At 33.2% G+C, this 72,089-nt stretch overlaps 2 protein-coding genes across 4 annotated transcripts; one reads left to right on the top strand and one right to left on the bottom strand.

Moving 5' to 3' along the window:
- Positions 1-9,491: 9,491 nt before the first annotated feature.
- Positions 9,492-21,939, bottom strand: LOC107921126 (uncharacterized). 2 transcript variants are annotated; one of them, XM_016850992.2, is made up of 13 exons: positions 21,497-21,938; positions 20,758-20,968; positions 20,470-20,520; positions 17,722-17,852; positions 17,522-17,638; positions 17,294-17,413; positions 16,371-16,441; positions 15,672-15,838; positions 14,849-14,902; positions 10,561-10,670; positions 10,123-10,236; positions 9,905-10,030; positions 9,492-9,816 (listed from the first exon to the last, which is right to left on the bottom strand). In XM_016850992.2, the coding sequence occupies exons 2-13, from the start codon at positions 20,932-20,934 to the stop codon at positions 9,789-9,791; spliced, it is 1,266 nt and encodes a 421-aa protein (XP_016706481.1). In that variant the 5' UTR covers positions 20,935-20,968; positions 21,497-21,938; the 3' UTR covers positions 9,492-9,788. The 2 variants fall into 2 exon arrangements, with proteins under 2 accessions (XP_016706481.1, XP_016706482.1); XM_016850993.2 differs by lacking the exon at positions 20,470-20,520 and having other exon boundaries at positions 21,497-21,939.
- A 38,047-nt stretch (positions 21,940-59,986) lies between these two features.
- Positions 59,987-64,265, top strand: LOC107944343 (ataxin-10). 2 transcript variants are annotated; one of them, XM_016878165.2, is made up of 4 exons: positions 59,987-60,151; positions 61,317-61,969; positions 62,082-62,973; positions 63,802-64,265. In XM_016878165.2, exons 2-4 carry the CDS (start codon positions 61,363-61,365, stop codon positions 63,953-63,955), a joined length of 1,653 nt encoding a protein of 550 aa, XP_016733654.1. In that variant the 5' UTR covers positions 59,987-60,151; positions 61,317-61,362; the 3' UTR covers positions 63,956-64,265. The 2 variants fall into 2 exon arrangements, with proteins under 2 accessions (XP_016733654.1, XP_040943038.1); XM_041087104.1 differs by lacking the exon at positions 63,802-64,265 and having other exon boundaries at positions 59,988-60,151; positions 60,269-61,969; positions 62,082-63,237.
- Positions 64,266-72,089: the final 7,824 nt, after the last annotated feature.

Below are 72,089 nucleotides of genomic sequence, written 5' to 3' on the forward strand. Positions count from 1 at the left end.
AGGATGTTCGTCAAGACTATCTAGTGTTGGAAATTCTGCTAATAACTATCTTATAAATGGGAAGTCAGCATTATACAATCTAATAAGAGGATATACCGTTGGTGACTATCTGTTGCTGGGAAGTCTATTAGAACTATTTGAACAATAGAATATCTATTCGGACTATATTGAAGAGGGAAAGTCCAGTGGGACTATCTTACAAGTTCAATTCCGTAAGAAAAGAGTAGTGCTTAAATATCTGCTAAATCTTATACTCGAAGGCCATATACGAGGATGGTAATAAATGAGTTTACCTCTAAAAATGGTACATGACAAATTAAGTTATAAGGAAGTGGATGTCTGGATAATACATTAAGTAGATTTTGGATTTGACGTGAAATGAATGGATCAGGGTGAGAATCTGTCATTTTGGCGAAACAATTGCAAGTCCGCCAAGGTTAGTCTAAGATCTGTGCATCTGTTTGCAAGGCTAACTTTTGATAAGTCAAACCAGTAAGGTAGAATAAAAGACTGAGTTGAAGCTTGACAAGACAAGTCTCAAAAAGGGGGGGTTGTTAAAAAGAGTACAATTATGTCCAAATCCGTCCCGATATGTTTGCTAGCGATTCGTTCAAGAAGAACGTATAAGTGTTGACCACGCCAGCTAAATTGCGAGGGCTTACATGAAACTTAAGGGGTTATTTACGTGTATTAATTCTTATTACTCGAAATATAAAAATGTTGATATTTAATAATTGATGTATGGAATCTCACTAAGTTCATTTGAACTTATGAGTGTTTTGTCTTGAGTACAGGATCAAAGGATGTTGTGAAAATTACGGGAAAGGACTAAGCCAGACCTCACGGAATCTACATAGACTTCTTTGATTATAGTATCATGCATTTAGTGGGGCGCCCTTAGAGGCTACGCCTTGGGGATTGAATATGTAATTAAGCATAATCCAATTTTTTTAGATCACGTGTATAAGTATATCCAGTAGATTGGTATGTTTGTAAAGAACATTAATCTACTTAGTTAGTTAATCTTATAGTAAGAGATTCCATATGATGTTCATTTATGGAAATGTTTTGGTCAGTTAATTAATTGGGTTAAATTTGTATGAGAACATACTATTAAGCCTTGGCGTAGAATTAAATAAATTAGAAATATGTTAAGTAATACAATTTAATAGTGACATTTGGTACTCGGACCCGGTGGTCGGGTCGGCTATAAGCTATTACAATGATAGTATACAGCGGAACCAAACACATGTAAAGAACCACAATTTTTAGTAGGCTTCCCATTTCATTTCTCTAATGGTGTTTTTCTTCAATTGTAGTAGATGGTAGGAGATTAATAAGATGGCATGCATATGTTATAGCCTCAGCCCAAAACTTTCTACCCAATCCAACATTGGATAGCATACATCGAACTTTCTCCAACAATGTTTGATTCAATCGTTCTGTCACCCCATTTTGTTGTTTACATTTGACAGTGAAATGTCTATTGATGCTCTCATTTTCACACAAATGAATTACTTCTATATTCTCCACTATTATCTGTACAAAACAGCTTGATCCTTTTGCTCGTTTGAGTTTCCATAATCTTTTTCCACTTAAGGAAAGCTCTTAACACTTCATCCTTTATCTTCATTGTATACACCCACACTCTTCGAGAATAATCATTAACAAAGTTACATGATAATCTTTTCCTCCTAAAGAGCTTGTTTTAAAGGGTCCCGGGCATCTAAGTGAACATAATCCAAGATGTCTTTAGTATCATGGACCGCAATCCTAAACTTCACCCTTGTCTGCTTAAGTGTTTCTAACTTTCGGTTTTCAGTTATGTCACAACAATTGTCCCATTAATTGTACTACCCAGATAATGGTACAGTTATTATTTTTGCGAACCCTTTTCATTATCACGCTTGCACTAGAAATAATTTTTATCACACCATCTTTAGCTCTTACTTCAAAACCTTTGAATAATCTCCGAGTTTGATACCACTTGTGCCAATAGAGTAAAAAAAGTAAATTATTGTACTAGAAAATCACATTAGGTTTAATTCGCAAGAAAGATTGAATGGGTCACAAACGGCTCCACTTAAAACCTAACCTCCTAGATAGAATCTCCTTACAATGTAATTTAATAGCACAATATATCATTACAATTACACCCTACAAAATATTGAAAGATAAATAAATAACAATAAAGAATACTAGAAATTTAACGAGGTTCAACAAATTACGCCTACATCTTCAGACACTACCAAATATATTTCTCTGCAAAAGATACAAGTGAAATATTATAAATAAGAAGAAGGAAAAATTGTCATATGAAGAATATGACAAGTTTTGGGATGACTCAAAAATGGAGAAACAACTCGTATTTATAGTAAAACAAAACCTCCAGAACTTTGTATTTTTTAGACGTGGGATTGTGCTATTTCAACTAGCTAAAATACAATTTAATTATTTTATTACCTTATTTCTTTATAAAATTTTAAAGGATCAAATCAAAATTTTATCCTTTTAAAAAGATCAAAATACAATTTTACTATATATTAACTTTAAAATTTTATAAATTTTAAAAATTCAAAAGTAAAACCCCTTTTAACTCCATGTTCTCTTGGATGGCAAAGATAACTAGTTGAATTTGGGGATAATGTTTGACTAAAAATTGATATAGAACCAACCTACTAGGATTGTTGTGTTTGACAAGCTGCTTCTTCCTTCTCAAGTTTTGGCCGAATGTAACACTTGTTTACCTTCTCTTCTCTTTTTATTTAGCCAAAATGTTACCAATGTTTACATTCTCTTCTTTTTTGCCACATCAATCAGCCGATGATAGCATGCAAATGAAAAAGTTCACTGTATGATCCCAGTCAACATTTATTAGCCTCCTATTCAATTACCTACTCACAAAGAATTCATTAGGCTCCTACTAAGTCAAAGTACAACTACCATTCATTATTCTTTATAATATAATAAAATGCTCATTTAATTAGGATTAGAATATGCCTATCCTTAATTACATAAATTAAAATTAAAATATCATATTAGAAATATTCAACCAATTTTTTAAAATTAACATATACTATTGAAAATAGTTATCAACTAATATTGTTTCATGAAGTGATTCCCATCTGTTTTATGGTTTGAAATTAATCATGTTCAAGTTTGGTAGTATTCAAGTAAATCCTCCCATCAACGAGGATTCCAGGATTCAAACTTAGTTAAAAAATTTTAGGAAGTACTTCACTTCCCCTTCTTCCAACCACTTGTTGGCCAGGAAATAATATTTTAAGAGAGAAACTGATGACTTTTAGATTAGATGAACACTAGGAAAAGATATATAATGGACGGTTGGACCCGAGTAAGAAATAAAATTATAGTACTAAATTCCAGATGTTAAAAAAAATCAACAAGTGTTGCTTATAGTGGTAAACTACATAACATCCTCGAGAGAAATCTAGATAGATTTTGATAATTTCTTATGTTTTGGCTTTTGAAATTTAAGTTTTTGGTAACTGATTTTGACGAAACAAGTTTCTAAGTTTTAGTATTACATTTATTATATAAATTCATGTTTTTACATTGCCAAGGTACCAAGTAAAATTTGAGTTTGAATGGCTTCAAGTAAGCAAAAATTTAACCCCATTTTTTGAGCCGGATCGGGCTCAGGTCTAGAATTTTGTTAGGGTCCATCCCGACCCATGGACAACTCTATTGGCATCTCATTCAGTCAACCTTTTGATGTTTTCCCTATTTTATTTGATATTTTATGAAATTATATTTGATGCACTATCGGTGCATGAGTCCTATGCATCGTTAATGCATCACAATTCGACACATCATTAATGAACAAAATAAAAAATAAACAAATTTTAATTATTATTATTTTAACTAATTAAAATTAATTATAATTTCTCACCTTCATCTCTTAACAACAAAAATATATATAGTTTAGGGTTTTCAAAAATCAATTTTGTTGGAAGTGGTACACCATTTATGAAAATTGAATCTTGATGAGAGGAAACCACCCTTGTACTTCAAAGAAAAAAAATATTGCATTGATTGTAAGAATAAATGATTTTTTTTCATCTATTTCTCATAATTAAGAACTTCTATTGAAATTCCATAAGTTCGCAATATGTTTCAATAGTTTTGGGCAAATTACTCTTTCATCTCTTATGTTGCTTGGAAATTAGCTCAACTTCCTAAATCTTTAATAGGTATAGGTTTTTTCCTCAAGATTTTTGAAAAGTTTTAGTGCCATTATTAATAAAATAATATGAAAAATTATAATTAATTTTAATTAGGTTTAAATAAATTTGTAAGTGTTATGAATATCTTATTAAGAGGATGTCCATCAAGATCAAGATAAGCTTTAATGTACTTTAAATTCTAATAGTCATTAGAATTAGATCTCTACTTCATTTATATTTCTTATGCCTATAAATAAAGACTTTGGAAAAGCTTTGTATATATTCCGATTGATCAATAAAATATGTTCTCTCTTTGCTCTCCCATTCTCTTTGTTCTTTAATCTCTGTCTGTTTATTTTATAACACTTTTTTTCCATAAGTCACAAAAAGATCCCAAAAGTTACTATTGATTGCCTCCTAGAGTTGTTACTATTTCAATTGAGACCTGCGCATTATGGGTAATCATTAGAGCCTTTAACCACTAGGTACACATAAATCTAAAAAAATTTTATGCCCTTTTATAAGCCTTTAACCAATATTATTCAAATATTTGTTAGTACAAAATTAGTCGCAAGCTCCAGAAGAGATAATATATTAATATCTTCTGGTGGTTAATCCGTTGGTTTTAAAAGATATTCATAATGGATCTCATATTTAGATTGTGAATGAGGAAAAATTATATTCTATATGAATCAAAAGAGGATTGAATTATTTATTACTCTTGTTATTAAATTGAATTAACTGTGACTATCTTTGTGATATTCTTTTGTCATCATCCCCATTAAGGGATTGGAAGCAAAATATTTGATTGTGAAAGATCTACTTATGAATAATAGAATATGGTAATCCTATCTAAAGCTTGTTATGGTTGGATGCACCTGAAGTTGCAAGTTTTTTTTTAAACTTTGAGTATAACTCTACAGTATTCAGAATAAGTTCTCAATTAAAATTACGTGGAAAAATATTACTGATGAGAACTTACAAGAGAGAACTTATGCATGAAAAGTCATTGGTTATGTACTTGTTATACACCTGAAAAATAGTGATTTAGACTTCACATTGATTTAGACATTTTCAGTAGTAAATGTCATAATAGTACTTATATGTGGATTCAAAGTAAAAGGAATGACAGTAAAAGTATCAACTTGTCACAATTTATATTGACATTATTAGTACAATTGAAATGCATGTTAAAGTAAACCAGAAGTTTACTGATACAAATGCATTTACTACTTGGTATGACCAAATAGACCATCTTGGATCATATATGATGCGAAAATTAATTGAGAATTCATATAGACATTCATTAAAGAACCAAAAGATTCTTTAATTTAAAGAATTCTCATTTGTTGCTTGTTCTCAATGAAAATTGCTTATTAGAAACTCACTAGCTAAAGTTGAGATTTAACATCTTACATTTTTTAAATGAATATGAGCTCATTCATCTACCATGTGGATGATTTTGATATTATATGATTTTGATAGATGCATCTACAAAATAATCACGTATGTGTTATCAACTTGCAACCTGTCGTTTGCAAGATTGCTTGTTTAAATAATTAATTTCAAATCATGCAATTAAGACAATTCATCTTGCTAGTATTGATGAGTTTATATCTTAATTTTTTATTGATTGAGTTTAAAAACTTTTGTAAAAGTTTGTTATTTATGCACATAATGGTTTAGAGAAATTATTGATTGAACGCCTTTGATTAATATCTAAACCATTACTTATGAGAACTAAACTTCCTATTTCAACAGGAGATTATGTTGATTTACGTGTTGTACGCATCAAGTCAATAAGTTATAAATACTCTCCATTACAATTGGTTTTTAGTCAAAAGCTAAATATTTCTCATCTTGAATTTTTTGTATATGCGTATATGTTCAAATTGCTTCACCACAACACACAAAGATTAATGAATCCTCAAAGAAAGTTGAGAATATATATTAATTAAAAGTCTCATTGTATTATTAGATGTTTTGAATGTATTGGAGATTCAATTATGATATTATTTGTGATTACTATTTTGATTTAATAATTTTCCCGACATTATGAGAGAAATAATAATTTGTAATGAGTTAGAGGGGAAAGTAATTTGAATTAGAAATTCAACAAGGATAACTCATTACAAGTTCCAAATATGAAAATTCTCATAAAAGAAAATAATAAATCTAGATGGTTATATAGTGAAGTCGGGTGCTCCAGAAGAGACCCAAGACATAACTAATAAGTAAAACTCTAGAAGAGATTCAGGTACCTGAAACTGAAGATTAAAATAGTGGAAATAAAATATCTGGATAAGTTATGCCAATTTGAAAAAATTTTCAAATCGATAATAAAAGTGGTCGACAATGGTTTTGCATGCAATATTATTGCTAAAATAATGAAATAAAAGGAGGATCTTGAATAAATCTATTAAGAAATATAGATATGGAATAAATTGGTCAAAATAGAAAGACACAACTCAAGTACAATTAAATTTGTGGAGTTTTTAGACCAGTAGTCCAAATATCTAAAGATATAAAGCCAATAAGGGTGCAAATGAAATAGTTTTGCAAAACGTAATAAAATATGAAGTTTTTGTTTAGTTCTGGCATTAATTATGAAATGATATAATATTCTTTTGTGGTGGATGCAATAACCTTCAGATATATTATTAAACTAATAGTTCATAAAAGATTTAATATGCGTCTAATGGTTGTTGTTATAACCTTTTATGAATCACTATATAGTAAATTTATATTAAAATCCTTGAAGGATTTAGAATGCCAGAAGCATATTAAAATTATCGGGAAATTGTTCATTTATATGAATTGAAATAATAGAACATATGTGGTAAATTTGGTTTAGTCAATAGTAATTGAAAGATGATTATAAAATAACCAAACTACCTATTTGTATTTTTTGTAGATGAATAATGATTAAAGTTTGTTATGATTATTGTTGAAACTCCTGAAGAGATCAAAATATATTTCCCTCAAAATTTCCCCTCACTCATGACTTTCAAAAGAATGGTGATATAAATGCTTAGCAAATACATTCAAATAATCATTTGAAAGACTAGTATTCAAGATTGAATACATAGAATATAAGAAAGTATGTGATGTTTTCATGAGGAGAAGTAAATACACGCTGTACTCTTTTTCCCTTAACCAAGGTTTTGTCCCATTGGGTTTCTTGGTAAAATTTTTAATGAGGTAACATATTATGCGTATTATAGATATGTGTAGTCTTTTTCCTTCATTGAGAATTTTTTTTCCCACAAGATTTTTATCTTAATAAGGTTTTAACGATGCACATTATCTACCAATGGACATCTAAGAGGGAGTGTTATGAATATCTTATTAAGTGGTTGCCCATCAAGATCAAGATAAGTTTTGATGTACTTTAAATTCTAATAGTTATTAGAAGTAGATCTCTACTTCATTTATACTTCTTATGCCTATAAATAAAGACTTTAGAGAAGCTTTGTAAATATTCCGATTGATCAATAAATTTTGATGTACTTTAAATTTTTTATTCTCTGTCTATTTCTTTTCTAATGGTAAGTATTTATTAGAAAGAATTTCTTTTTTTTTTTCTTATTTTGTTCATTAACAATGCGTCAAATTGTGGTGCATTGATAAGTAATAAAATTTACAAAAGTAATTTTATTTATTAATTAGTGAGATTTATCATTAATAAAATTTACAAATATAATTCTATTTATTAAAGATTATTTTCATTTAATAAAATACAATTAATCTTTTTTATATAAAATTTAAACATTTTGTTGAAATAATGCTTTTTATTAAAGATTATTTTTATTTAATAAAATTTTATTACTTTTTTTATATAAAATTTAAATATTTTATTAAAATTTAAGATTTTATAGATGAAAAATTGTTATAAAGAGTAAAAAATACAGGATAAATTATACCGCAAGTCACTCTAAAATAGTGTCATTCTTATTTTGGTCACTCTATTTTTTTTTGTTAATTTAGTTATTTTAATTAAGATAATTACTCAAATTAGTCACTGGCACTAAAAATTCCACTAATTCACTAACAAATTGCTTTTGACTAAAGTTAGGAATCTCTATGTAATTAATCCAAAACATCTTTTTTTTAGTTTGTTTGCAACATAAGACTAAAGTTTTTAAGTTTTCTCTTCTTCCTTCTTGTTTATTTCTTGGGAAAAGCAACAGAAAAAAAATTGAAGATAATTTTAACTCTTTTAAAACAACCCAAGCTCACTCTCACTCTCACCCTCAACCTGACATCCTCATCACTGTTTATCCTATCTTAATTCTAGCCTTGTTGTTTGCCATGAGATTCTTTTTAGCCATTGGTAATCAAGTTCATCTTGTCTTGATTCTAGCATTGTTGTTTGCCATGAGATTCTTCTTAACCATTGATAATCAAGTTCATCTTGCGAATTCAATTTTCCAGAAAACCAAGCAAGCCATAACAATCCAGTAATATTTACACAATCAAATTCATCTTAGCAACAAGTTTAACTAAAATATACAATTTTACTATAAAAAAGTATTGGAATTGTCAAAAAATTACTAATTGGTTACAGAAAAAATAGCATTAAAAGTAGAAGTTTCGACATCTAAAATATTGTTGTCGCCATAAAAAAAACGTTGGAACAATTGGTTCCGCAAATTATCTCCAACCACATTCTCAACCTTTTTTATAATTTGAAAATTAAAAGGAAATCGACATATTTAAAAGATAAATCAGGAGAGTTTTTTTTATTGTTAAAATATTAATTGATGAAAATTTTGAAGTTTTTAATTTTTGTTTCGTGCATGTGAGACTAATAGTAGTAATAGCCTCGCTTACTAGCTGCCATCCATGAGAGAGGAGTTGGGTTGTTTTAAAAGAATCAAAACTATCTTCATTTTTCTCTGTTACTTTTCCCATGAAACAAATAAGAAAGAAAAAGAGAAAATTTACAAACTTTAGTCTTATTGCAAATAACAAAAAAAAAAGTATTTTGAATTAATTGCAAATATGTCCCTAACTTTAGTCACAAGTAAAAAAAAAGTCATGTAGTGGATTAACAAAATTTTTATCGACAGTGACCAATTTGAGTAATTATCTTAATTAAAGTGACTAAATTGACAAAAAAAATTAGAGTGATCAAAATAAAAACGACATTATTTTAAAGAGACCTGTGGTGTAGTTTATTCAAAAATAAAACATTAAAAACCAGTTTAGAAATAAATTTGACTATTATAAAGATTAGTTGTTATGGAGAAGACTTACTGTATAAAAATCCATAGTTTACACCTAATGCAGGGATTAATAGCATAATCTAAACCTTTTCAAATTATTATTATTTATTTGATTGCATCCGGTATCGTGAAAAGCCACCAGACGCTTTCTAGTTATTTGTTCTATTAGTACATGACAGAGACAGCCGTACACGTCCTCGTTCAATATACACAGACATCTTAAAAAGAACCCAAAAAAGAGAGAAAAAGACGCCCCTTTTTCTTCAAATCTTAAAGTGAAATTAGCATAAAAAAATGGTTTCCATTGTGTGCATTCAGCACAACTTCATGGGAGAACTATCTAAAAGATGGTGAACCACTGATATCTATCAGGTTAAATGATGTTGCAGCTCCCTTCACGGCTGAAGAAGCAAGATCAATGAATGATTTAGTCACTCCAGGGAACAATACAACTGCATTTTGTAAATGTATGCAAGATATAGCACGTACCTTTTTGTGCGTTCATAACGGGCCAAAATTTGCTCAAACTTTAGCCACTTCGGACACGTTTCTTCGAGATGTACATTTTTTGGTCCAGAAATATAAGCATGAAAGATGAATTGCAGACTCCTTTCCCTGCTTTGCCAAAATCAAAGAAGCCACAACTTTGTGATGCTGTGGAACCAAAGTGACAGTAAATGATGTTTGTAGAGTTTTTAATAACCTACCTCCCTTCATACTCTGATAACCAAGCTAAATACGCCGCTCCAAAATACATGGACACAAATGGATTTGTGAGATCTTCTATGTAATCAACTCGATAAGCCCTATAGCCCGTCTCTCTTCACAGAAAAATTAGAAGTTTCAAAAATATTTGGTCATTGTTATAGAACTAAAAGGGACAAGTGTAGAACATTTATACTGTGTGAATGATCAGGAAAAAAAAAGGAAACAAGCTAACTTCATGTTAAGAAGCTAATAATTCATGGTTTTAGATAGTAAATGTATTGTCATGTTTTGGTATAAACCTCATAATGCCTGCAGGTTGCATGAAATAACTGTCATATGAACCCAAGGAGGTAGAATGGAGGAATACTAGAATTTAAGTCCTTTTGCTTACATTTGTTTATAGCAAAGATAATCTTTTTTCTCATATTTTCACTTACTTGTAAAGCCAGAAAGCTGTAGAGTAGTCAATTCCCATTAGACCAGTTGATGTTTCATTCCCATCTATAAAGCGCATGCTAACAACATCGGCCAGAGCACAAAGTACTGTCTGTACAAAATATAAGTGTTGGGATTAAAGTTAGACAAAAAAAAACTGAAGATAGATATTTTGCAACATAAAAGCTCAGTTGCTTCATATGTATTTAAGAAAACTTGATTCAATGAACATCAATCTCAAACTAGTTATCAGCAATAGCAGGAAACCAGTTCGACCATTATAACTGATCTAGACTCTAGCCATACAGTGGAAAATATAAGTTCTAATTGTAGAGATTAGTCAAAACGTATTACTTGTAGTGATTTTAGGACTGATTTTTAAGTTTCATTTAGTACTAATTTTAGGAAGAGTAAGTTTCTTGATAGTTTCCTAATTATTACTGGCTGTAGTAAGGGTATAAACACCTAGACCTGTACCATTGTTTTAACCCAAGTCATTCAATAAAAACAATTTGTTTTCTCACATGATATCATACCAAGCCTTCATTGCTGATTCTTTTCATCAGTTATTTTCCTATTTTTCAGTCTTCATTTTTTTTTTTGGAGTGGTTTCTACATTTTCATCCTTTGTTTTTCAAATATTTAGGCTTATATCTTGCAGATTACAATTCTAGCCTTCGGTGCCATTTATTTTAAGAGAGACATTACTACAACTCAAACTCAAAGATAACTCTGAAAAAAGTAGAATTCAATAGAGTATTGAGATACTTAGAGGCCTATTAGGGGTGTTAGATAAGCTCAAAGCCAATGATACATATTCTTTAGCGTTCTCAAGTATACTCTTCCTTGTGAGCTCAATGTCTGAAATTCATATCGGACTCAGTTCAGCACTCATTCTAAACGTCCAACCAAGAGAAAATTTTCAGTTGCAGTTAGTTTAGTCACCACAGTTACAGGCAGCGGAGACATCCAAACTAATCCACTGCTGGTTCTAGAAAATGTCATCTATGTTCCTAACCTATCTACTAATCTAGTATCAATAACAAGCTCACTCAGGATTAGAACACAGAGAAGAATGGACCTGCAAAGGAAAAGGATAGACTCTACCATGTACCGTCTTGACACAATAAGTAATTCAGGAAGTGCTAGGATAGTCAACCCGTCATGTCTTTCCTCTTCCAATATAAGACACTTCCTGGGAATTGAGGTAGCACACTTAAGCTCTTTTATCTCACAACAAAAATACATAATTGATCTTTTGAAGGAAACTAGAACCAGCATGCAAACCTACATATGCCCTAATAGATTCCCATGGTAAACCTTGGGAAGCTAATAATGATGCTGCTCTAGGCAGAGAGATGTACCAAAAGATTGGTGGGAAAACTCATTCATCTTTCACACAGAATGGCAGATATCACATATGCTATGAGTGTGGTAAGTCAATTTATGCATAGAACTAAAAAGTACATCAGAAAGTTCTGGCTTGATCTGCATGCCCTATGTTTTCAATATAGGATAAAGCACATTAAAGTATATAAACACTTCATAAAGGAGAAACCGGATAGTGGCTTGATTTGCACACCCTACATTTCAACCAAGCGTAGACTTTTGGATGTGTTGACTAAAAGACCCAATCGACAATACAACATAAGCTGGTAATGAAGAATACCTATTCATCAACTTGAGGGGAGTATGGAAAATATAAGGTGTATTTGGGAGATTAGTCAAAATATTACTTTGAGGAAAATGTTACTACAGAGATTTTAGGATTGATTAAGACCGATTGAAGCTTCATTTTATGATTAAATTTAGGAAAAGAAAGTTTCTTGGTAGTTTCCTGATTTATACTGGCTGTAGTTGTGTATAAAATACCGTAATTTACCATTGTTTTAAGACAAGTCAGTCAATAAAAGTAATGTTCTTTTCCACATATATTGTACAAAAGGTAGACAGATCGAGGTCCTTTCCATTGAATCAATCCATGTAAACTTTAGTTGTACTTGATTTCGTTTCTCTTACTTTTATTCATTCATATTTTCATACTAGTGCATCTGAAGACCTATATTGTACTTGTCCCAACATGTTAATCATTCCTTGTTTTGGTCTATTCATACTTAAAAGATAGAATACTAGCCAATCTTCTGAATTTGTCCTTACACACATGAGAGAGATGCACACTAGATTATGTCACACCTACCATGTGGCTAAAAGCAGTGGTGAATCCAGGGAGGCTGCCAGGGGTCCTGGGCACCCTTAAAATGATTTTTTTTTTCATTTAGGCTCCTTTATAGTTTATAAATTTTTAAATTAGTAATGGAAACACAACTAAAATAATGCTCATATTTACTATACTAAAAGAATTTAAAAGACAATTATACCTTTATAGTATTTGTTATTGATGTATGTGGAAAATATAATTAGTCAACTATTATGGAAACATGTATTATTTAGATTGATTTTATGAATCAGTTAAGTGATTTTAGAATCTTAATTTTAGGAATCATTTTACCTTGATCTTAGAACTGATTTAGAGGATTTCACTTTCTAGTTCATAGTATTTGGTCGTCTATAAATATCTAAGCTACCCGTGTTTTACACAAGCTATCCAAGAAAAATATCATCTTTTCACCATCCTATTTTTCTACTCTTCTTTTCACCTTACTAAAAAAAATATGGTTTTGCAATCAACTTACCAACTTAGTGTCACTTGACTACTGGCATAAAACTTGGTCAGGAATTTTCTTATGGCATATTACACGCACATACATACATATATATATATATAAACATTATTTCACTGAGTTTCACTCAATCACTTTTTAGCTCATGCTTTTGCTAAGAGAGTAGAACCCAAGCCAAATCAGTGGCCTTACCTTTCGAATTGTTAGTTCAAATCTCCGAACCAATCATAAATCTAAGATATAATTTTGTTAACATGTAAAACTACAGCCTGCCCATCAAGAAAAATAGAAGACAATTAACCAGCTTCAGATTTTGTACTGTTTTCGACTATTTTATTGGGAATAATAATACTAGACACCCTCATGTTCCTAGTAGGTTTAATCAGGAACATCAAGAATCACAAAGAAAATCATGTTGCAATCAAGGAATCACCATGAAAAGATCAGCAATATAATATATATATATATAATATATATATAAAGAAATTGAGGGAAATTTAAGAAATTGGTTGCTCTGTAATAAGAGAAAACTTCAAACTTTAAACCAACAGCCCCACTGGATGTGGGAATACTTAAAAAGTATCCATATTGCATTTAGAATAAACTCAAGTTTAGTACACAAGTGGCCAGCAAAGAAAAGGAAATAAAAAACCTTAGATGCTGCATGAATGATGCATTTGGTGTATTGCAGGGGCCTGGATAGGATAACTCTTATTTCTTTTCTTCTTTTTTTTCTGAATGTCAGATATGATAACTTTTATCCAAGAACACATATGATGCTCCTTTAAAAGGAGGATACGAGTACCAATTTGGTTTCTCATATAATGTGGCCTAGGAGAAGCTATCCTCTTTATTCCTTCAAATCTGATCATCTTCATAATCCACTTCAATAAATGCACCACAAATGGTGGGTGAAAAGGAATGTTGAATGATAAGATAGCAACATATGCATATGACTTGGAAGAAAAGGAGAAGAAATACTTGATGTACTTAAGATATATGGTTTAGAATTACTAATCATGTAGGTCATATATTTGGATCCATATTTATTGATTAAGTTTTTAGTATATAAGTGCCCACAGCTCCGTAAACTATCAGCGATTCAGAGTTCATTTTGCTAAGCAAACCATTTTCTTATAAAGGGTTTTGCTAACAAACATGCTTAGGGCACTCTTTAAAGTTAGTAAATGTATTATTTATAATAACATTGTATCATGTGCAATAGTTGACAAGTTTATTCATCATTTCCAATGCTTCAGAAGATATTACTATATATTAGCAAAATCCTATTACAAAATGTAATTTGTAGACACAAAGCATTTGTTATTTAAAATATTCCCGATTGCCTAAAATATACCACTATTCACTTTATGTAAGAATATATTATTATTTTTCCTTAATATTTTTGGAGACGCAAGAGCATGTCTGAACAGACTAATCACAAATTCTAGTCCAAAAGCGTGCGTGGAACCTGGCTTGTGCATAAAAGTGTCCAAAATTTACATGAAACAGTCATTTGTAAAGGAACATACTAATATTATATGTATAACTGCCTGGTAATATTTCAGTTTCTACTTTTCAAATATTCTTCTTCTAATTTTGTACTTACAGGATTTATTCCCCTTGTACTGAAGTACTTGGAAACAATTATTTCTGCAATGGCCTGCAATAGGAGTTCCATGTCAAGAATTTGAAAAACAACATTTTAGCTCAGTAATTAGAAAGATTGATTGCAAAATGACAGGATACTCCTGGCTATATCAAAGCAACATTCTGTTACAATAATATGGACCCGTTGAGGAATTATTATAAAATTAATTTAATGGAATTACATAGTTTCCAGTCAATTTTCTTTCTTTTTATTCTCTTTTATTTAAATCCGAATTAAGTCTATATCATCAAGTAATTTCGTAAATCATCAGCAAGACAAAAACATTCCAGAAGTGTAAGGTTATTAGTAAGTGTGTGAGTGCATTCTCTTCTTCCATAATTTCTCATATTTTTTTATCCAGACAAAAAATTTACAAACAGCTAGCACTGCAAAAGCCTACAAGCCTTGGTTCCAATAGGTTTTTGCCTTTATCTCACATATACCGTGCAGTCTTAGAACCCCCTTCATACTTAGCAGCCAAACATATTTCAGCACAGAAGTGTCTGTTTCTAGCAATCAAACATACTCCAAACCAAGCTTGAAATCAATTTGTATTAGACTTATAACCCAATTCTTATTGTGGATTTTACTTACATTTTTTACCCTTAGGATCTTGCGCCATATGCACTTTGGCAAAGAAAAAAGAACCAACTTATACTAAACTTCTAAGACTGGAAATGTAATGATATTTATCGGTATTCTTGACAACATGTCGGAAAAGGAGAAAATGAAAGTATTTATTCCAAAATTGATAGGATATCAATTTTCTGTGAATTCATACCCTCAGTTCTACACGAGAAAGATAAGGTTTCTTCTCTTTATTACAGGAAAACCGCACTTTTCCCCTTATTTCCTTAGATTTAATCCATTCCTTGAAGACATCAAGGTGATTCCACATATGTTCCATGTCTTCAGAGGAAACTCTAGAGTCCCAATATAGGTCAAAACCTGCATATTTACGCCATTAAGGAAAACAAGCATATCATCTAAGCTAGCAATATAGAGATGAACTACAGACATAAGTAAAATATAATATTCAAAAGGAAAGATCAATTGATGAAATTTTATGTGCTACATTTTTCACTGAGTCAAAGATTAGATTAGTAGATTATCCATACATGTTAGTTTTACTAGTTTTAGAAGTGACAGGATAATTACTATTTTACTAATCGAGCTGTTTAAATTGAACTTTCATTTCAAGCTATACAGAGTACAAATCCAACATTTAATTTGTAAAATAGAGATCCTGCTTTTTTTCCTTTCTTTTTTTTTATAACATAACAAGGTTAGATTTTTTTTCCTTAGCTTTCTTCACAGTCAGCATGATTAGATATGAACTGCATTGACAAAGCCATTGACATTATGACTAAATCATTATCTATCTCAAACTGATGAAATAAAAATTTTATTACGAGATAAGTTGATATATAATGACTAAAAGTGCCATAAAATAACCAGAAGTAAACGAGCAAAGAATTACCCTTAGACGGTGAAACTGGTGAAGTTGGAAAAGTTGGTGCTTCGATAGGCGAAGGACCATCAAACTGTTTCCTACACAACAGTGACAAAATAAAATCATTTGTACTGCTGATAGCTAGTTCTATTAACATAGCATTTCACTTTGACAGCTGGAAATATGCTTCAAAAGCTAGCGTAGCTTCAACTGGGATAACATTTATGGGTTCTTCAGAAGCAAAACAAGATATACTAAGAAATGGATACAGATAACTTCAGTTGCATGAGACAACAAAAAAATGAGTTTGTCTAGAAATTAACATTACGGATAGATGATCAAGCACAAAGGAGGACATGAAGACCAGATTAGCACAGTGAACATATTTCAGACCTGAGCTGAACCCCAACAGTTCAAATTCTGCTTATAAAATAATTCTCAGCCATCTTATTTTAAGTACAAATTTCAGAAACACAAAAACACTTCCCTGGATGACAAGGAAATTCTAATAAATAATAAGTTTAAAAACAATATATAGAGAACAAATTTAATGCAGGAAGGTGGTGCAAACATTTGCCGCTTTCTTTCTACCATATTAATAATGCCATGTGAGCTTCATCATAGAAGATAATATTTTAGCACAATATTGTTTACAGTAACAAAAGTTACAGTAACTTAAAATTTTAATTACATGCAGAGTTAAATCATTTGGAAGACATTCATAAAGAATAATTTAATTTCAATCAGATAGATAAAATGATGAGAAAAGCGAAAGGACCCCTAAAAAAAGACAAAAAACTAAAATAAAAGTCTCCATTTAACAAAAGGAAAGAATATCTTCAGACAATATAATAATTAAACATTTTAAATCAAATACCTGAGCAACCTATATGCATCCCTATGAAAATTTTCATGATTAAATGGAGAACTTATAAGAGGAGTATAAAAACCTTGATAGATAACATTCTTTCACTTGAAGATAACGCTTCCAATATGGCAGGGTTGATTTATGATTTACTTTTTTTGTACCACCACTATATGCTCTGACGACAAACTCTTCAGTTCTAATTCTGCAAATTTAACATCTAATGAGAGAAAAAATACGACATTATTTAATGATGTGGTGAAAAATAAGATATACATTGAAGATAGGTCTAAAGCAGTTACTGCTAACTCACTTGCCATCAAAGTTTGATAACCATCTAAGGTAAGCTGCTCCAAAATATACATTTACAAAAGGCTTGTATAGAATATCTGGATCCTCTTCGACTGGGAATAATAAGTAGTCTTCTTCCCTACCAGAATTTTCAAACTACAACTTTATCAGGGTTAGCCTAGTTAGATGCCCCCATAAGAGGAATAAAAAATATATTTGTACCTGACAATCCACTCTGCTACTTTAGGTGCAACTTGCATGATTCCTATTGTAATCAGATTAGTTTTCTTGTCACATCCCATGGCAAGAGGCTGTCTGTTACTTTCTAGTTCTGCAATAGCACAAATCATCTCCTGCACGATAGTGAAAGATGTCAAACTTTAAAAGTTAAAAAGTAACTTCATATTTTGCACAGATTACTGAGGAAGGATAATTAACTCCTAAGAATGGACATAGGTGGTGCTGGAAAAAACTGCTCGAGTTAAGAGCACTTTTTCTGCACGTAATAAAACAAGAGAATGAGATTATCTGGAACTGGTGTGGTTCAAAATTTAAAGCCTCTGTAGTATGGAAAATTCTGAGGCAAAGACACAGGAAGGTCCGATGGCATGACTAGTTTGGTGATTGCATTCTGAAACACTCATTTGTGGCATGGATGGAAGTCCTATAAAGGCTACCAATGAGAGGTCAAGTCCAATCACAGGGATAACCTATTTCCACTGAATGTCTCTTGAGCAAAATGGAACTTCAAACAAGAGAACATGTGTGTATTGAGTCACTTCTCAAGGCAAATTTAGGAGAGACTTCTTCGATATTGTGGAGTAACTTGCAATGCTGGATCATGGCAGGAAGCACTCAAGTGGGCTATTCAAATAAAAAAAGGAAAGAACTTAACTCAGCTATATTTAGCCTTCTCTGGAATGCGTATACATATATTATATGGCAGGAAATGAACTGTCAACTTCATGGAGGTACAGCCAGACAGATGGAGCTATTTAAACTAATCACTGGACTGGTTCGGAAGCGAGTTTTATGCCATCCTCAATTTGTTGGAAATCTTAGTAATTGATCTCCTTGTCATCTTATCTACAGTTTTTGAGCAGGATAGTTTGTAACTAGTACAATACAGATTCGCTTGTAGCAAAATATTGCTTTCTTTTGGATAAATTAAAACTTTACATTATCCAAAAAGAAAAAAGAGCATATGCAGAGCTAGCTGATTAAAGAAGCCTTAATTAAAGATGTATAATTAGTTAATTTACACGGACACTTTAAATTAAGTAAAGTACCCAGGTTGTATATATATTAAAGGAAATGGGTACATGACACCTAGTGCTAGAAAAATATGTAATACAGGGAAATATTGATAATTCAAATCAAATTTGTTCCTTTCCCTTTACTTGATATTCATTGAGTGCATGGTTTTCTCCTGATCTCAATACAGGATTATCATAGAAAGTAAATAGTACTCGGTGAATTTTACATGGCCAATCTTGTTTGCGCATACTCCTTCCACTAACTTCACTTCAAAAAGCGATAGCTTTTTAACAGAATCTTTTCTGATATTTACTACCTATGATTGGATTTTTAATGTTTTATGCTTATTTTCCCAGCTTAGCTTAGTGTAGCTGGTGTAGCATCAATACTTGAGAATGAAGTACATGTATAGAAGAGCTTCATGATATTTTGGATAAAAACCTAGCATCTTTAACGTGATATTGACCTTTAGTCAAACCCCAATGGCTAAATATCCAACTCCTTGCCTCAAAACAAATGGCCAAAGCCTAGACTTTAGAGAGAGCAAAGATTAGCTTTGATCAGACAGACAGAGGCTGGGGAGAGAGAGAGGTGGAAGGTTTCCTAAAAACAACAGAAGAGTTCAAAACTAGTGGCATTATCTTATACAATTTGAAAAGGTAACTGAAAAGTTTGTCCGTCAATTAAAAAACTTGTAGAATTATCAGGTAAACTTGCTCTTTTCACCAGGCCAAGAAAAGTGAACTAAGCTCCCTTGGACTAGTACACACTTTCAAAGATTCCTGGCCCACTGTCCGAGGTCTCCATTTTTCATCTATTTAAGGTCTGGCAGGATTATTAAGTTACCATTTGACCAATAATGGAAGCTGACTGCATCTATGTTACTTAGACTCGGGTATGAGGGTTGGACACAGATGGATGTGTTCGATACAGATATTTTCAATTTTTTCCAAGGTTTTCCATGTATTTGGTGAGTCCTTCGAGGATTATATCCATGTACTCATGTAGGAAAATGTCTTAAAACATTGGTATTTCCAAGAGAAATGAGGAGTCGGTGCAACATAGGACTTCATAGCAGTGCGAGCAACCAAAAGACTCTTATCAGTATGTCCAATTGCCAGTCAGCTGGAATTCCCTGACATTAGTTGATAAGGTGTCTTAAAACCGCCTTGTCATGAACAAAATCTAAAATAACAAGTGTTTTCCATTTACAATTTTAAAGTTCTGGTTTTCAAGACCGCTCAATCATAACATAGTGAAAAAATAAGAACAGGTTGAAAATAGAATTATTTTAATCACTATGCTACACTAAATCAAATTAAATTGAACCGTAGCTATGATTCTACCAGGAATAACATTGTCTATTGCTTCAAATGTTATCAATCTTCAGAACATGTATTTTATGCAAAATTGTGCCATTTATTTTCCTTTATCCTCTTTGTATTTAAATAAAGAACGGTTAATTCAATATATAAGGCAAGAGTGGATGAGCAAATAAATTCAAACAATTATTTTAGACACCTAATATTAAACATAACCCTGTCACCAGGATTACAATCTGGCAAGAAATACTTCATTGTTCATTATATGCAAATTAGTAAGAAGAGTCTTCGTAAGAAATTATACTTCCATACCAATTTATCTTTTCATGAATATAGATACAGAAGGAAAAACAGTGAAACAGGTTACATATTCAGGTTATAGGTGACATACTGGATCTAGCTTTTTATCAAATTGTCTGCGTGTAACGATTTCAGCCACAGCCTGAAAGAGCACCAAGCAGAAACTTTATGTAATAAAAAAGATTTATAACTTTGAAACCATGCAACTTTTGGGAGACTACTTGTCAATATTAAATGTCATAAAGAAGAACTTTGTGAATAAGTTCTTATTGTCTATCCAAAAAGGACAATCTACTTATCGAGATTGAACTTCTCAATTTTTTGCTAGAAGCTTACTATTGCCTCAGAAATTAAATGATAGGTCATTCAAGTAAGCTACCCTCATCTCTGTCTGTGTCAAATAAGGCTGTCCATCAGGATCCCTTGATAGGTGAACTCTTTGTCCTTCAGTTTCCCCGGCACCCGTCCACTCTGTTCTCACTTCAGGGTGATTCCACATTGCTTCCATGTCCTCGGGATCGGCACATTCATCCCAATATTTGAAACTAACACTCATCCTCGCAGGACTGCTCAATTCTTTCTTATGCCATCTATCAATAAGAATAGCATCGGGTTTGATTACAGCTCCAGTATATATATATATATATCAGACGTACGCAAGGAAAAGAAACTGTGAAAAATGCATTGCCTTCAAACGCTGACACTCATTGTTAAGGAACAACTTTAATGAATTACAAGATCGTATATAGTTCATAAACTGAGTTCCAACCACTGGAGAAATTAAACATGTGAGCAAAATGAAAATGGTATCGAGCAATCTACCTTTAAAGCAGGAAAAGGCAAGCAAAGTGCAATTAGTATAATCGAACCACCAAATCAGAAACATTTCATATGAATTTTAGACTCCAAGACTATGCATGAAAGAAACATTCATGGAAATATTCTCTCAATTCCAGGAAACCCATTGAAATCAACAAATTCCAATGAAACAAATAATCTAAAATGAAAACGTATAGATGTTAAAATGCAGAAACACAAAATGATAAAAGAAACCCATAAATAAAAGAACATAGAGAATAGCATTAGGAGCTTAATAACGAGGAAATATAAAATGATACCATAATTCATAGAGGGGAGAAACGAAGGAAGCTACTTCCAGAAGGGGTTAGAAAAGGAAGAGTGAGAAACAAGGAAAGAAAGGTAAAATTGAGGAAATAGGGAAGTGGGGAGATTTAGGAAAAGATAAAAAGATGGAGGGTATGCCATTGTTACCGGCATTGGTTTCTAAAGTTTTGCTTATTTAAGGCTGAAGATTGTAGAAATAGAAAGAGGGTGGCGTTGGCCAATTGGACTCGATCGCACCATACATTGACACTTGTCATCTTTCAGGCTGTCTGTGTCTCTGTCTGTCTATTCGCACGAACGGTAATAAGAATTCAATTGATAGAACAAACCAAGTGAGAGCTCATAGTTGAGGTTGAGGACCTCAATGGCAGGTTCCTAAACCGGCTGGCATCCGCGAGCTTGGATCAGGTTTTCTTCGGGTTTAGATTTTATCGGGCTCAAACTTCCGGTTTTTGAGGCTCGGATTTTCTCGAAGGCAAATCCTTCGAATTTTATATTAGATCAATTTAAAAATTTTGTTAAGTATAATTTTATCAATAAATTTAATATTTCAATTATGAAAATCTTAATCATATAAAAATATATAAAATAATGCAAAACTACTTTAGTTTTATATTGAGATAAATAAATCCCTCTCCATATATATACATATATATTATGTAATAGTATATTGTCTATTATAGTTGGTGATTAAATCCAACTCGATTAGGGGTGTTCATTTGGTTAACCGACTGGTTAACCGATCCGAAATAATATTAACCGAATTAACCGACCTTTCAAAATTTTTAATCGTTAACTGAACCAAAATTTTTTTTTAAAAAATTAACCGAACCGAAATTTTTTTGGTTAATTCGGTCGGTTAACTGAATTAACTGAAAATTATATGTTTTTTTATTTTTGGTTAAAAATTAACCGAATTAACCGAATTACCTGAATTAATCGAATTATCCGAATTACCCGAATTAACCGAATTGAATCACTACATAATTAAATTATTTTTAGACTTTTAGACTTTAGTTTTAATTTTAGTTTAAAATTTTATTTTTATTTATTAAATTATTTGTAATTTTTATAATTGGGTTGGGTTGGGTAATTGTGTTGGCTTGAATACTTGAGTTTGGATTGGGTTTAGGTGAATAGTGGGCCTATTTATATATTATAATTTTATTTATTAATTTTTTCGGTTAAACCGAAAAAATTCGGTTAATCGACCGGTTTCAAAACCGAATTAACCGTTAACCGAAAAATCAAAAAATAATTAACTGACTCCCGACCGAAAAAATTCGGTTAACCGACCGATTAACCGAATTCGGTCAGTTAACCGAATTTTTTCGATTTTACCCGAATTTCGCACACCCCTAAACTCGACCGACCAAATTTAGCCAATTCGAGCTAACTTGTTGTAAATTTAGTTTTGATTTTGGACCAATTAAAATAGTTATATATATATATGTATGTATTAAAAGTTTTAAAATATATTATTACATTATGTAATATTATATTATATATTGTAATAGTAATAAATAATATATTATCATTATATATTATTGTTTATTATTATATTGGTTGAAATATACTCTAAGTTATTATATTCTTTGTACATTAGAAAGTTAATCCTACTATTTGTGATGTTATATCATATCGTATAATATATAATACATCAATAGTTTATATGTATGCATTAATGATTAAGTATTATAATATTATGTAATATAAAATCTTTTTATGATAATCTATAATATAATAATAGTTATATATATATGCATTAAAGTTTTAGTAAAGTACAAGAATAGTCACCCAACTATTTTGGTCGTTCTATTTTGCTCACACAGTTGTTACTTTATTCGTTTTAGTCACTCAATTTTTCGAAATTAAATATTTTAGTCACTTTTGTCGTTAACTTAGTAAAAAATGTCTAATGTGAGCTTTTTTCTTGATCTAATAACAAATTTAGCCCTCTAACGTTTACATATTCTATTAATTATTTTATTTTAAATCTAAAGAATTCAACAACTTTATTTTCAATTCTAAAAATTATAAAATGTATTTAAATCTTTATATTTACTTTTTTACTTTTTATAATTCATATTCACTTTTTATAATTCAAGTAAACTCATTTTCTCAATGTTTTTTATTCAACCTCTTTCAATGTATCTCCTTTTTCTTTTGCTACATTCTGTTATACCAAGCTTTATTTGATAATATGTTTTGATATAGCAAATTAAAATATTTTTGAATAAAAGTTAAAGTTGCACAAAATTGGTAAAATTGTATTTTTAAATAATCTCTAAGAGATATAATTTTGAACCTTCCATTTGGAACTCTTAGAAAGCTTTTTGAATCAACTTTTAATAAAATTAAAATGGTTTCAATTGAGTTAAACATTTTCAATCAAGTTAAAAAAAAAAGCTAGTATTGTTCCAGGCCAAAAACTTTTTGTTTCTCAAACATCTTTGCCAAGTATTGATCCAGTATCGATAGATTCTAAAATATCGATCCCTCCCAAAAAATTGGTACCAAATTGACATTTTGTTTCTCAAACATCTTTGCCAGGTATTGATCCAGTATCGATACTTTTCATATGGTATTGATAAAAGTTTACTAGTATCAATTTTTCTGGCTCCGATGGTCACTGAATTTTGCATTAAATGCTAAAAATGTCAATACTTTATTAGCAAGTATCAATACTCGTGGTTGCAGATGAATTAAATGCATTCGTTATTTCATCTCCAACGGTTCTATTCATTTCTTAGACAACAACAGCGGTTGGAAATCAATTAGGGGGCCCTACAAAAATAAGAGAGGTCATTAAGCTTAAAGATCAATCAAAACAACCTTGTGATTTCAATTCTCAACAATTTCCTTTATACACACTTGTGAGCTTCCATTGTATTCATTTCAGCTCAAGTGTTTCTTTTTCGTATTTGTGCTTTATTTGCTAACATTCTTATTTTGTAAGGGTTTGTTCTTAGTTCGCTTATTTGTTATTCTCTTCAAGAGGGTTTTGTCTTAAGGTGTGGGTAGAAACCTTAAGGGAGTTTGTAAGGTTAAACATTGTCCTTAACGGTTGTCAAATTAGTGAATTTTGGAAAAATCCTTAGTTGTGGAAAGTTAAGGTAGTGAAGTTGACAATTGCGGTCGAACCACTATATATCGTCGCATTTATTGTCTCTATTTATTCTCTTAGCTACCATAAATTTTTAAAAGGCCAATTCACTTCTCCTCTTGGCAATTTCGAGTTGATTAATCGAGCTGGCACATTGTTCGTCTCAAATGCCTAACTAAAACTGAGAAATAAGCCCAAAATTCACAAATTTATAAATCCAGAAAATTGATTTGGTTGATGACACCAACTTTGACAGCCTTACTCTTTACTATAGAGATTGTACTAGTTTCAAGCTTTAGTGTTCTAGTATTTTTATTATTCCTAGCTCAAGTGTTGGAGAGAGATTGTAGGTTAAGACCATGACATTTGATATTTCCAATTTTGTCAATTGAATGAAGGAATGAGCAAAGTGTAAGAGAATATTGAAAGCTATTTGGGGTAAAAAATCTTTAAAACATTTTTATATTTAAAATTTAAATTTTTTTAAATTTTAATTTTTTTAAATATTTTTCATAATGTTTATAGTTAGGGCTGAAATGACAAAGTTTGTAAATACTGAAGGTTGAATTTTTTAGATTTAGAATCAAATTAATAGAATATGTAAATATTTGAGGGGTAAATTTGTTATTAGGCCAATAAAATAAACTCCATGTTAAACTTTCATTAAACAACTAATGAAAGAATAACTAAAATATTTAATTTTGAAATATTAATTAAATAAAACGAAAAAAATTAATAATTGATTGACCAAAATAGAATGAAATTAATAATTTGAAGATTATTCTTATACTTTACCCTTTATTTTTCAAGGATTTTGGCTTCTTTTATGTTTTTGGTGATGCCACCACTTTTTCTCTTTAAGCAAATATCACGAGGCTGAGTGAAATATTTTTCTATAAAGGTGAGTATTTGGTATATTAATAATGTATTTTTTTATTATACAAGTAGATTTAAAAGTTTAACATGTGTATCTTTTTTTAAATATTTAACTATATCTTTATAGGATATTTATCACCCCTAATTTTTTTTATGGTGTCTAAAAATTTTACTGACAATATTGATAAATTAATAAAAAAATAAGTATTTTAATAATTATATTCATAAAAATAGAATTTACCATCAATCGAATCCATGAAACCAAATGTATATAAAATATTATTAGATTACCAAAAAAAACTTAGATTATGATGGAAGATAGATTATGATGGAAGATAATTTATGCAACCATTGAATTATAAAGAAAGTGGTAAATCATTAAATTATTTATAACCCAACCTTTATTCATCTTGGTTTTCGTTGTTTTATTTGAATATTTTATATAAAAATAAAAATATTACTATATTAATATTTATTATTTTGTTAAAATTAAATTTTAAGTAATTTTTTTTATCTTATTAGTGTGAAGTTAACTCGTAGTTAGACCTGATTATGGGCTGGGTCATTTGTCTAAACTCAAAGACTTGTCTAAAAAGTGGGACGAGATGAGTAAAATTATATGCTCAAAAAATAGACTTTAACAAAAAATAAGGTCCATTTTTTAAACGGATCGCGTCTCAGGTAATTTTTTTTACTTGGGCTCGACTGGACTCAAATTTGACTAAATTTTTTTCTACTGTTGTTTGCTAGGTGTTTTGCTATTGTTTTGTTGTCATTTTACTATTATATTGCTACTATTTTTTTTGTTAGATATGACTCTTTTTTTTGTTAATTTTGTTATTATTTTAGAGACATTTGCTTATTAAGTTACAACTATCTTAGTATTAAATAAGTATAAAGACATTTCCTAATGTATTTTTAATTTGTTGGGAAATTTTATTTTAATATTTTTAGTGTATTTGATATATTACATTTTTTAAATTTATTTTTATATAGAAAAATTTAATACAGGTGGATCAAACGGACTTGGGTTTAACTTTTTTATCAAACTTGAATTTAGACAAAATTTTAAATCTATTTTTCTGGACCGAACTCGAACTTAAAATTTTATATCGATCCGACCCAAATCCCACTCATGATCACATCTACTATTCAATCGATTACACTAGAAACGTAATCTTCAATCTGTTTTACCCCCGTATGCCTAAAAGAAAACTTTTTGATTAAAACAAATTACAAAAAATAAGAAATAGAAATTAATAAATAAAAAAAAGGAAATAATCCCCTCCTCTTAATTGCTAAAATGGTAACAAATAAAAAAGAACAGAAAAATCCAAGCAATTAAAAGGGTATTCATCCTAAGAAGGAAACAAAAATGTTTTTCCTGAGGAAGGATCAAAAAGACCAGAAATGGACAAACAAATCCAACTCATAATTTGTTGTCTTCTTACCTTTCCCTCGCTATAAAATTCCCTCAATACTTCTCTTAATACAACACATCTCATAATGATTCTTGTTGAGAATCACTGCATGCAAAATGCCCAGAAACAAGAAGCTCAATCTTCCCAGAGCAGGTGTTGTAGCCACTCATGTTGAAGAAAATAGGTTGCAGAGAATCGAATCAGTGATTTACCAGAAAAGAGTTTGCCAAAATGCTGATTGCCGAGTTTTACAAGTCGGCTACCAAGCTATTCTCTAACGGCACTTGGCAACTTTATGATATTGAATCAACTCCTTCTTCAAGCGTTCCTCTTTAGTGGAAAATTTGATGGGAAAAGTTGATTCTTAAATGAGAGGAAGATACTCAAAGCTTTATTTTCTAGTGAATTGTAATAACTTATTGAGCTCATCTTATTATTGTTTTAAATCCAGTTATTTACTGAATTGTTTTTCAAATAAATTATTTAAAGGAATATCCATTCCACAAAATGATTAACTATTACAATCAAACAATCCCTTCTGTAGAGAAATATAATGTTAAAGATAGATTTCATTTTCCAGAAGATGGTCTTTTATCTCCTCCTTTTTTTTCTTTTCTCGGAAAACAGCAATTCCCTCTTAAAAGTGCTACGTCTTTTTCCATAGGAAATGCGCCACTTGGCTTCCATGCAATAATGGGTCAGATACGAAGATCCGAAATACTAAAAAGAATAAGGGTAAATTGCACTATTAGTCACTAAACTATAGGTAAGTTTTCGTTTTGGTTACTTAAATTAAAAAAGTTATAATTTGGTCTGTAAACTTTTTGAAATTGTTTTTTTCACCCGCTGACACTTTTTTAGTTGATATAATAACAATTTTGGTCCTCAATTTTTATACTTTTTTATCAATTTGATCCTGATTATGTATAAAATGATAAAAAATTAAATTCTTTTTTTTTTAATTTAGAAAATTATAAAAATTAAAATTAAAGTATATAAAATTTTCAAAAATGATAAATTGATAAAAAATGAGGGGAAATTGCTTTCAAACCCTTCAAGTTTTCTCTTTGTATTATCTGTACAGAAATATTCAATACTCATTCTTTAATAGAACATTAAAAAAATAAAATCATTAAGCAAAATTATTGGTTCTTTAATTATTATTTTTACTTCTTCAGTTTCTTAACATGGCTTTTTCATTATAAGAAAAAAATCAAAATATAATTTGTTTGTACAATTTGCGTTTTGAAAAATATTTTAAATAAATTTAAAATTTAGATTGAGCTTGAAAAAGAAAAATGTGGCATATTTTGGGGCAAAATACCAAAAAAAGCCAATTTTTTAAAATTTACCGAAATGGGCCCGGTATTTTATTATTTACCAGAATGGGCCATTTTCCCCTAAATCGCATCCACGTCAGCGCGGTTTGCTGACGTGGTAGCAAATTGCGTCCACGTCAGCGCGCTTTATGTCAACGTCAGCAAAGCGCGCTGACGTGGACGCGATTTGCTACCACGTAGCGCGCCCATGTGGACGCGATTTCGTCGTGTTTCCCAAGTTAGGATTTTTAGGGTTTTCAAGATTTTTAGGGATTTTGGGGGAAAAAAGTAAACAAATAAGGGATTAGGATTTAGGGTTTCGTAATTAAATTAAATAAAATTTATTCAAAATTGGATTATGCTTCGTGTTTATGGGTTTTTAAGATAAAATCAAAGCAGGATGATTTATCATAAGGATTTTTGAAGTCGCGCCCACGTGTACGCGCTTTTGCTACAGTAAGTCCTGGAAAAATAATTTTGAGTTGACGTTTCTGAGCAAATAGTTTAACAAACGTTTCAAGCAGAATGCTTTATGAGAAGAATTTGTGAAATCGTGCCCTCGTGGACGCGCTTTTGCTACAGTTGGTACTGGAAGAAATAATTTCGAGTTGACATTTATGAGCAAATAGTTTAAAAAAACGCTTCAAGCAGGATGCTTTATGATAAGGATTTGTGAAATCGCGCCCACGTGGACGCGCTTTTGCTATAGTAGGTCCTTAAAAAATAATTTTGAGTTGATGTTTCTGAGCAAATAGTATAAAACAACGCTGCAAGCAGGATGCTATTTGAGAAGAATTTGTGAAATCGCGCCCTCGTGGACGCGCGTTTGCTACAGTAGGTCCTGGAAAAATAATTTCGACTTGATGATTCTGAGCAAATAGTATAAAATCGCTTCTAGCAGGATGCTGTATGAGAAGAATTTGTGAAATTGCACCCACGTGGACGCGCTTTTGCTACAGTAGCATGTTTGGGCTGAGGCTATAAATGAGGCAAAAAATGTTCTCAGAATGCATAAGTCACAGCAGAAACAATTTAGAGAGGCTAAGAAGGTTAGAGTTTCAAATATGAGTGAACGTATTAGTGCTGTTATTTACTACAATGGTGAGGTTTGCCACACCGAGAATGGTGTTATTTTTTTGTCGGAGAATACGGTACGACTGATTTTTAACCAGAACATAGATTTGACAGAACTTCGTAAAAGAATTAGGCGTAAAATTTTCAAAACGAAGCCAATGAAAGTTCTGTTTATTACGTATCGATTTTGTTCTTCTGTTGATCCGGTGACATATGACTCGTTCGACATAAAAAGTGTTCGTAGCTTGGAGGCAATGGTGCAGACTCATCTTGCTAGTGGAGCATCTTATATTGAGTTATATATACAATTTACATCGCCAAATGATGTACTTGTAGCCGGTGTTCGAGATGTATACACGACCCCTGGCTAACATTCGGTTAGCGGGTTACAAAATACGGAACATCCCATGTTTGGTAGCAGTATTGAATGCACATCCCCCGTAAGACACTCTACCGATGGATAGGACATGTACGTCGGTGGCTCAATGTTTGATGCTGGAACTACGTACTGGGGAACGACATCAAGTTCTAGTGGTTGGCAATCTACATCCAATTGGGGACGTTATGAAATGCCCAGAAGAAGGGATGATGTACTCCCTACGACATCAACCAGTGAGGGGACCTCGTACGCTGCAGATGATTGTGGGTTAGAAGATGACTCCGATATGGATCCACCTTGAGAGCCCAGGTCCGATGGTGCAGAAGTTAGCTTATTTTCTAAATTGGAGCCTATTCCAACTAAACTTGAAGATGCTGAAAAGAGTTCAGATGAAGAATAAAATCCATGATTCAGAGCATACTCACCTCCAACCCACATGCATAATGTCGATTTGTCTGCAGATGATGCGTTAGAGTTTTCAAATCTACCACACCAGTTGCGTGATCGTACAAGTTCAGGGCTAGATTCGGGTGAATTTGAAATTGGTAATCAGTTTACCAACAAGGATAGTTTTATTGGTGCTTTGAAACAACATAGCATCAAAAACGGCGTTAACTACCACGTCGTTAAATCCAAATCTGATAAGTTTGAGGCGAAGTGTGCGGTGCAAAACGACACATGTTCATGGAAAATCTACGCCTCGTTAAGGAAAAGGACAGGGTTGTGGGAGATTAAAAAGTACAAAGGTCCACATACATGTACTGCAGGTACAGTATTGACGGTTTCTGAATAATACTTTTATTATGTAATGTTGCATTATTTAATGTACTCCGTTTATAGGTGTTTCACAAGATCATCCCAAGATGGATTCAGCTATGTTAGCTAGCTTGATACTACCCACGGTAAAAGCAGATCCTAGGACTTCAGTGCCGGTGTTAATTGCCAATATCCGTAGCCAAATGGGGTACACGCCCTTTTACCGCAAGGCTTGGATAGCTAAGCAAAAGGCGTTGGAGAAGATGCATAGTGGGTAAGACGCCTCATATAATGAAATATGGCAGTGGTGTCAAGTGCCAGAGAGATGTGTCTCAGGTGTCATCACAGACCTTGAAACGAAACATGCGTACTACAATAGCCGATTGCTACGTGGATGCCGAGTGTTCAAAAGCCTATTTTAGACCTTTAAGTAATGCCGAGACGCATGTCCATACTGCAAGCCATTGGTACAAATTGACGGTACCTTTATGTTTGGTAGGTATACTCATCGGCTATTGCTTGCAGTGGCACATGATGGCGGTGAGAGAATTCTTCCAATTGTATTTGCAATAAGACTGGGAGTCGTCTGATGATTGGGATTGCTTTCTCTCTAGGTTAATGAGGCATGTGTGCCCCCAACCTGATATCTGTGTTATTTCAGATCGGGGCGCCGGTATACTAGCTGTATTTGATTGACAGGGAAGCTTATGGCAGCGCACACACCAACTACTATAGGCAATATCCATCTAAGAGCGAACGACGACAAGTGACCAACATGGGTATTTAGTCTCTATCTGTGTTCTTTCATTTGTCAATTTGAATTAGTTGTAAATGAAGAAGTGGTATGTAATATTCGCTATAAACTTATATTGGCAGGGTATGAAATAAATAAAGACCGTTTTCACGAGATGTTGACAATTTTACGTTCATTTAACGGAGAATGGGCGGATTACCTTTGTAACATACGTTTCGAACAGTGGGCACAAGCATACGACGGCGGCCTATGATATGGCCATATGACGTCAAACCTGGCTGAATGCATAAATTATGTTCTTAAAGGAACGCGTCATCTACCGATAACATCGGTTGTGTGAGAGACATATTTTCGTTTGGCGGCGCTATTTCCAAAGCGAGCAGCAAGTTATGCAGGCTAGATGCAGGGAGGCTATATATGGTGCAGTAAGGTAGTTCAAGAAATTAACAAGGCTAAGGCGCAGGCAAACACTATGCACACAGTGTGTCACGATCGAGACAACTTATGGTTTCGCGTGACAGAGTTTGACAGATCGCACCAAGGTGTTGTTGGTGGGCAATATCGTGTACACTTGCAAAATAAGACTTGCGACTGTGGGATGTTTGATGCACTTCGTTATCCATGCGCTCATGTTATTGCAGCTTGTTAGAATCTCCGTCTAGATCCGATGAGCTCTGTGGATGAAGTGTACAAATTAGAAAACATGTACAACGTCTGGAGACACGTTTTCCCACCGATCCCAGATGAACGTAAGTGGCCGCCAGTATCTCTTTCCCATTTTAAGCTATTACCGAATAGAGAATTGCGTCGCAAACCAAAGGGTCGACCTTGCTCGACTAGAATACGTAACAATCCGAGAAACAACCAGTCAACAGAAGTTGTGCAGATGGTATAGGAATCTAGGCCATACAAGTCGATCTTGCCCTAATCTCAATAGTTGAATGTAATTGTAAAAAAAAATTCAATTATTAATTGATAATTGTATTAATTGTTAGTAAAATTATCAAATTATATCAAATTATTAATTGTTAGTACTTGTCAAAACATTTTTCCAAATCTAACATTGTGAATGTAAAATTATTAACTGATAATTGTATTAATGGTTAGCAAAATTATCAAATTATATTTAAGTTAAGGGTTAGGGTTTTTAAGTTAAGTGTTAGGGTTTTTTATTTAAGTGTTACGATTTTAAAGTTAAGGGTTTAGGGTATTTAATTTAAGGGTTACAGTTTTTAAGTTAAGGGTTTAAGGTTTTAAATTTAAGGGTTAGGGTTTTAAGTTAAGGGTTTATGGTTTTAAGGTTTAAGGTTTTTAATTTAAGGGTTTACAATTTTTAAGCTAATGGGTTAGGGTTTTAAAGTTAAGGGTTAGGAATTTTAATTTAAGGGTTAGGGTTTTTAAGTTAAGGGTTAGGATTTTTAAGTTAAAGGTTTAGGGTTGTAGGGTTTTAGGGTTTTAGGGTTTAGGGTGTTTAATTTAAGGGTTTTCAAATTTTAAATTAAAGGTTTAGGGTTTTTAAGTTAAGGGTTAGGAATTTTAATTTAAGGGTTTATGATTTTAGGGTTTTAGGGTTTATGGTTTTTAATTTTAAGGTGTATGGTTTTTAAGTTAAGGGTTTATGGTTTTAGGGTTTTAAATTAAGGGTTAGGGTTTTTAATTTATGGATTTAAGGTTTTAAGGTTTAGAGTTTTTAATTTAAGGGTTTAGGGTTTTTAAGTTAAGGGTTTAGGGTTTTAGGTTTTAAAGTTGTTAATTTAAGGGTTTAGGGTTTTAGGTTAAGGGTTTAGGGTTTAAGGTTTAAGGCACAAGCATACGACGGCAGCCTACGATATGGCCATATGACGTCAAACTTGGCTGAATGCATAAATTATGTTCTTAAAGCAACGCGTCATCTACCGATAACATCGGTTGTGCAAGAGACATATTTTCATTTGGCGGCGAAGCAAGCAACAAGTTATGCAGGCCAGATGTAGGGAGGCTATATATGGTGAAGTAATTTAGTTCAAGAAATTAACAAGGCCAAGGCGCGGGCAAACACCATGCACAGAGTGTGTCACGATCGAGACAACTTATGGTTTCGCGTGACAGAGTTTGACAGACCGCACTAGGTGTTGTTGGTGGGCAATATCGTGTACACTTGCGAAATAAGACTTGCGATTGTGGGATGTTTGATGCACTCCGTTATCCATGCGCTCATGTTATTGCAGCTTGTCAAAATCTCCGTCTAGATCCGATGAGCTGTGTGGATGAAGTGTACAAATTAGAAAACATGTACAACGTCTGGAGACACGTTTTCCCACCGATCCCAGATGAACGTAAGTGGCCGCCAGTATCTCTTTCCCATTTTAAGCTGTTACCGAATAGAGAATTGCGTCGCAAACCAAAGGGTCGACCTTACTCGACTAGAATACGTAACAATCCGAGAAATAGCCAGTCAACAGAAGTTGTGCGGATGGTATAGGAATCTAGGCCATACAAGTCGATCTTGCCCTAATCTCAATAGTTGAATGTAATTGTAAAAAAAAATATTTTTTCAATTATTAATTGATAATTGTATTAATTGTTAGTAAAATTATCAAATTATATCAAATTATTAATTGTTAGTACCTGTCAAAACATTTTTCCAAATCTAACATTGTGAATGTAAAATTATTAACTGATAATTGTATTAATGGTTAGCAAAATTATCAAATTATATTTAAGTTAAGGGTTAGGGTTTTTAAGTTAAGTGTTAGGGTTTTTTATTTAAGTGTTACGATTTTAAAGTTAAGGGTTTAGGGTATTTAATTTAAGGGTTACAGTTTTTAAGTTAAGGGTTTAAGGTTTTAAATTTAAGGGTTAGGGTTTTAAAGTTAAGGGTTTATGGTTTTAAAGTTTAAGGTTTTTAATTTAAGGGTTTACAATTTTTAAGCTAATGGGTTAGGGTTTTAAAGTTAAGGGTTAGGAATTTTAATTTAAGGGTTAGGGTTTTTAAGTTAAGGGTTAGGATTTTTAAGTTAATGATTTTTAAGTTAAGGGTTTTAGGGTTTAAGGTTTCTAATTTAAGGGTTTAACTCGAGACCGTTGCCGGAGTCAAGCACGAGGCATTACTTAGCTTATCTTACTAATTCGGAGCTTAAAATTTTACTTTGAAAATTAATTTCACTATTTACAGCAAACTTGTCCAATCGCGTAGCAGTTACTAAATTGATTATAACTCGAGATATGGGACTCAAAATTTAATTCCGTAAATTTTCCCTGAAACTAGACTCATATATATTCCTACCATAAAATTTTTAGAATTTTTGGCTTAGCCAATTAGTACAGTTTATTAGTTAAATTCTCCCCTGTTTCACCAATCGACTGCCCTGACCTCTTGTCACTAAAAATAAATTTTCTCACTGTAGGATTTTCATATGAAGTTATTACTTGTTTCTACAGAAAATAGACTCAACAAGGAATCTAGAAATATAAACTACATCTCATAACCATTTTTATACAATTTTTAATGATTTTCTAAACTCAGAATAGGGGACTCCAGAAATAGTTCTGACCTTGTCTCACTAAAATTCACATATCTTAAAATATAAATTTCCTTTTGCTACACATTTATTTTTCCATGAAAATAGACTCAACAATATTTAATTCCATATATCATTCACCCTCTAATTCATTTTATACCATCCTAGGTGATTTTTCAAATTCACGTCACTGTGCTGCCTGAATTCTGTTTCTTTGCAAAATTTTATCCTTTCATGATTTCCATGCATAATTTATCACCTAATCTTTCATAACAACAAACACCTTCATACTTAACCATTTTAATGACCATACATCATCAAATGCTTACACATCATTCATTAGCAAAATCATCATTAGAAACATACAAAAAAACTAAATCCCTATACATGTCATAACTCAAACGTGTTTTGACATAAAATACCAAGCAATTGTGGTTGATAGTGTGGATGATCTCCGACTTCTTTAGGATCCTTGAAGTAGCTTTGCAATACTCTAAGAGAAAGAGAAATAAAAGAAGTAAGCATAAAGCTTAGTTAGTTTACTAGCAAATAAATAACAACATTAAACACAAATAATTAAACTCAAGTGACTATATCTCTAGTTTACTCTTTAGTTAATCTCATTCTAGTTCTCTTGCTTATTTACTTAGAATACTTGTGTGCATAACTTACTCATCTCTTGCTGCATCGTTGAACATCAATTGATAGTATAATAAGTTCTTAACTCTTATAACTTACCTGAGCTTGCCATTTATGCTTTAAACTGAACTTTCATGAATATGATTCGCTTATTAGCCCGTTGAGCTACATTGGAACAATAAGGATACTCGAGTCTCTTCTGATAATAACATGCCAAAGCCATGTCCTAGACATGGTCTTACATGGGATGTTCTCATCTCGGTGCCCATGCCATGTCCCAGACATGGTCTTATAGGGGACCTCTCATCTCGGTGCCAACGCCATGTCCCAAACATGGTCTTACATGGGACCTCTCATCTCGGTGCCAACGCCATGTCCCAAACATAGTCTTACATGGGACCTCTCATCTCGGTGCCAATGCCATGTCCTAGACATGGTCTTACATGGGACCTCTTTACCCAAATGTCATGACATTTGTATCCAGTACCATCCTTATGTATCAACGGGACTTTTTAATTTTAATTCTCTATCATTTCATGCTTGGATCAACATTAAATGAATTCATAAAATAAATGCATAATTGCTGAAAAATAACAATATTAATAATAATTATTAAAATATTGTATTTATTTACCGTAAACTTACCTCGGTATCAAATATAGTCCAATTCACCAACTTAGTCTTCAACTTTATTCTTCCCTTTGTCTAACCTCGAGTTTCGTTCTTCTTGATCTAAAATAGCAAATTTAACTTATTTAATACTCACATTCATCAAAACAGCCCTCGACTCTAACTTTTTCAAAATTATGATTTTGCCCCTAAACTTTTACATAATTACATTTGCCCCAAGGCTCGGAAATTAAACTTCATCTCTTATTCTTATGTTTTATTCTCTAACATGCACTTATGAACATTAGGTATTTTTACCGATTGTGTCGTTTTACTCGTTTTCACTTAAAATCGCTTAGCAAAAGTTGTTTAACATAATTTCTAGCTTCATATTCTATCATAAAACATCAAAATAAACACTTTTCACCTATGTGTATTTTTCCAAATATAAACCCTAGGTTAAATTATTGCTAGAATAAGCTAAATTAAGCTACCGAACTCCAAAAACGTAAAGAACATTAAAAACGGGGCTTGGGATAATTTACTATAGAGCTTGGAAGCTTAAAAACCCTAACTATGGCTTCCCCCCTTGCTGATTTTGCCCTAATGAAGAAGATGAGCATAATTTGCCATCTTTTTCCCTTTTAATTCATTTTAATTACTAGATTACCAAATTGCCCCTAACTTAAAAATTTTCTATTTCACTTATCTCATATCCATTTTTGTCTACCAACTTAACCATGGTCTAATTACCATATAAGTACCTCCAATTTAAAGTTTCATAACAATTGGACACCTCTAACATGTAGAACTCAACTTTTTCTTTTTTTACAATTTAGTCCTTTTGACTAAATTGAGTGCTCAAACGTCGAAATATTCGAACGAAATTTTCACGAAATCATTTTGTGAAATCGTAGACCATAAAAATATAAGAAAAATAAAATTTTCCTCATCGGATTTGTGGTCAGAAACCACTATTCCGATAACTTTAAATTTGGGCCATTATATAGGGTTTTTAAGTTAAGGGTTTAGGGTTTTTAAGTTAAGGGTTTAGTGTTTTTAAGTTAAGGGTTTAGGGTTTTTAAATTTAGGGTTATGGTTAGGGTTTTTAGATTAAGGGTTTAAGGTTTGTCAATTAAATTATGCATTTAATTATAAATTATAAATTTATAAATTTTTTATAAATTAGTTTAGGGTTTTTAAGTAATAACTCAATCAAATTTCTATTTTATTACATTGAATAATATCAAAATATTAAAAATATTTGTACGAATAAATTTAAATACAAAAATCAATGTCTGTGCCCGTCAGATTCAGTGCCACATGGCGGTCGTCAATGGTTACGCGCTGGATTCCTCCTTTGTCCAGCTTCCGGCGGCAGTTGTGGTTCCTTCGGCGGGGATTCTAGTTCTTCCGGTAGGGCATCTGGTTGTCGGAGTTGGGACGATGAGCCACCTTGATAGAATAGTGAATGCGGATGTGTTTGCATCACCAATGGCGACGGTGTTTGAAACCCATACGGTGGTGGGGATTGGTAAAAAGAAGAGCTCCCCGACAGCACCTCTGGCGATCCCTCGTGCGTCGTTGGCCTATACATCGGCGGTCCACTCGGCGTAACAGGAAATGGAGCTGAACCGGGCGATTGGCTCCAACTTGCCATAGGACTCGGAAAAGGAAACATATAAAGGTTAGGATACGTAAAAGGGCTAGGAAACGCACCTGGCATCATCTGAAAAGGCGTTTGCATGGGTATCATCGGTTGAACTGCTAGTCGGGTGACTGTGTCGGTGCTATCATTGGGCCTGGTGATTGAATGGCCGCTGATGATGGGCCGGTTGAATGTCTGGGCCCGCGTCTTTCCCTTTGGACACGTAATTGTCACTGGCTCTCCTCTGGCGATAGTAAATATGATTTTCCATGGATCCTAAACCATGGCATGTATTCCGGCACGCACGCTAACTCCGGAACGATGATCGGTTCCTTAATAGGTATATAATCATACCGATCTTCCCACATTTGGATGTACTCGGACCAAAATCTCGGCCAATCCGTATTTAATTGCCGAAGGTCGATTTTATGGTGATCATCAAACACCTCAGGTTCCACGGGAATCGGTTGTCTACATCTAAATTATCGTAACACCCTATCTGACTGGTGCATCTCCACGGTCGTGTAGTTGATCCGATCTTCCCATATTTGGATGTACTCGGACCAGAATCTCGACCAATCCGTATTCAATTGCCGAAGGTCGATTTTGTGGTGATCATCAAACACCTCAGGTTCCACGGGAATCGGTTGTCTACATCCAAATTGTCGTAACACCCTATCTGACTGGTGCATCTCCACGGTCGCGTAGTTGATCAACGCGACTTTTGCGTGCCAAGCGTTTGGATTTTGTAAGAACTCATCCGGAATTGCTGCCCGAATTGCCGGATCCTCATATGGTGTCCATTGAAACTATATGAACATGATAGAAATATTAGTTATATACATAATACTAAATACTAAATACCAATCGACTAGCGAATGATGAAAATATCAATTTTATTTAATACTTACATGTGCTTTCGACTGTTGGTCTAATAGAAGCCGTATATCTTCAAGAGAAGTAGGTAATCGAGCATGACTTGCTGGATGGTTCCACCTAATTAAATAAATTTTTAGCATACTTTTATTTTTAAAATCTACATAATAATTGTAAAATCTAATAAAAATTTTACCTCGTTATGAGTGGGAATGTATATGGGTGGTCCACTCGAGGACATAGAAATGGAAAACAAAACCGTGCCCATGACTGCAGTAGTGACAGGCAACCTCCGATTTTTGCTTTCCTCAGTCGCGTCGCCCCGCACATCTCTCGATATAATGTTGCCAAGACGGCAGACCCCCAACTCAATTCACCAACTGCTCTAAAATCAACGAGTTTCAGCAGTCATCTTAGATGTACGCGGCTCCGTGACGAGTTCGACATCAGATAACCTCCAATTAACTGAAGAATGTATGCCCGAGCATATCGGATTCTTTCTATTTCGGTTGAAACTTCATCTGGATCCGAGAATGTGTCTCATAATCAGCCCATCTCGATCTTACCTCCGTCCATTTTCTCCGGAATAGCGCCCAAAAGCTCGTAGCACACCGCTCCCCAATCGCTAGATTGGGCAGACCCGGTGACTGGGTACCCGTCCACTGGCAATCCCAATTGCAAACTGACATCTTCCAAAGTGATAGTGCACTCTCTACATGGAAGATGGAATGTGTGCGTCTCGGGTCTCCACCTCTCGATCAACCCACTGACTAGTTTCGAGTCCACCTTGCATCCCCGGCCTACCGTCATCACGTGCCAAAAACCCGCTTCCCGCAGGTAGTTCTCTACAAACGGTGATGGAGGAGCATGCATATTCCGGATATTGCATTCCAATATCCGATCTACAGACTTTTATAACAAATAATAAATTAATAATTATCTAAAAATGCATAAATAAAAATTCTTAAATAATATTTAAAAATTAAATTTAACGCTTACCATTTTCATTTGTTCCACCGATATGTACTACTTAAAAAAAATTCTCCGGCCATTGCGGAAATCGTACAAATTTTTACGGTTTAAAAAAATTTTAAAAAAATAAAAAATATTTAAAAATATTTAAAAATATGGATTTAAGAGAAATTTAAGAGGAACTTGAGAGCAAATTGAGATTAAATATGGATTTGAGAGAAATTTGGAAGGAATTTGAGAGCAAATTGAGAGGAAATTAAGAGGAAATTAAGAGGAAATTTGAGAGAGGATTAGTTTGCGAAAAAAAAAGGATGGGGGTATTTATAGTTTTTTTTTTGGACCGTTGGGGGGCAAAGGTCAAAAAATTTACCGTTGCACCGTTCACGCGCGGGGCAAATCGCGTCCCCAGGAGCGCACTACACGTCAGCAAATCGCGTCTACGTCAGCGCGCTTTGCTGACGTGGACATAAAGTGCGATTACATGGATGCGATTTTCTACCACGTCAGCAAACCGCGCTGACGTGAACGCGATTTGCTGACACGTCCCCTGACATCGCTCTGACGTGGACGCGATTTAGGGGAAAAGGGCCCATTCTAGTAAATAATAAAATATCGGGCTCGTTTCGATAAATTTAAAAAAAATTAGGCTTTTAATGGTAAATTGCCCGCACATTTTGTATTTTTTGCTATAAAATAGCATTAGAGTCGATTTCACAAGTCTCTGTAATATCAATTCTAAATGTTCTTCAAAGATTTGATTTCGAGAAATATTGAGAAAACATATAATGATTTAAATTTTTTTGTTTTATTTTATTTTTAATTTATTATTGAATGATAGTGAATGACAATTTTCTTTATTTCCCATACATATTGGTTTCGTCTTTTATCTTCTTTTTATTTTCTTTTCTAGGAAAAGAGCAATTCCCTCTTAAAAGTGCTTCGTCTTTTTTCATAGGAAACGGTCCACTTGGCTTCCATGCAATAATGGGCCAGATATGAAGATCCGAAATACTAAAAAGAATAAGGGTAAATTGTACCATTAGTCATTAAACTATAAGTAAATTTTCGTTTTGATCACTTAATTAAAAACAAATTATAATTTGGTCTCTAAATTTTTTAAAATTGTTTTTGTCACCTGCTTTAGGGGACACTTTTTTAGATCATATAATAACAATTTTGGACCTCAGTTTTTATATTTTTATCCATTTAATCTTGATTATATATAAAATGATAAAAATTGAATTTTTTTTAAAAAATTTAGAAAATTATAAACAATAAAATTAAAGTAGATAATTTTTTCAAAAATAGATAATTTGATAAAAAAATGAGGGGAAATTGTTTTCAAGCCCTTCAAATTTTCTCTTTGTATTATTTGTATAGAAATATTCAATACTCATTCTTTAAAAGAACATAGAAAAAAAATTAAATAAATTATTGGTTCTTTAAAAAAAATTTTACTTCTTATGTTTCTTAGAATTTTTCATTCTAAGAAAAAAAATCATAATATAATTTGTTTGTACAATTCAAGTTTTGAAAAATAATTTAAACAAATTTAAAATTTGAATTGAGCTTGAAAAAGAAAATTTTGTGGCGTATTTTGTATTTTTTTGCTATAAAATGGTATTATAGTCAATTTCACAACTCTTTGTAATATCAATTCTAGATATTCTTCAAGGGCGTGAAACTTGACTTCAAATATTATTGATTTGGTTTCGAGAAACATTGAGGAAGCAAGGAATGGTCTAACTTTTTTTTGTTTTGTTTTTAATTTGTTATTGGATTCTAGTGGGTGACAAGTTTCTTTATTTCCCATGCATAATAGTTCTTTAACAACATTTTTGAGATTTAAATTTTCTAAAATTTTTATATAGAATTTTCTATTTTTTAAAATAATTTTGAGTTTTTTATATAACTTTTATATAGAACTAGGGCCAAATGAAAATATATATATATATAAAAGTTGAGGACTAAAATTGTTATTATACCAATTAAAAAAGTACCAGTTAACAACCGAGTGACAAAAAAACGATTTTGAAAAATCTAGTGACTTAATTGTAACTTTTCTAGTTATGTAAAGCCCTCTACCCAACCCGATTTGTCAAGTCCGGATCACGGGTGTTACTACATATATTATTAACAAATTTAACAAAACACCCTAATATTTCTCATTATCTTAAATATTTTATTTATTATTCTAACTGAATAACTTAACGTTCTAAAACATGAGAAATATTTTAAAATAATAGTTACAACATACTTGACATGAATCATTACAAGATAGAAGTTTATTAAAGAAATACAAAAATGATGTAAATCTTAGACTACGCCACTTTTCCGCTGTATGTATAATAGCCCATACCGACACTATCTTGGCATACTTCTGGCGTTGTCTGTCCAAGTTAAGTCTCTTCCCATATACCTGACAAACAATAACAAACCTTATCAATACAATAGTACTTAGTGAGTTTCATTACAGAGATACCTTAATGGATGTTTTGCATTCTTGTATGAATTACTGCTCGTCAGCCATTCTTCTGAACCATTTATTTTGAGTGGATATCACTACAATTTTAACATACATTTATACGCCAACTAACATACTCTTACTTATATCTTCATTATCTAACTAACTAACGATCCTTTCAAACATTTTCCTAAGTCTCTTTAACACACATATATTTCTCAACAAAACATATCCTCTAAGTCCACTTTTAACAACCCGTGCTTCAACATATACACTTATCTCAAACGGTTTCTCACAGACATTTGTCACAGGCAGATACATATATGTTTGGCGAATAATTATGTAGAATTGGATACCATTAAATTCACACTCAGGCATACCCAGATACGATACCACATATACCCATACTGATAATGTACCATAGACCACTCATGTGAATTCCATATCATTTTATTTCATAATCTCATAAGCTCAAGATAATGCTGAACCAAATTTAGAATAATTTCAGAAGAAAATACAATGTAATTGAAATATAGTTAATACCACATAATTCAAATTCAACCCTCACAAAATACGGGTCAACTCATTTAATAATTTCTTAAGATTTTAATAACTACAAGTACACTCATTTTCGATATTTACAGTCATCACGATGAATACTCTAATTATCATACAGATGCACATCTCTTAACACGAAAATTCTTAAGACTTATTCAACTATATCACAGATCCCATTCAACTTTTAACCCTAATCATATCAATACCTTATTTTAGTCATACTTATTATAGAACGAACATAATTTATTCATATCTTACCAAACATTCATGATAGATTACGCTACATAAGCCAAACATTACACACCATAAAGGCTTCATACACAACCTTGTGTTTACAATCCCGATGAACTTCACAGATACTGCCATGAGTTTCTTCCTTATGGACTTATTTAGAGTTTTATGTATCATGATCTGTCAATTCGATTTTCTCATTATCGAAGGCTACACCATGAACATTCATACATTCATATCGTATCATTCTATGGGTCTTAACCATATAGTATTACACACATTCATGTATCGTGTTTTGCCATTCCAATTTCATCTTACTGTAGGCTACACCATGAATGGTTCCAATTCATCCCAAGTTGTCATGGGCCTATACCTCATGGTCTTACACCCGTTCTTAATCTACCATATGCCAGTTTGGTTAGCAATATAATTGCCCTACCAGAGGCTTCACAACGTCTTACTTACCCAAATGTGATTGTATTCTGAACTATCATTCTTTTCGTATCACAATCATACTTGCATTCTTATCAATCAGTATTCTTCTCAACAGAATCTTACACATATCACCTTAACACTACTTCACCTATACTATAGTCATACATTTACCGATTAATATAGATATCATCATGTTTTATATATAAACACTTCTACTTGAAAAGTTTACACAAAAGAGCTAGGGTAAAAACTCGCCTACTGTAGTTCTAAGCTCCAAACTCAGTCATCCCTCTCAAACCAGCAGCAACCGCTGCTTAGAAATAGGATTTCACTGTTACAACTTTTATATTTACAATTTACTCATCATCTCAATCGCCGACAACCTCAGAGCTGAATTACTTACCTTGAGATGGAATAACTCCTAATCATTAAAGAACCATAGCTTCTAGATTACCGAGGAAGAGATACATTCAAATTTAAGAAAGGAATCAATGAATAACACTTAAGGAAGAAGAAGAAGAAGAAGAAGAAGAAGAAGAAGAAGAAGAAGAAGAAGAAGAAGAAGAAGAAGAAGAAAATAACATCTTTCAGTACTCATCTTACGCATATAAATATTATTAAACTTACTTAATGTAATTTAACAAGTGGCATACGTTTCAGAATTTGTCTTCTTAATGACCTACAATTTTCGAGAGAAATATAAATAAATACCTTGCATTCACAAATTATCAAGTCAGGCTATCTAGTTGATTTCTAACCATGTTACTTAAAATCTAGCTAGCATGGTATTTCATACAAACTAGGCATATTATACCTTGGCGGTAACTCAATCAATACTTACTTTTTATCACATAACACAAACATCTCCTTAACATAGCAGAATATCTTGGTATAACATCTTTACTCACTGATGTGGCGGTTTGAAATACGCTCACATGTATATGCCTTAATAATCCATTGGGCAGATTACACTTCGTCAAATAGACTCTTCTACTACAATACGCCAAAACCTTAGACCCGTCAGACCTAGGGTGTTACTGTCGAAAAAACGAGTTTGTAAAACGCAGCGGAAAATAAATTTAAGGAAAAACCAAAGTTTCAATTTTTTTTCCAAAACAAGATCTTGGTTGTGATTTCTAAAGTAATAAACACTTAATCAAAATTTACCTTTTCGATTTGTCTAGGATGAGCGCTTCAACCAAGTAGTCTTCTCTGATATCCCCAAGCTCACGTCTGCCGAATGTGGGCACACATCTAATCAGGAAATTTTTCATAAAAATTACCAGTGAGGTAATTTTACAATTTCTCTAAAATTTTGGATCAAGTTGTAAATTAGAAAAATATCTCTAGAAATTTTTTGGAATAATCTCTTTAGAGAATTTTCTCTCGACAACTTTCTCTTAAATTCAAGTGTGTGTAAATAATAACCCAAGGCTCTCTTTATATAGGGAGAGTTTAGAGAGTTCAACTATGATTAAACTTAATCACTTTAATATTAAATTTAATCTAATAAATATTATATTAATTTATCATTAAATTTTATTAAAATAGCATAATGATTTTCTTGTAGATAAACATTAAATTAAATTTAATATTAAGATAATCACTTTAATATTAAATTAATAAAATAGTTTTAAGATAATTATTTTATTTAATTTAATATTAAACTCATCCACTTCTTAACCACCGATGACCAACCGTTGCAGCCATCGGGACGCCGCCGTCACAGCCGCCGACACCGCCATGTCTGGTTATGCAGCTACGACACCCTTATGGCACCCTGAACCAATTCAGTCCGGGTCAATGACAACTTGACCAGTTCGGTCTAGCCACTGGTTGGACTGTCAACCCGATTTCACATACCAGACCTATTTCAACTAGTTTTTGGGTTTTGGCCTCGGTTTTGGGCTCCTGGGCCCAATTTACGATCTCAGGTCCAATTTTCAAGTTCATTCGGTCAATTGTCTAACTTGAAAATTAACTTCCAAAAATATCATATTAATTTTAATTGATCTGATTAATTTTCTTTTATTTGATCAAAATTAAATTTTCAATAAATCACTTAGATTTTCCAAATTAATTTTTCAAGAAAATTCTTTAATCAAATTCTCTAGTTGAACAATTCTTACGACCACCTAGTTTAATTCCACATCGAATAAATTGACTCAATTAAATTATTCTCAAAGTCATAGAATTTTCTTCTGATTCAAATGCAGTTTGATCGAGCTTTTGTTGAGCTAGCAGAGGGACCAATCGAACATATACAATTAGGCTCTAGTGATTGCAATTATGTTCAGAAGCATCATTCCAATAATTCGCAATTACTTAATCATGGAGTCAATACACAAGAAGTACCATGATTGAAAACTCTTTATTATATACTCTTTACAAAAGCAATTCATCCAACTGCTTTGTCCAATGACCTCGTCATGTGTGTGTTACCCTCATATGATATCTTTGATTCCTTTGAGTTAAATCCGTTCACTCAATACAATCATATTTTATCTCATTGTCACCATTGCGTCTTCTTAATGATTAATATGACCATTGTCAGCAAATGACTGTGATAAATTACTTGTTCGAGAATAAGTAACCAATGGCTACATTCCATATTTATTAATCCACATAATGCTAATGAGAGGATATCATTAACTCTTTAATTAAGTAATGAATTCCACTATTACTAGTAAAGCCATGCCATACACAAGTCATGTACCCAACATACCGTCTATGGGCTCGATCATTTTTAGAGCATAATCCTCCACTTATATCAAAGCACATGAATTACATATGCATGGTCAGTGGCTAACTCAGGATTTAGGTAAATCACACCATGAACGTCACAAGTGAATTAATTCACAAACGGATTCAGAATTAATTCATCTTGGGTCTAGTGTAATGTATCATTCTACCAATGAATACATCTATGTCCCTACTCGTGGAGTTAACTGGACAATAACCAAAACTAGCCATCTCTCCAATTGGAATTGTAGATGACATAGATGAAGTAAGTTGAATCACATACTCACTTTGATTCTTTTACAGGATTACGGACTCATTTACATTATCTACTAAAGTAATTTTTCTTTCTCGCAATGTAAACGTTCTTTACAATGTCACTTATCTTCAGTTTGAACTTTAGACAATCAATTAACTAATATTTGCTTGTCACAATTTCGTTATGCGTGCAAAATATATAAGACAGAAAATACAAAAGACATAATAGTGAAATATGAAATTAATTTTATTTATTTATTCATCGTTCAAATAAATAGAAAACAGTTACATGTTTACTACAACATGGACACATTTCCCAACAGTTATAAGTTAAGTGACCAAAACAAAAACTTACCCATAATTTAGTGTCTATTGGAATAGTTTAACCAAAAAAACAATTAACTTCTAACCTTCTAATTGAGTAAAATTCATTCATTAGAACGTTCTGAGTAAAATTCATCCAATAAACCTTTTGACTAACATTGAGCATTAACTTTACTAATATAGCCATAAGCGGATGATGAGTCAACAGTTTTGTACACATGATAATCCACATCGATAATCTACTTGAAGTGACATTACTCTATCTTATAAATCACATTAACAAATAATTAAAAAAAGTTAACAGTTTAAAAAAATTGTACTTTTCATAACTTGCCTTTGATCGCACCCCGACGTTAGTGCAACGGGACTATGAATCAACACACAATTTAATAATTTAAAAATGGCTTTATTACAAGTGTGACAGGTTAGTTGTAATTTTTATAAGTGTTACAATGAAACACTTCGGGTATTCCAAGGATAGAAGCCAAGGGATTTGCCAAATTGGTAAATGTGTTACTAAGTTATTACAACTTAAACAATCACTAATTTAATCAAGTCAGGAATTATTAATGCAAATTCAAATATAAATTGTTTATAAATTTAATTTAAATTATCAATTAAACAATCTAATCTAATTTTCTTCTTTATTGTTTTAGACAATGTAAATGATAAAACGATAGTCAATTAATTATTCGATTGTCAATTAAACTAATGAACCTATATCGATTATATTGTTTGCCATTCTTAATTAGGAATCTCCTCTCAGTCTCATCCTAGACTAAATGATACCACCTAAGCTCTCCTCCCAATCTCACTAATTATATCGAACTATCTAATGATAAAGTCTCCTTTTGGTCTTGTTTATCTAGATTTTCTACTAGAGTTGACAATTCTAGCGTATGAAGCATTTCAATATAAAGGAATAATCAATTAGTCAAGAATAAACATTAACTTAAACTAACAAGTAGGGGTGTTCAAACTTTAGTTAAAATTGAATTAACCGACCAAACCAATCTAATTTGGTTAATCAGTCGGTGGTCGAACTTAGTTTGGTCGGAGGTCGGTTAATGATATTTTGGAATTTCTGTTATCGATTAATTCGGTTCGAAATCGAGTAATTAACTGAACTTAATAATTAATATTACATAATATATGTATTAGCCCACTAATTCGGTTCAAAATCGGTCGGAGGTTAGTTAATGAATATTAAATATTATATGTTTGAAATCAGTTAATTCAGTTAACTTTCAAAACAAAACATATATTTTAGTTAATTTCAATGTACTTTTTATATGTTTTATATTTGTTTTAACCAAATGACAAAAACATATAAATTTCGATTAATTCGGTTAACCGACCGAATTAACCGAAATATTTTTGGTTCGGTTAATTTTTTTAAAAATATTTTAGTTTGGTTAACAATTAAAAGATTATACAATTTATTTAATTCAATTAATGCTAGTTCGGTTCGATTAATAATCGAACCTCCCGTTTGAACAACCCTACTAACAAGTAATCAATCAATCAACCATCAATCAATTTAGCACATAATCAAACTTATTTTTCAAACAATCATTTTGTCAAACACATGGTAGGCATAAAACAAAAGTAAAAAATTTAAGAATATGTTCATCTAATTTATGGAAATCCAATGAAGCCCAAAAGTTTTATCATCTCCCTTTTGCATAATATTTAACAAGAATAAAGAAATAAAACAACAATGGGGCCTCTTTTATGAAAGCAAGAGAAAAAAAAAACAAGAAGCTTAAGATGCAAGCAAAAAATCAAGAAGTTTGTCTCATGATCTTGAAGAAAAAATCAACTATGTTAAGAGAAGTTCATTCCACCATGAGGCTTCTTTTATTCAATGACACTAATTATTCTTATTGGAGGACAAAAATGAAGTTATTCATCCAAGTAAATGATTATGAAGTATGTAGGGTGATCACAAATGGGACATACATTCCAAAGAAAAGATTTGATGGTGCCATTGTTATTAAGGAATATGAAGGGGATGTTGATATCAATATGGTGCAATTAAATGTTAAAACCATGCACACTATATTTTGTGCCATTAGTACCAATGAATACAATAAAGTCTCATTGTGTGATGATTGTCAAAGAGATATAGGATAAATTTAAAGTCAATCTTGAAGGCACTAGTAGAATAAGGAATTTAAGATTAGTCTCCTCACCCGCAATTATGAGCTCTTCAAAGAAAAATCTGATGAAAGAATCAAGAAGATGTCCAACCGTTTCATTGATATCATCAATGGTCTCAAGGTTCTTGAGAAGATTTATGCCAACAAGGAGATGTTGAAGAAGATGTTGAATAAGCTCCTAAAATTATGAGAAGCTAAAGTGGCGGTCATAAAAGAGTCAAAGGATCTTGACACTCTTTTTCTTGATGAGCTCATTAGGTCCTTGTTGACATATGAAATGAAGATCAATCATAATTCTTAAGAGACCAAGGAAGCTCTAAAAAATTGTGAGAGTGACATTCAAGTCTACCACTCCTGAAAAAGATGATGATTCTAGCAATGATGATAACGATAAGGAGGAGATAGCTATGTCAACAAAGAAGTTCAAGAAATTCATGAAATTACAAGAAATTTGTCCAAGAGGTAGACCATTTGTCAAAATATGAAGTTTTCTTGAAATATAAGGAGATATGAAATTACAAAAAATGGGATTTAGCAAGATATTAGACAGACCCATCTTTTATTCGAGCTAAACCTTAAAAAGAAATTTTGACTTGAGTTCAACCTGATTTTATATTTTTAAATAAAATAATTATATTTATAAATTAATATATAAAAGAGACTTCTCATGAAAAAAAAACATTTCTCATTTCATATAACTTATACCCAGTAGTTTGAAAACCCAAATCCATTGGCTCCAACTTAAAATTCAAAATTCAAATTTTTTAAAACCTAATTTCTAATAAAAAAAACTCTAATTGCTTCAATCACATTCACATACAGTCTTAACTATCTGAAGCACTTATGGTTTTGTTTCCTTGTCTTTGTTTTGGGGTTTTGTAGTGTTTAATTTTTATTGAAGGAATAAATATTCAAGAGGTCTTTGTATTTAAAGGATATGAGCAATTTAATCCCTCCCAAAATAATTGAACAATTTAGTCACTATTAGAAAATGAATAAAAAAGAACAATTGATAATGGTGTTAAGCCATTAGTTTTTTCCATTCATAAACTATTAGGCTACGCTTCAATTTAATCCCTTTCAAAATAAGGGGAGAAAAGTAGTCTCTATACTATTCAAAAGTGAACAAATAAAGACAAACTTTGTAACACTCCAAACCCGGCTTAGACGTTATGGCCGAATCCAGAGATGTCACAAAGAAAGGTTTTAAAAACGAAATCGTTACGATAAATTAATCCAGTTTTATAACTCATATTTGTTTATATCTATTGTTGAAAATGATATTTAATTGATTTATTTGCCAAAACGTAACTTACAGTGGAAGTCACAGAAAATGTTATTTTTGGAAAAACCCATTCGTAATTTTGGAAAAAAACCTTTGTTTTAGTAAAAACCATGTTTTTAGATATCCGTCACGAATAAAATGTAAAAACAAAGTACAAACTCCAAAATAAAATCAAACAGTTCGGAGAGTCCATAAATTACAAAACTCCTAGAAGATAATCTTTAATTTAATAAAATAAAAATCGTGAGCTTAAACAGTTACGAACTCATGGTCACCGTGAGGCTCCATCACACCGATTCGCCTAAGTCTGTGGATTACCTAAACAAGACAGAAAAACAGATGTGGGTTTTCGTAAACTCAGTGTGTAACCTAACAGAATTAGACATACTTTTCATACAGATAACATATACACAGGCAGATTCAGATTCATATTCGGACTTAAGTCCTTTACAGATACAATTATAGATAACAGAATCACATATGCAGCAAAAATATACAGAATCCTATCCCTTATCCTCTACACACTAAATTCGACCATCCCATCACACCATGTGGGGTTAAAAACACTCACCCATCCCTACATACCACATTGTGTCATTACGACACATATCAAATAATATGTAGTCATGCTACTAGAATATAGGCAAAAGTCGCCATACAGAACACTTCCTCCACATATATAAAACTCACCTCAATCACAGATATAGATATACAGATACAGTAATCCCATGCATAACATGCTCATATACGAATGTCATATATATATAATTATAAGAATAATCAGACATGCATAATAGTATCCAACTCAAAGCAGAATATCAGATCACAAAATTTTAGGGTTTGGGTAGCCATTTTCGACCCTACGGTAGGCTTACAGTTGATCGGAACGACCTGTGCAACCCTAGGGAAAATTTCAGAATTATGGGCCCACATGCCCGTATGGGCCCAAACACCCAGATTCACCTTGCCTGTATGGCCCACACGACTTGGCCCAAACCCACATGCCCGTGTGGCCCACACACCCAACTTGGCCTAGCCCGTGTAACCCACATGACCACACTCACACCACCACACGGTCGTGTCTTGCGCACGGTCATGCCCTCGTCAACCACACGGCCATGTCTCGCACACGACCAACCACACAGCCAGGCACACAGCCATGTGGCGTCGACGGTGTGGTTTATTGGCTTTCGTCGAAGCTTGATTTTTTTTATTTTGGGTACACACCTAGTACAATTTTGGTGATAAACCACTCCCGAGGCCTTCGAAACCTAAAACATAGCGCCCAAATGCCCAATTAGCAGTCAATTATGAATTGATACATAACCCAAAATAACGCACATGACTTAACGATGACACAAACAGACCCTAGCGCGATTTAGGCTATCCGAACGAAACTTCACCCCTCACCACCTTCTCCTATACCATAAATATGCAAAAATTAGTCCCTTAACTACTCACCATTTCGCCAAAACAAAAGTATAACCCTAACCAACGTTTTGGAAATCGAAAGTTATAAAATACCATAGTCTCACTTACCAGAATCGTGCGATGAACACTGAAATAACGAGAAACAAATATACGACAGCAAACAAAAAGAAACAGAACCGCATGAAAGAAGAGGAAAAAGAAAATGGCAGGGAATAGGGAAATTAAAGTCAAACTGATTTTGGAAAAGAGAGAAATTAATTGAAATTTTGAAAAAGAAATAAAAATCAAAGATATGACAACATATCCCCTGGTTTTCTCCCACTAACCCATTAACTCACAACCTCCCTAGACTTTTAGCTCAAACGAAACTCTATCAGTTAACTGAGCAAAAATTAACACGCATGCTAATGCAAGAAATCAAACACAGGACCTCCAACACACTAACTCCATTACCACTCAAACCAACAAGCTCGGTCTGATATAAATTAACAGACAGTTTAATATAAACTCACTCAACAAGAGTAAGGTTAGGATCAGAAAAATAACAAAATTTGGCAAAGGTGAAACTTAAACCCAAGACCTCTCAAACACACCCAGTATACCTAACCACTAAAACAGATACATATTTATGTTAATTATTTACAGAAATAGAAATAAATTATTCAAGGATTTACAAACTTAATATGTCATTAACTATTTCTGTGGTAGAAAGAACAAAAGATAAATATAGTTGTGAGAAACAACTCTACTTGGCTATCCTCATTTGAATAATTTCCAAAGATTAAAAAAAATACCACACGTTAATAACTTTACATAATTATTTTCATTTTTAAAAACTTAAAAAAAATCCAATCAATTAAGTATTTATACCATACATTAATAACTATGTAATTTACCAGTAAAATATTGTTTTAATGGTAGTGATTTTTTTTCAATACAAGTGTAGAATTATATTACAATGGGGAAGAGGAAAAGAGCTTTACAAACACGGAAATTGAACTTGAAACCTTACGCTAATCAACTTGAAACTCATACAAGTTTGACCATTGAACCAATGATGTGATTGGCTAATGATTATGGTCAAACCATAGGAACATTAATTATCAAATAATATTATGTGAAAATTTATATAAACACTAAAAGTAACCTAATTTGTCGTCCAAAAATTTGAAATGAGGAAAAGATAGGAGATGTAAGGGCAAATTTTTTATTCACCACCTAAATTTATCTAGACATAAACTAAAGGCATAATACAAAAAATAGCTCCCAACATTTGATTGTTTGGTCACTTTGGTCCTTTTCTTTTTTTGTTCAATTGATATATTTTCAAAGTTTTGAGTCATTCTTATAAAAAAACCTAATAATTCTTGTATTTTCCGAGTAATATAAAAGCATCTCATTTTTAGATATGTATTATCAAATAGGAGGGAGTTATAATTATTTTTATCTAAAATAAATTATATAAAAAGTAATACACTAATTTTAAAATTATTATCAAATAAATTGTGGAAAGTAAAAATACTACAAGTAAGATTAAAATGACGTTAAAGTTGGCTAATTTACCAAAAAAAGCCCTTTTTTTTTCAAAATTTACCAAAATGGGCCGATTTTTTGATTATTTAACCGAATTGTCCATTTTCTGGGAAATCGCGTCCACGTCAGTGCGATGTCAGGGTACGTGTCAGGACATCGCGTCCAAGCCAGCGTGACCTGCTAACGTAGAAGGAAATCGCACCCTCAAGGACGCGATTTCCTTCTACGTCAGCGGGTCGCGCTGACGTGGACGCGATGTCCCCCGCGCGTGAACAGTACCCCAGCGGTCAAAAATTTGACCGTTGCCCCCCACCCCAACGGTAAAAAAAAACAATAAAAACCCCCACCCCTTTTTTTTCCACAAACAAATCCTATCTCAATTTCCTTCCAAAATCCTCTCAATTTCCTTCTAAAATTCTCTCAAACTGTCAATTTCCTTCTAAAATCCTCTCAATTTCCTTCCAAAAATCTCTCAAATCCATATTAAATTTCAATTTCCCCTCAATTTCATTTTTTTAAAAATAATTTTAAATTTTTTTATATTTTTTAAAAATAATTTTAAATTTTTTTTATATTTTCATCAATGGCTGGATCATTGATTCATCTTGATAGCAATCACATATCGGTGGAGCAAATGAAAATGGTAAGTATTAAATTTAAATTTTAGATAATATTTAAGATATTTTTATTTATGTATTTTTAGATAATTATTAATTTATTATTTGTTATAAAAGTCTGAAGATCGGGTATTGGAATGCAATATCCGGAATATGCATGCTCCTCCATCACCGTTAGTAGAGAACTACCTACGAGAAGTGGGTTTTTGGCATGTGGCGACGGTTGGCCGGGGATGCAAGTTGGAGCCAAAACTGATCAGTGCGTTGATCGAGAGGTGGAGACCCGAGACGCACACATTTCATCTTCCATGTGGAGAGTGCACTATCACTCTAGAAGATGTCCATCTGTAATTGGGATTGCCGGTGGACGGGCACCCAGTCACCGGGTCTGCCCAATCTAGCAATTGGGAGGCGGTGTGCTACGAGCTTTTGGGCGCTGTTCCGGATAAAATGGATGGAGGTAAGGTGGAGAAGGGCTGGTTACGTACCACCTTCCCCGATCCGAATGCAAATTCAACCGAAATTGAAAGAATCTGATATGCTCGATCATACATTCTTCAAATAATTAGAGGTTATCTGATGCCTGACACGTCACGGAGCCGTGTACATCTAAGGTGGCTGCTAAAACTCGTTGATTTTAGAGGAGCCGGTGAATTTAGTTGGGGGTCTGCCGTCTTGGCAACATTATATCGGGAGATGTACGGGGCGATGCGACCGAGGAGAGCAAACATTGGAGGTTGCCTGTCACTACTGCAATCATGGGCACGGTTTCGCTTTTCATTTCTACGTCCTCGAGTGAACCACCCATATACATTCCCACTTGTAACGAGGTAAATTCTATATTACATTTTGGAATTGTTATGTAGATTTTGTAAGAATAAAAGTATGCTAAAAATTTATTTAATTAGGTGGAACCATCCAGCAAGTTATCGTGGATTACCGTCTGAACTTGAAGATATACGGCTTCTATTGGAGCAACGATCGAAAGCAGAAGTAAGTATTATTGCAAATAGATATTTTTATACATTCGCTAGTGGATTGATATTTAGTATTTTGTATTTTGTATTATGTATATAACTAATATTTCTATCATGTTCATGTAGTTTCAATGGACACCATATGAGGATCCGGCAATCCGGGTAGTAATCCTGGAAGAGTTTTTACAAAATCTGAACGCTTGGCACGCAAAAGTGGTGTTGATCAACTATGCAACCGTGGAGCCCCACCAGACAGACAGAGTCCTACGACAGTTTGGATGTAGACAACCGATTCCTGAGGACCCTGAGGAGTTTGACGATCACGACAAAATCGACCTTCGACTATTAGGTACGGATTGGCCTAGATACTGGTCAAAGTACACGGAAATGTGGGAAAATCGGCATGAATATCTACCTACTCGGGAAGAAATCATCGTTCCGGAGTTAGCGTGCATTCCAAAATACATGCCATGGTTTAGGATCCATGACAAGCCATATTTACTTACGCCAGAGGAGAGGCAGTGACAAATACGTGGCGGAAGGGAAATGCGCGGGCCTCTAAATCCAAGGCGACAAGACTACGAAGGCAGCCCCTCAACGAGGCCCAGACATTCACCCGGCTCATCATCAGCGGCCATGCAATCACCGTCCCCAACGAGAGCACCGACGCAGTCACCTGATGCAGCAATTCAACAGATGATACCCATGCAATCGCCTTTCCCTATGATGCCAGGTGTGTTTCCTAGCCTTTATATGTACCCTAACCCGTACATGTATCCTTTTCCGAATCCTACGACAGGTTGGAGCCAAATGCCCGGATCAGCTCCATTTCCTGTTATGCCGAGCGGACCACCGATAACTAGGCCAGCGGCGCAAGAGGGGTCGCAAGGGGGGCCGTCGTGGAGCTCTCCTTTTTACCAATCGCCAGCAACGCATGGCTTTCAAACACCATCGCCGTTAATGATGCAAACACCTCTACATGCACTATTCTTTGAAAGTGGATCATCGTCCCAAGTCCGACAACCAGATGCCGAACCGAAAGAACAACAATCAACACCGGAGCAAGAACAATCGCCACCTGAAGCTAGAGGAAGGAGGAATCCAGCGCGTTACCATCGACGGCCGCCATGTGGAACCGAATCCCCCGGGCATAGACATTGATTAGCGTATTAAAATTTATTATTTTATGTAATGAAATAGAAGTTTATTTTATGTAATACGCATAAAAATTTTTCCGAGTTATTTTGATATTATTTGATATAATAAAATAGAAGTTCTATTTTATGTAATAAAAATCCTAATTTAATTAAAAACCCTAACCCCTAACCCTAACCTAATTTAATTAAAAATCCTAAACCGTAACTTAATTTAATTAAAAACCTTAAACCCTAACCCTAACCTAATTTAATTAAAAACCTTAAACCCTAACTTAATTTAATTAAAAACCCTAACCCTAACCTAATTTAATTTAATTAAAAACCCTAAACCCTAACCTAATTTAATTAAAAACCCTAACCCTAACTTAATTTAATTAAAAACTCTAAACCCTAACCCTAACCTAATTTAATTAAAAACCCTAAACCCTAACCCTAACCTAATTTAAGTAAAAACCATAAACCCTAACTTAATTTAATTAAAAACCCTAACAACCTAATTTAATTAAAAACCCTAAACCCTAACTTAATTTTATTAAAAACCCTAACCATTAACAAAAGTTTTTGGGCTTAATAATTTTACATAGTTTGATAATTTTACTAACCATTAACAAAAGTTTTTGGGCTTAATAATTTTACATAGTTTGATAATTTTACTAACTATTAACAAAAGTTTTTGGGCTTAATAATTTTACATAGTTTTACATAATGTTAGATTTGGTAAAATGTTTTGACTGGTACTAACAATTAAGAAATTAAACTAATTTGATAATTTTTTCTAAAATTACATTCAACTATTGCGATTAGGGCATAATCGACTTGTATGGCTTGGGTTCCTACACCATCCGCACAACTTCTGTTGACTGGTTGTTTCTCGGATATCCATATTGTTCCGTATTCTAGTGGAGTAAGGTTGACCATTTGGTTTGCGACGCAATTCTCTATCCGGTAACAACTTAAAAGGAGCAAGAGATACGGGCGGCCACTTACTTTCATCTGGGACCGGTGGGAAAACGTGTCTCTATACGTTGTACATGTTTTCTAATTTGTACACTTCGTCCACATAACTCAGCGGATCCAAACGGAGTTTCTAACTAGCTACAATAACATGAGCGCATGGATAACGAAGTGCATCAAACTTCCCACAGTCACAAGTCCTGTTTCGCAAGTGTACACGATATTGCCCGCCAACAACACCTTGGTGCGGTCTGTCAAACTCCATCACGCGAAACCATAAATTGTCTCGATCGTGACACACTGTGTGCATGATGTTTGCCCTCACCTTTGCCTTGTTAATTTCTTGAACTACCTTACTGCACCATACATGGCCACCCTGCATCTGGCCTGCATAAGTTGCTGCTCGCTTTGGAAATAGTGCAGCCAAATGGAAATATGTCTCTCGCACAACCGATGTTATCGGTAGATGGCGTGTTCCTTTAAGAACAGAATTTATACATTCTGCCAGGTTCGACGTCATATGTCCATATCGTAGGCCTCCGTCATTTGCTTGTGCTCACTGTTCCAAACGTATGTTACAAAGGTAGTCCGCCCCCTTTTCGTTTTGGGATCGTAAAATTGCCAACATCTCGTGAAAACAAACTTTATTTATTTCATACTCTGCCAATATAAGTTCATAGCGACTATTTTATACCACTTCTACCAATAAAACTAATTCAAATTGACAAACGAAATAATACAGTTATAGAGTAAATACCCATGTTGGTCACTTGTCGTTGTTCGCTCTTGATGGATATTGCCTGTAGTAGTTCGAAGCAACGTGTCTTAGGCAATATCTATGGTGTGTGCGCTGCCACAAGCTTCCCTCTCGATCAAATGCAGCTAGTATACCGGCGCCCCGATCTAAAATAACACAGATATCAGGTTGGGGGCACACATGCCTCCTTAACCTAGAGAGAAAGAAATCCCAGTCATCAGACGACTCCCCCGGTGTTATTGCAAATGTAATTAGAAGAATTCTCCCACCGTCGTCCTGTGCCACTGCAACCAATAGCCGATGAGTATACCTACCGAACATGAAGGTACCGTCAATTTGTACCAACGGCTTGCAGTATGGAAATACGTCTCGGCATTGCTTAAAGGTCTAAAATAGGCGTTTGAACACTTGGCATCCACGTAGCAATCGGCCGTTGTAGTACGCATGTTCCGTTTCAAGGTCTGTGATGGCACTTGGGACGTATCTCTCTAGCACCTGACACCACTGTCATATTTCATTATATGAGGCGTCCCACCCACTATGCAGCTTCTCCAACGCCTTTTGCTTAGCTATCCAAGCCTTGCGGTAAGAGGGCGTGTACCCCATTTGGCTACGGATATTGGCAATTATCATCGGTACTGAAGTCCTAAGATCTGCTTTTATCGTGGGCTGTATCAAGCTAGCCAACATAGCTGAATCCATTTTGGGATGATCTTGTGAAACACCTACAGAGGGAGTACATTAAATAATGCAACATTGCAAAATAAAATTATTATTGAGATACATTTAATATTGTACCTGCAGCACATGTATGTGGACCTTTGTACTTTTTTATCTCCCACAACCCTGTCATTTTCCTTAACGAGGCGACAATTTTTCATGAACATATGCCGTCTTGCACCGCACACTTCGCCTCAAACTTATCAGATTTTGATTTAACGACGTGGTAATTAACGTCGTTTTTGATGCTATGCTGTTTCAAAGCACCAATAAAACTATCCTTATTGGTAAACTTGGAAACTCTAACGCATCATCCGCTGACAGATCGACATTATGCATGTGGGCTGGAGGTGAGTATGCTCTGAATCGTGGATTTTCTTCATCATCTAAACTCCTTTCACCATCTTCACCTTCTGTTGGAATAGGCTCCGGTTCAGAAAATAATCCCACCTCTGCACCATCCGGCCTGGGCTCTCGAGGTGGATCCATATCAGAGTCATCTTTTAACCCACAATCATCTGCAGCGTACGACGTCCCCTCACCGGTTGATGTCGTAGGTAGTACGTCATCCCTTCTTCTGGGCATTTGATAACGTCCCCAATTGGATGTAGATTGCCATCCACTAGAACTTGATGCAGTTCCCCAGTACGTATTTCCAGCGTAAAACGTCGAGCCACCGACGTACATGTCCCATCCACCAACAGAGTGTCTTGTGGGGGATGTGCATTCGACACCGCTACCAAACATGAACTGTTCCGTATTTTGTAACCCGCTAACCAAGTGTCGGCCAGGGTCGTGTATACATCTCGAACACCGGACGGAAGTACATCAGTTGGCTACGTAAATTGTACATATAACTCAATATAAGTTGCTCCGCTAGCAAGATGAGTCTGCACCATTGCCTCTAAGCTACGAGCACCTTTTATGTCGAACGAGTCATATGTCACCAGATCAACACAAGAGCAAAATCGATACATGATTGACAGAACTTTCATTGGCGTCGTTCCGAATATTTTACGCCTAATTCTTTTACGAAATTCTGTCAAATCTATATTCTGGTTAAATGACAGTCGCACCGTATTCTCCGACAAAAAAACAACACCATTCTCGGTGTGGCAAACCTCACCATCGTAGTAAATAACAGCACTAATACGTTCACTCATTTTGAAACTCTAACTTTCTTAGCCTCTCTAAAATGTTTCTGCTATGACTTATGCATTCTAAGAACATTTTCTGCCTAATTTATAGCCTCAGCCCAAACTTGCTACTGTAGCAAAATCGCGTCCACGAGGGCGCGATTTTATACTATTTGCTCAGAAACGTCAAAAAAAATTATTTCTTACATGACCAACTGTAGCGAAATCGCGTCCACAAGGGCACGATTTCACAATTTCTTCTCAAATAACATTCTGGTAGAAGCGATTTTATACTATTTGCTCAGAAACGTCAAAAAAATTTATTTCTTACATGACCAATTGTAGCGAAATTGCGTCCACGAGGGCACGGTTTCACAATTTCTTCTCAAATAGCATCCTGGTAGAAACGATTTTATACTATATGACCAGAAACGTCAACTCGAAATAATTTATTCCGGGACCCTTAAACCCTAAAAAGCCTGCACCCTAAACCCTAAAAGCCAGAAAACCCAAACGTGAAATCAACGTCAAAATCACGTCCCTGGGAACACGCTACGTGTCAGGACATCGCGTCCACGTCAGCGCGACGTGGACGCGGTGTCCTGACACGTACCCTGACATCGTGCTGACGTGGACGCGATTTCCCGAAAAATGGATCATTCCGGTAAATAATCAAAAAATCGGCCCATTTCGGTAAATTTAAAAAAAAGGGCTATTTTAGTAAATTAGCCGTTAAAGTTTCTTATTTATTTATTTATAAAATTTTAAAATATACTTGTAATAATAATAATATTAACACGATTTGTGAAATTTGGGTCTCGGAAGGGATTATTATCAGGTTGTTGGGAGGAGGAGAAACAATAGAGCCTAAAAACAAACAAGTTAAAAAACGTAACTTGCCCAAGACCTCATTTTTTTCTGCCTATCTCAGCTGAAAAACATACCGCTCTTCTTCCCAATCACCTCTATCTTTCCTGACCGGTAAGTCCCTTTGCTTATGCCTCTTTTGTAAAGGATTTCTTTTAATCTGTCTTAGTTCTTAATTCTTGTTTCATGCTTTTTAAAAATAAAAAATAAAAATTAGTTGCTTTTTTGAAGGTCTGAGCTTTAAGCAAATCACTGCAGTTATTGTTGAATGGGCAAACGAAGTTGCTTATTTTTGCGGGTTCCCGGGTTATGCATGTGAAATGTTTGACAAAATGACGCTAAGGAAATTTGGGTTTCTTTGAATGAGGGGGAAAAAGGGTGATTTAATGACTGTATGGGGGTGAAGATTACAGTAGGGTTGATTATGGAAGTAACCGATTTTTTCTGGTTTAGTGAAGTATGCCATTGATGTTGGACTATCCTTCCTTCTGAGGAATGCCAAATGATGATGTTCATAGTTTATTCTAATTAAAAAAGCAATGAACTTTGATACTTAGACATTTATAATCTATGTTGAAATTTTATTAATCTCATACATTTTGGCTAGAGAAGTAGGTTCAACTGTTTTCTTTATCTCCCTGAAATATGGAGATTGATGCTGATAATATTTCTGTTTTGCTTAATTGGCTAGTGCGCAGAGCTTGAGCTTTAAATTCTAAAATGGAAGATGTCATAACAGAAATACCCTCACCATCTAGATTCTTTCAGGAACATCTTAACAACTTTATACTTCCATCTCCATCTCTCGCGTTGTCATTCCTTATGTTTTTCATTCCTAAGCCTGAAAAGATCTTAACAATTAACAGAATTATATAATATTATATTGTTTTAGATTTTGGCAAAGGTTTGACTACAAATCTATTTTAAAAACGGGCATTATGTTTCCAATCGGATTTGAGTTTTCTAAAACCTTTTACCAAAACAGCATTAGAAACTTTCTTTTTATAGAACATTAGAAACTTTAAATATAACAATTAAGCAATGATTTTATATTCATTCATGCTTGATTTTGTGTTATTATTTATTTCCATATATGTTGCATGTCATTATTTATTGAACTGGTGGTTTCATAATTATAGCCTGGAAAAAGGACTTCAAATAATTTCCTTTGATTTGGGCATGAGGCCATCAACCTTTTACTAGGTCGGCTTGTTTGGTTCTAGTGATTTCCATAACTCTTGAAGAATGTAAAATCGGTCTTCTTGTCCCTTTGTTGCAGATAATTGCTTTGTTTGCAGGTTCGCGAATCTTCAACCAGTCCTGCAATGGTTGGAGAATCATTGCCAGAGTTCAACTATCCCAAAGATGTTTTGCAGCCTTTACTTAGCGCATCAAATTCGTCTTCGCTACAACAAGCCCTAGAGATTCTTATAAAAGATTCTAGAGCTGCTGTTGGCCGTGCAGAACTTGCTTCAAAGAATATCCTTCCTACTGTTTTGAAGCTTGTTGAATCTCTCCATCGTGCATCAAGTCGAGAATATCTCATGCAAGCTACGAAGCTTCTTAGGAATCTATGTGCTGGAGAAGTTGCCAATCAGAATTCGTTTGTTGAGCATAATGGAATTGAAACTGTTTTGACTGTTTTGAGGTCTGCAGCACTTCTTTCTGATCCAAATTTTGGGATTATTTGTTTGAGTTTGCAAGTTCTGGCAAATGTTTCATTGGCTGGAGCAGAACATCAACAGGCTATTTGGCTTAAGTTGTTCCCTAACGAGTTTTTCATACTAGCAAGCATCCGTAGTCTGGAGACCAGTGATCCTTTGTGTATGATTTTATACACCTGTTGTGATGGAAAGCCTGGACTGGCTATTGAGCTATGTAGAGATACAGGGTTGCCTATTGTAGCTGGCATAATTCGGACCTTTGCTTCAGGTACAAATGATGAGCCTTCGATTTTAAGTTCTTTTACTATGTTCCCTACTTTGTTTTAGATAGATTTAGCTAACTCTAGATCTCTCTTTTTTCTATTATCTTTTAATACCAGTTGGTTCTAGAGAAGACTGGTTTAAGTTACTTCTCTCAAGATTATGTTTGGAAGACATTCACTTCCCTGCACTGTTCTTTAAATTATGTGAAGGCAATGCTTCTGAGGATAGGGGAAACACTGCTTTCGGGGATAATGTTTTCTCATCGGAGCAGGCTTTTCTTCTGCGAATCATATCTGAGATCCTAAATGAACGAATTAATGAAGTAAGAGTTCCCAATGAGACTGCATTGTGTGTTCTCGGAATATTTAAGAGATCAGTAAGTATTGTTGATTTTGGTGCTAGAGCCAAGTCTGGTCTTCCAACTGGCTCTACATCCGTTGATGTTATGGGATATTCCCTCATTATTTTGAGGGATATCTGTGCTCAAGACGGTCTAGGAGACTTGAAGAAAGATTCTGTAGATGTTGTTGATTTGCTACTATCCAATGATCTTACAAATGTTATTTTATCATTGCTTCATGATCTTGAGCCGCCAGCAATCATAAGAAAAACCCTGAAGGATAGTGAAAACCGAGAACTGAATTTGGGTTCAACTAAGCTCTGCCCTTACAAAGGATTTCAGAGAGATTTGGTTGCGATAATTGGGAATTGTGCCTATAGAAGGAAGAACGTACAGGATGAAATAAGGCAGAAAAGTGGGATTCTACTGTTGTTACAGCAGTGTGTTACTGATGATGACAACCCATATTTGAGGGAATGGGGGATTTGGTCTTTGAGAAATTTATTAGAAGGTAATTCAGAAAACCAACAGATAGTTGCTGATTTACAGCTACAAGGGTCTGTTGACATGCCTGAACTTGCCAGACTTGGTCTTAAAGTGGAGGTTGATCAAAACACTCATCGTGCAAAGCTAGTAAATATCCCAGGAAGCTACACAAAGCCCATCGAGTAAATTTTTTTTTGGCTATTTTGGAATAGTTTTTTTTTATAATGCTATTTTAGTATAGTTGACTTGTAGGTGTCATATTCTTTGAAGAATTTTTTCCGATTTGGACCCTTCTTTTAGGAACTGATCTAGAAAACAAGAAGCTTGATTATGAAATCCGATTTTATAATGGTACAATTTGTAGATGAAGATATAGAAAATTGTCTTTCCCCTCTGTCTTGATGATTCAGTTTTTGCTGATATCTGGGAATGAATTTGCTTTTATATGTGTATTGTTCATCATTTTCCAGAACACTTGATATTTCTTGGTACAGATTATGCATTGACCTTTTGATTGTTCTTGCAAAATTCAATGTTTTCAGTGCTTGTGTTAAAAATTGGTCGTACTGAAGAAAGAAAAGCCAACTCCCATTTTAATATTTGATGGATTGTTGAACCCCTTAAATGTTATTGTATGATTGAGATAATTATCCTTGGATTATTTCATGACAACATTGATATAGATATGAAAGGGTTCCCTTCACATTGCTGCTTGCCCTTTCTTAGGTTTTAAGTTATGCCTTAAAAGAGTTGCTCCTTTCTCTGCTTTAAAACCATTTCTCAGTAAGGTCCTTTGTTGCTTGAATGTATTGTTTAATTATTGAAAGAACTTTCTTCATTCTCCTTTTAATAATGCATGTTAATTATTGGGATTAAATTGTTTTTTTTAGCTCATATTGCTTTTTGATAAATAATTTATGATTGACTCGTGTTCCAAGTTTTGAAATTCAGTCGATTCTATCTTTCGCAACACTCAGATCACTGTGCTGTCACTTGATAATATATGACAGGCGTGTAGGTCCTCTCAAGTTTATGGAGAAAATGTCCACCAGAGAACCACAATTACACATTCAAGCACACCACACCGCAACTTTCATCCTCTCCACCAAACGGCCCAATACCAATACCCTTCCATTTGGTTTCCCAGAAAATGTGGAGCTGTAGTAAATACTAATTTTATACAGTGCATGAATCTCAACAAGAAAGAGAGATTGGAGATTCCCAAGAGTAGGGTTGATACAAATTTATTCCGGTACACATTACACCAACTCAATCTGGAATTTAAATAATAGTACAGATTTATCTATATAATATATACCATATCTACTCTATATTTATAACCTCTTCCAACAGTACATACATATAGAATTAGACAATATTTGTAACAATTAGACAAGATTATTTTGTGGTTATAATAAGTTTTATCCTCTTAAATAAGAATAGAGTTGGTGGGCAGCTTCAAAAGGGATTTAAAGAAGTCCAAATTGATTCAAACTCCAAAGAAAATAAGCTCATGCTCACCCTACCAGCTGGTTATTGTGTTTGAAGGAGCTTAAAGTGCACACATGTGTCCACATTCAATATAAGAATGGAAACTCTAAGAAGATAAACTAAAAAAATTCAAAAGGAGTTTTGAATCATCCAAATTCCTTGTATCAAGGTCGATTATGTTGTATTGAGGCAAACTTTGAGAGAAGTGACCACTCCACTTGGCACTACTCAAGTTTTATAATTTGCTTTATTTGTGGATTTTGTACAATCAATCTCGTAATTTTAATTGAAGAAGTGATTAGATCAAACAAAATCACTTTCATGGATTTTAATGTGATCTACTTACCTTATATATTGTTGAGGCAATTATGTGAGCAGTGTTTCATGCAATGCCACAAGCAATGTCCATTGTTCTTGGAATTATGCAAGTCGCATAACTTGTCTTATTTGGAATTGACTATTTTTTAACTAAACCACTAGGGTAATGACTTAGATGATTTTATGGGCATGTGCTGGCCCATATTTGAAGATCCGTATTGTAGAGCAACAAATATTTAAAAACCGAATCATCCGAATCAAGCAAATTTGATCCTTTAATTTGTGAATATTGACTTGAATGACTTGAAGACATATCTTGTAAATATTTGATTTATTTTGAACTTATATTTGTAAAGTTTTTTTTATGAGGCTATGTTAATGGGATCTTTTTTATTGTAATTAATCTTTATCTTAGCAAGCGTTAAACTATTATATATTAGAGGCTTGTGTAAGTTAGAATGGAGAGTTGAGCACTTAATTTGTTCATTAGTATTAGCTTTGATTTTTTTAATTGTTTTGATATAACAAACTTAATTATAATTTCCCTTAATCAAATTTGCATAAATTATTTCAATCACATTCAAATTATTTTCAAGTGTTACAAACTCAAAAAATAAAGTTTCTCAATGACTTAAAATTTCTACAAAAGTTTTCAAGTACTCCGAAGTCCTTTAAAAAGTTTCTAAGCCATATCTTGCAAAGTTCCCAGCATTGTCTTAAGACAATTTGAGTCTTATCTTGAGGCATAGGCTTTGTCTCGAGACACAAGCATGTTTGTCTTGAGATAGACCAACATCGAAGCTAAAATTGTTTCAATGGTGCCTTGTCTCAAGACAAAAATCCATTTGTCTTGAGACCCGCCAACATCGAAGTTAAGGTAAGCTATAGGGGAACATTATCTCAAGACAACAAAACATCGAAGCCAAGGTTAACTTCAAGGGAGCCCTGTCTTGAGACAATCGAGTAATTGTCTCGAGACATATGAAAAATTGTCTCAATACTAGCCTATTGTGTCCCGAGACCTCAAGCTTCAATGGTCATATTTTTGTTCTTTCTGTCTCGAGACAAGGGTTTTATGTCTTGAGACATATTGTTATAGGTTGCATTAAATTGTCCAAATAAATGCTCTCAATGGCAAGAACTTCCCTCCAACAACTCCAGACGTCCATAATTCAATGAGAGGTATAAATATCATTCAAGGACACTTATATGAATATGAGAAACAAGTATACAAGGATTAAGAGCTAAATTCCTATCAATACCCATTATTATTTTTATTTTCAAATGTACACACTTGTGAGTTTAGTATTGATTCATTCTTTCAAGTGTTGTATTGTATTGTGAAAGTGCTTAATTGTTGAATATCTACCTTCTAGAGGTGATAATCCATTCTCAATTTCATTTCTATTTTTGTGAGGATTTACTTAAGATTTTGGGTAGAAAACCTTAAGAGGAAGTGACCTTATATTGTATTTTGAAAAGATAGAGATTGTAAAGGTTAAACATGTCCTCAAAAGGTTCAAATTAGTGAATTTGGAAAGTCCTTAGTCGTGGCAAGTTAAGGTAGTGGAAGTAGGCAATTGAGACCGAATCACTATAAATTCTTGAGTCTCTATTGATTGTCATCTTTACTTTAAATTTTTAAAACACTGAACCCCATTTTGGTGATTATTAATGTTAACAATTTGTATCTGATCTAGATATTTAGAGATGGTTTTACTACCAAGAAAAAAATCCATAAGAAGCTCAAGATAGAAGCAAAAAAACAAGAAGTTTGTCTCATGTCCTTCAACTATGTTGGGAGAAGGTCATTCCACCATGAGGCCTCCTCTATTCAATGACACTAATTATTCTTATTGGAGGATAAGAATGAAGTTATTTATTCAAGCAAATGATTATGAAGTATGGAGGATGAACACAAATGGGAATTTCATTCCAAAGAAAAGAGTTGACGGTGTCATTGTTATTAAGGAGGAAGATAAATTGGTTGAAGTAAATATCAAGATGGTGCAACTAAATGCTAAAACCATGCAGACACTATTTTGTGCCATTGGTCCCAATGAATGCAATAGAGTCTCCTTGTATGACAATGCTAAGGAGATATGAGATAAACTTAAATTCACTCATGAAGGCACAAGTAGAGTTAAGGAATCCAAGATTAGTCTCCTCACCTTTGATTATGAGCTCTTCAAAGAAAAATCAGATGAAGGAATCAAACAGATGTCCAACCACTTCATTGATATCATCAATGGTCTCAAAACTCTTAGGAAAACTTATGCCAATAAGGAGATGGTGAAGTAGATGTTGAATAGCCTCCCAACATCGTAGGAAGCTAAAGTGGCAACCATAGAGGAGTCAAAGGATCTTGCCACTCTTTCTCTTGATGATTGGGTCCTTGTTGACATATGAAATGAAGATCAATCATAATGCTTGAGAGATCAAGGAAGCTTCAAAGAAAGTGGAAGTGACATTCAAGTCTACCACTCATGAGAAATATAATGATTCTAGCAATGATGATGATGAGGAGGAGGAGGAGGAGGAGGAGGAGATGATTATGTTTGTAAGGAAGTTCAAGAAATTCATGAAATTTAGTAAATCTAAAAGACTTCCAAGGAGAGACATCATCAAAGGTGAATCAAGCAAGAAAGAAAATGACCCTATTATATGCTACGAGTGCAAAAAGTCAGGTTATATCAAATTTGAATGCCCTCAATAAAATAAGAAAGGGCATCAAAACAGAAGAAGAAAGCTATAATGGCATCTTGAAGCAATAATGACTCTTTCGATAGTGATAAGGAACATGAAGTTGCTAACCTATGTCTCATGGTTATTGATGAGCTAAAGGTAATCTCTTATTCTAGTGATTTAAATGAATATACATTTGATGAATTATAAGATGCATTCGATAAGTTAATTATGAAATTTGAGATCATGAACTCCAAATACAAGAAAAAAAATTTCAAAATTAAAGGAGAAGAATGAATCTCTAACCATAGCCAAAGAAGAAATAGAAACGAAATTGAATGGCATACAAGTTCAAAATGATGATTTGAACCAAAAGAACAAGAACTTGCATGATTCTTTTTCTATATTCTATATAAGGCAACAAATGTTGAGTGACATGCTTGAGTCTCAAAAAAACTTTCTATGTTAAGAGTGTTTAGAATTTACAATTTTACAAAAAGAAAACAAATTTAAGAATTTTTTTGAGAAACCAAACTACATATATGATGCCTAACTTTCTTGCACTTATTGTCACAAGAAAGGACATGATAGACAAGTTTGTCCTTTAAGGAAGCTCACATGTAGAAGCAAACTTACCAAGAGTGTGTGGATTCTAAAAGGTTTAAACACATCCCAATATGCAAACTTACTTGTTCCTTTCATATTCAAGTTCGAAAGTTTTAAAATTAATATTGGGTTTTGCATTAGATGGTACAACAATCGTTTAATTTGACAGCTTTTCAATCGGTCACCCTCATAAATGCCAAGTACAAGAATGCCAATAGCATAGAACTCAAGCTATATATGAGGACATGAATGAGTTTCTTAAATAGAGGCAAGTACATGTAGTAGTAAAGATTGCCAAACTCATATAACATAAACATTCCTCAAATGATGTAAAATATGGATGTTCTAACATGTTGTTTTTACTTTTAATCATCATATTGTCTATGGATGATTGACCAATATTTTCGACCAAGTAAACTTCACTTGACCCCCTTAAATTTAATCATTCACCAGATAATTCCCAATCAGCCTTGGCATTACCTTTTCAATATTGATTTGAGATCAACCGATTAAAACAACAACTTCAATTGAAAGGACCATAATTAGGTTACAACTTGAGTATGTGGTGTGACTAGTAGCAACGACAATATTAAAAAGTAAGGTATTTTAGCTACCTTTAAAAGACTGGCTACCTTTAATTACTCTCTCAATCAACATTGTTCCTCATTCAGGATAAAAAAAAATTATATTTTGTTGAATAAAAAAATTTTAATTTCATATGTATAGTAAATAAAATGAAAATAAAAAGTTTAATTTTTGTCTCAAACAATATAAAAGTATTAACATGAAAATCTAATATTAACAAATAAATATCATCTTTAATAATAATTTAAAAAATTATCATGTTTGCAACTTCAAAGCAATATGATTATTTTTTCCTTAATAGAGCTATAATAAAGTTTACAAATATGAATTTAAGGAGGTTTTAGATTAGAGAACTTAGCATTAATTTTTGGTTATTTGGAAAAAAAGAAGAAGGAACTTTTCTTTTTTTGGATTTAGTTCAGTGGCTTGTGGGTCAATGATGGGGACCGGTAGCTATCAGGTTAAAGGTTTTAGTGTCAGGATTTGGGTTTTAGTGGTGAGTGTAATTAGTGAATACTAGTGGTGGCGAGGGTAGACTCAATGAGGGCTTAGGTTGATGGTGATGACTTTGTTATGGGTGGTGGAGATAGTTTTAGGGCAATGGCGAAGATGGTGATGTAAGGTATAAAGTTGAGAAGATGAAAGAAGGGAAGGGGCAAAGAGAGCAAATATTTTATTTTTAATTTAATTTAATTCCAACTTAAAATTTAAATCTAAATATTTTATTTAATTCAAAATGCTACATGTCATAATTTGGTTGGCTCAAAAAAATTTAGCCGAGAGTTGACGGGAGATTAAAAGTAGTAACGAAATAAAACTTTAATGCTACGCTTAATTATTAATATAATAACATGAGAAAAAAAGTTTATTTAACACATGTTTTAAAATAGTTAGGCATGAAATAAAAAAAATAGTACAAATTTAAACATCCAGCTAAAAAGATAAATTGTAAAAAATAAGCGAAAAGCTATCATCCTCTTTACCATAAACAAGTAATGTGAGGTACTAAAAATTACTAATTGTGATTGGTTTACTGCTAATCGATGACTAAAACATGTAGAAAAAATAATATCCCAACCAAACGTAACATAAGTACGTAAATGAGATAAGATATATAGTTTGAAAACCTATTTTTCATATAAAACTATAGTATAAGATAAGATAAAAAGTGTTATTTGGTATATTGCCTTTAAAGTTTTCTAATTTTATAAACCGAGTTAAGAAATTGTCTTGTGTCTCGTATATTTAACTTTTAATTTTTAAATACAATTGAATGATACATAATAACCTCTTTTAAATATAGTTATCGAGTTTCACTATCGATATATTAAATAATTATTTATAATATGATATATAATAACTTAAAATTTATATACATAAATGATTAATATAATAAATAATACAATTGTTATATGGAATTAAGCTCCTAGCTCATACTAGATTGACTGAATATGTCGAGAAAAAAAAGTTAATTGATCAAATAGGCTATTTTTCTTAAATTTAGGAAAATAAGTCGTTTTTAAAAGAAAAAATGTGAAAGCGCATTCAGCTATACGAGTTTTTCTGCTAACATGTCAGGGGACGCGTTTTTTGATAATTACAAGAAAAGCTTATTCAGCTGAGTGTGCTTTCTCTAACATGTCAGCAGGAAAGCTAGTCCAACTAGACGTGCTTTCACACTACTGTGAAGAAAGTGCGCCCAGTTAGACACATTTTTACATACTCTTTCCAAAAAGGATCCGTTTTCCTAAAATTTCAAAAAATCGATCTATTTAATTAACTATTTCTTTTACATGTATAACTAATTTAGCCGGTAGACCATTAATTAATAAGTACATAGAAGAAAATGGGTATTACATAATATAAATGTGGCTGTGAATTAAAACACGTAGATGCCTGCCCTCCCATCATCTGCTGTCTTATCTTTGTATATAAGAAATTATATGTAAAAGGAACCGACCTAAAACTAAATATTGCTTTCTTGCAAACCAATACCAATAAAAATAATGGCATTATTTGTTTATTGTTACAAGAAATCAGACCGGCAAAATTAAATAGAATTATTAATAAAAAATTGTTCAACAAGGTCAAACGTCAAACCTATCCCATTTTTCTATGCTTATTATTTTATTGCCTACCTTTGAGGGTGAAAGGTATTTATTGAAAAAGAGTATGAAAGGGGAAAAAGAGGGTATTTTACTAAAAAAAACTTATTTCTAATATTATTTACAGAAATGGGATACTTAAAATATTATTTACGGGAATAGTCTAAAAGAAATAAAACGCACCTATGTGGAAGTGTTTTTAGAGAAAAACGTAGAAAGCGCGCTTTTGCTGACATGACAAAATGCGTTGACATGGACACGCTTTTTAGCCCGTATTTTTTCCCAACGCTCATTTAAAAATTTGACCGTAGGGGCCAACGTTCATGAAAAAATTATAAAAATTCCCCACCCATTTTTTTCACACAAAATTTCTTCTAAATTACATTTCTTCCAAATTTCTCTCTAAATTTTTCAAAAAAGCTATCAAAGCTCTCTAAGTTTTTAATTTTTGTCTAAATTAGTATTTTTTTCATAATTTCTAAGAAATTTGATCGTGTTAGTAATGTCCCGACAATTAATTTGTCTCGATGATAAACATATCTCCGTCGACCAAATGAATATGGTAATGGTTAATTTTAATTTTTTAATATTATCTATTTTTTTTTCATTTATGTAATTTAAATTTAATCTTTGTTTATATTTTTTATAACATTCGGTAGATCAAATGTTACAATATTTTATTCGTAATATGTCTAGTCCTCCATCACCGTTGATAGAAAATTACTTGAGGGAAGCGGGCTTTTAGCACATGACCAATATAGGCCAGGGGTGTAAGTTGGACCCGAAACTCATCAGCGCGTTCGTAGAGAGGTGGAGATTTGAGACGGACACATTCCATCTTCCATGCGGGGAGTGTACCATTACTTTGGATGACGTGCAGTTACAATTGGGGTTACCGGTGGATGGGTCCGTACTCACTGGGTCCGCTTAATCTGCTGATTGGGGAGCCATATGCTACGATATTTTGGGTGCAATTCTGAATAATATTTACGGAGGTCGGATCGAGATGGGCTGGTTACGAGACACATTCCCGGAGCCGAAGGATGATTCGACTGAAGTAGAAAGAATACGATATGCTCGGGCATACATCCTTCAGAGCCTCAGAAGTTATCTGATGTTGGACAAGTCACGAAACCTCAAACATCTAAGGTGGCTGGCGAACTCAGTTAGGGGCCTACCGTGTTGTCGACATTCTATTGGGAGATGCGTCGGGCGACGTAACCAAATAAAATCAAAATTAGAGGTTGCCTCTCACTGCTACAATCATGGGCTCAACTTCACTTTCTATTTTTACGTCCTCGAGTGAACCACCCGTATACGTTCCCACTCTTAACGAGGTAAAATTTATATTAGATTTTACAATTATTATATAGATTTAAAATATAATTTTATGCTAAAATTTTATTTAAATAGGTAGAACCATTCGGCGAGTTACGGGAGAATACCTACCGCTCTTGAAGATATACGACTTCTATTAGACCAACAGTCGGAAACGCATGTAAATATAT

Source organism: Gossypium hirsutum, chromosome D01, assembly GCF_007990345.1.
Source record: "Gossypium hirsutum isolate 1008001.06 chromosome D01, Gossypium_hirsutum_v2.1, whole genome shotgun sequence".
In the NCBI taxonomy this organism is placed as follows: Eukaryota; Viridiplantae; Streptophyta; class Magnoliopsida; order Malvales; family Malvaceae; genus Gossypium; species Gossypium hirsutum.

Excerpts from the sequence above, each read along its gene's own strand:
- LOC107921126 (XM_016850992.2), bottom strand. The coding sequence starts at position 20,934 with ATGAGTGTTAGTTTCAAATATTGGGATGAATGTGCCGATCCCGAGGAC. Across the intron at positions 17,853-20,469 it reads TTGATAAAAAGCTAGATCCA|GAGATGATTTGTGCTATTGC; the intron begins GTATGTCACCTA and ends ACTATCGTGCAG. Across the intron at positions 16,442-17,293 it reads AAAGAATGTTATCTATCAAG|GAAACAGTTTGATGGTCCTT; the intron begins GTTTTTATACTC and ends ACTGTTGTGTAG.
- LOC107944343 (XM_016878165.2), top strand. The coding sequence starts at position 61,363 with ATGGTTGGAGAATCATTGCCAGAGTTCAACTATCCCAAAGATGTTTTG. Across the intron at positions 61,970-62,081 it reads AATTCGGACCTTTGCTTCAG|TTGGTTCTAGAGAAGACTGG; the intron begins GTACAAATGATG and ends TTTTAATACCAG. Across the intron at positions 62,974-63,801 it reads AGCTACACAAAGCCCATCGA|GCGTGTAGGTCCTCTCAAGT; the intron begins GTAAATTTTTTT and ends AATATATGACAG.